The following is a 70,257-nucleotide window of genomic DNA, read 5'->3' as shown; positions in this document are numbered from 1 at the left end:
TAGACCCTACATAAGTCAATGGTAGACCTCACAAATTAAATGGTTGATCTATTGAATTTGTACGAGAATATGAGTCAAATATGAAAAACTTACTGACCCCTAGTATTTCTCTTAATAATAAAAGAATTTCAAATTTAAAAGAAATTTGAGGGGATCCTGATCTTAAAATTCCCTAGTTATGATGTCACTCAAAAGATCTAATTTGCTAGGCACAAACCATTATCAAGTTTGTTTTGCATTTCAAATATTTTTTTTTTATTTCAAAAAATATTTTGATGTGATATAAAAGTAAATTTATTGTTATGCTTTTATGAATGTTTTGTGTTTAGATCGGTGGTTAATAATTTTATTTTAAAAAGAGAAAATAAGATAGAAAACATAGCAAAAAAGTGGCATTCCATGCATATAGTCTCGTACAGAGAAAGCAACTAACCGTTCTCTTCATTTTTTTTTTAAAAAAATAATAATAAGCAGATGGGAAAAGGTTTAAAAGGAAACAAAAAATCAAGAGAAAGTGGGCCCTTCAATAGCATACCTAAATGAAAAGAGAAATTTTACACTAAACAAAATTTTTTTTCAAAAGTTGATTTCAAAGTGATGTGTTACTATTTCCATCTCATGGAAGGGTGACACCGATACATCCCTCAAAAATCAATTTTTTGGAAATAAAATTTAATAAGTGTAGCATTTTTTAAATGAAAATACGGTGTAGAAAATAAAAACAAAAATATAAAATAAATCTACAAAACACCTAAAACAAAAACAAAAAAACCAACGATTACACCTCAAAAAATACAAGCAACTATACACAAATATAAAACCCAACTAATTTTCCTAACTCCTACACAAATCAAAATTTTCTTTACTTATAGCAAATTTACATTTTTGAAGCAACCCGAGCTCTAATCTAAATTTAAATAAGAAGCATGTTACATAACATTTTTTTTTTTTTTTTTTACAAATTCAATAGATTAACTATTAGATTTATGGATTCATGTCATCATGTGAATTCCATATAAATTCAATAGTAGATTCATCCATTTACTATGGAGATGGATAAAAGATAGTTGAAAAATAATGAATTTTATCATTTCTCATTTAAACAATATGGTATCATTTACACATTGAGATGCACAAACTTTAAACCATAATTAAGAAAATAAATAAGAATAAGAATATTGAGCTCTTTAAATTTGGTCATTTAACAAAAAGAGTCATTTAACATGCTATTTACTCTATTTGGAATTTAACTTTAGTCAAAAAGACTCTTCAAATATCAATAGCCAAAAAGTGAAAGCTATTTAATTTTTAAAGTTTATATATTCATTTATATTCCCTCTCTCATTTACCAAAAAAAATAAAGAATTTTTAAAAAAAATATTAAACTTAGGTAGAAAAAAAAATATAAAGAGTTTGATGTTTGATTCATTTTAAGGTTAAATGTTTTTTTACCCCATGTGGTTTAACAACTTTATATTTTTGCCCCATCGGTTTCATTTTATATCACCTATGGTACCTCGGTAATGGTTAAAAACAAAAATTGTACATCCGTCTAATTTTCGTCCAAAATTTGACAAAAATCAACGCCAACACCCTAAAAAAATCGACATGTGTTTATATACCTAATAAAAAACAAAAAATTTTAAAAATGAAATTATTAAAATATTAAAAACAATTAAAACAAATAGAAAATGGGTGGTTTGGTCACTCCCGTTTGGACTGTGGTGGTTTTGGCCATCCAAAAGGCCAATTGAAAAAATAAAAAATAAAAAATAAAAATTAATAATAATAATAAGAATTAAGATTAGCCCATGGTTGTTGTTCGGCCACTCCAGGCCAAACATTGGTGGCTTGGCCACCTCCAACAGTATTGGGGGTAGTTTCAGCCACCCCATTTTGTAAGTTGGAGGTGGTCTAGCCACCCCAAAACCAGCCAGAGGTGGCTCGAGGCACCCATTTTCTTTTTCTTTTTCTTTTTCTTTTTCTTTTTTTTTAATGTTTTTAATAATTTTTAGTTTTAGAGATTTTTTATTTTTAATTAGGTATATGGACACATGTTGATTTTTTAAAAATGCTAACATGAATTTTGGTTAAATTTTGGACTGAAATTAAACAGATGTACCATCTTCATTTTTCGCCATTATCGAGGAATTATCTATGGTACAAAATGAAATCAATGAGGCAAAAAATAGAGTTGTTAAACCACATGGGTCAAAGGTATTTAACTCATCATTTTAAAAAGAGAAATGATAGAGACACAACTTAGGCCCAACTTTTCTCTTATATGGTCATTTTTTAAAAAAACAAAATAAAAAATAAATTTTTTTTTGAAGTAATAACATCCTAAGTGGTCCTTTTTTTATTTGGTATTTTAAAAAAAAATGGTATTTTTCTTCATAATAATGACCATTTTTTTTTTTAAAAAAAAATACGAAATAAAAAAAGAATCACATAAGATGTTATCACTTTAGAATTTTTTTTTTTAATCTTTTATTTTTTTTAAAAAAAAATGACCACATAAGAGAAAAGTTTGGCCAAAGTTGTGCCTCTATCATTCATTTTTTTTTAAATGAGAAATTATAAAGGCACAACTTTTTGGCACAACTTTGGCCAAACTTTTTTCTTATGTGGTCATTTAAAAAAATAAAATAAAATAAAAAATCTTAAGCACTAACATCCTATGTGCTTCTTTTTTTATTTGTCATTTTTTTTTAACAAAAAAAATGGTCTTTTTCTTCATAATAATGACTATTTTTTTTTAAAAAAAAAATTACAATTTTTGCAAAGAAAACTACCATTTTTTTAAAGGAAAATGATAAAGGCACAACTTAAACCCAACTTTAGACAAACTTTTCTCATAAGTGTAAAAAAAATTGCATGTGGAGGAGAGAGAGAGCCTGAAACTAGAGAGAGAAAGAGAAATTTAGTCTAGAAGTTGGGCCAAAGTTGGGTTTAAGTTGTGGTTGTATCACACCTACCAAATAAAAAAAAGAAAAAAATGACCACATAGGATGTTATTGTTTCAGAAATTTTTTTTTCATTTTTCATTTTGTTTTTCAAAAAAATAAAAAATAAGAGAAAAGTTTGACTAAAATTGTGTCAAAAAGTTGTACCTTTATCATGACTTTTTAAAAATAGCTTTCCAAAAAAAAAAATTTAAAGAAATTATGTAAAGAATTCAATAACAATATTCTGAAAAATACCAGCACAAACAAATTTCAAAAAAAAAAATTACAATATAATATAACACAATATAATTGAATTCCTCAAAAATTAAATTTATCTTCTTTCCGATTATGTTTTAATTTTTTTTTTTTAAATAAAAAAAGTTGTTTGACATTTTTGCATCTAGTCCATTCAACACGCGGTTCCACCTTTACTCATTTTTCTTCTACCTTGGCCCACTACTTTTTCATTTTTCCAGATTCCAGACTTTTTGCTCCCCCATTTAGTTTTCTTGTGGGGCCAAGAGCTACCTTGTGCAACACGTGTCGTACTCATTCTTCTCACCCTTTTTCCTTCTGCCTTCTTTAATTTCCTTGGTTGTGTTTGGCCATGAAATGAAAAAAAAAAAAAAAAAAAAAAAAAAAAGAGTAGAATGGTACTGTAGCAAATTTAATTGGTATGAGATAAAAAAATAAAAATGTTTTGTATAAAAAAAGTAAAAAATTTATTTTATAGTGATTTTTTTATTTAAATAGTAATAAAAAATTATTGATATGATGTAAAAAGTAAAAATGTTGAAGTTAATTTTAAAATTTTTTTTTTAAGTTTTTGGATCCGGCCCAATCTGACCCTTTGCCAAACACAGCCCTTAATTTCTGCGTTCTTGCAAACTATTCCTGAATCGAAACAGCCGGATTGAGATGGACGATGACTCCGAGGTCAAGGTCTTCACAACAATTACTTTATAGTTTTTTAATTTTCTTAAATATAAGAAAATCTCATAAAAAAAAATCACAAAAACTATTTCCAATTGCTTTCCCATGAGTTTTCTAAAGGTACGCTAATTAACGAGTTTCCTATCTATATGTTTTTTTAAGGGGAATGTTTGGTGTGCCAAATTTTTTATCAAAATTTTAATTATCAAATTATATGTCACCATCTCATCACCTTACGCCCCTATTTACAAGTACAATAGACCAAATATGACGGCCATACATATTTGGTAACCAACATTTTGGTAAAAATTAATTGGTATACCTAACATTTTTCTCATTTTAACACAAAATATTTCTATCTTCTCTATGCTTTTTATCGGAGATTGTGTTGAGATTTTGTAAAAAATGTGAGGGTAAGTAAGAACTTATGTTTTATAAAAAATAATAATATTTAATTGGTATACGAAAAGATAAAGGAAGCTATGGAAGCATTCAAAACCTCTTCCCTTTAATTTTCTTTAAATTTAGGAAACAAAACTTGTTTTTGCTTTCCTATTCAAATACACTCTGCAATCGCTTTTTTTTTTTTTTTTTTTTAATTTTATTTTATTTTATATACCATTAAAATATATGAGAAATGATAGAATTCATTCTATTTTTAACCATCTCTGTAGTGAACCGATGAATTTAGCTTTAAATTTGTGTTGAGTCTACAAATTTAGTTGTTGATATATTGAATTTGGTAATCAACTTTTGGCAAAAGCTTTGATAAAAAGTGTTTTTTGACTTAAAAGCTTTATTTCTCAAACAGGCTCCTAGCACCTTTAAAATAAACGTTTCAGGTTGTGCCACATCATTGATGTCATTATCTCTTGGCACCTTCCACCAATTTTCCACCTCCTTTCTCTGCAATGCTGGTCTGAAGGGATCGAGCGGGACAATATAGTCAGTCAGAGGTTTTCTTTGAAATCCACATTCTGTAAATGTTTGCTTTCTCAACCTCAAAGCACTGTATGTTTCCACATTCATTAGCATCTAGTCTCTGTTTTGGTAGCTGTAATATGTTCCTTCATGCGAGCTTTAAATTTGTGATTTATTCTTCAAATTTATTCTGCAATTGTGTTTTCCTTGAGCATGTCTAGAAAAGAATCATGATCAGCAACCTCAGATTATTTGACAGATGTTGTCAATCCACCGCTTCTGCTCTTGTCTGAGTTTGAACTTCAAGATTACTATGCGATAATTAGAGCCTCAAGAGCCTGAAACTCAATTGAAATATTTGTAAGTACACTCTGTTTAGGATTTTATGCCTTCTATGAAATCTGGGCCATCATTTTATGATAGCTGCAACATGTCATCCAGATAATCAATTCTACTTGCACCATAGATGATCTTTGTCTTCTTTTTTGAGCTGCTCTACTCCAATATTATTGCAATTCATTTTATATATTATTTGTATTGTTGCTTTAAGTGTCGAGCGATTTGCAGTTATAATGCAGTTGATCGCACGGTCTGACACAACTAACAGATGCCTGCAAATGGTGGAAAACAATTTAGTAGCTTGTCGGGAAAACGCTCTGATGGTTAGTTAGCAAAGAGAGTTGGGAGTTGGAGTAGATTTGGAAATTTGTATATGAGAGAATGGTTCAATGGTACCAGGGCCGGCTCAATGAATTTAGAGGCCTTAGGCCAAATTTTGAGATGAGGCCTTATTATTTTTTTGTAAGTAAAAAAAATAATAATAATAAATTATTTTAATATTATTATTATATATTTTTTGAGATGCAAAATTACTAATTAAACTTTTATATTCAATATTTTTTTTTTCAATTGATAATATGACTAATCTATTTAATCTCTTTTTCGACAATGCTGATCTTTAAGTAAGATTTTATCATAATATTTTGGCGACTGCACAGCCCCTGTTTTTGAAACACCAGATTTCTCTTTCTCAGTGTTGTACAACCTCTACAAACACTCAACCAGCATTATCACACAATGGAGTCTTGGCCTTGTTGCCGTTGCCGTTGCGGAATTGTCCCTATATTATTTTATTCACTTTTCTGCAAAGAGAATTTCTCTACTGCCAAGAAAGCATCAGATCCCCAGCAATCGCTAGGGAATTGATGAAGGGTATTTTTTGGTTAATCTGGAATGTTGGATGAAATTCAACGGTCTAAATCTTGCCACGTGTTTTATTAAAAAAATACAAAATAAAATAATAAAAAATTAATAAATTAATTTAATAATATGGGATGACTGGCCACCCCATTTTCCCCCATAGGGAGTGGTTCAGCCACTCCCATGGCTGGGCTGGGGTGGCCGGCCACCCCCTATAGGGGAAAATGAGATGGCTAGCCACCCCATATTATTAAATTAATTTTTTGATTTTTTATTATTTTATTTTGTATTTATTTTTTAAAATATATATAATATTTTTTTATATTTTTTTAATGGGACACGTGGCGAGATTTAGATCGTTAGATTTCATCCAACGGTCTAGATTAACACCAAAAAAAAAAAAAAAAAAAACCATTCAGCAACTGCCCAGCTATTGCTGGGATCCTGATCGGCCAAGAAATGAGATTGTGGCAGTTGTGGTCTTCCATCAAATGATATTTGAGGTTGGCCTTTGTCAGATTTTGTTTTTTTTTTCTTGAATTGTTCTTGCCTTATTAAATTGGGCCTTATGAAATTGAGGCATTTTTTAATTACATATATTTATTATTAGAGGCCTTAAATTTTGATGAAAATTTTTTTGGGCCTTATTAAATTTGTTTTTGGGCCTTCAATTTTTTTGAATTTTTTTTTAGGCTTATTAAAAGTTTTTTTTTTTGGACCTAATTATGCCGGGGCCCTAGGCGCTCCTGGTACCTAAAATAGTTGCATGTCGTCTCTTTATGTGGAGCATTCACTAATGAAATACAACTTTGACCAGGTGTCGTCTGCTAATGTAATACGGCTTTGGCCATACGTGGTGCAAAATTCTTTCGCTTACGAACAAGTTATAACTGTAATCAGTTGTGCCAAGACTCTACCTTGCTTCAAGTCTCCGCCTAAATTCACGGGAAAGTTACGGTGAAACTATAAGCAACAGTGTAGCTAGTAAGGGTCGAGAAGGGGCATATGATCCGAAACGGAATCACTTCTAGCCTTGACGCATTCCAAGCCCCTCCAATTTTTTTCTTAAAAAAAGAAAATGTCACAGACTCCTAGCTTTCTCTAATCAACCATTGCACCGACACGCTAGCTTCTGCGGTTACGTGAATCATGTGTGTAGGCATTATCATTTCAACCAACATTATAGGCTCCCGAGTCCGCATTCACAAGCTCAACTAACCAACGAATGAATATCAATTGGTAAGCTAGGATTGGATGATCCGCATAAAATTTCTTGACTCAATGCTTTGATACTTTAATCCTCTCTGTTTGGTTCTCGAGAATCTGATCAATAGAAGAAGGAAAAGGTAAATGTGAACATTCCTGGTTTATCTTTGAAATGTGGTGGTGGTGGTGGTGGTAGTGGCAGACGATACCAAAAGCGCAAGCGTCCACAGGTTACACTCTTTTTATTTTCCCTTCATTTCTTTCCTTAAGAACTGAACATGAGAGAATGCAAAAGTTGAATTTTCCTTTTATTTTCCTCGGTTTTCTTGGCAACCAAACATACTGTAGGGAAGTTAGAGAATGAGTAATAATAGCAAAATTGTTATATTCAAACTCTTGAAATGTGTTCTTGCTTGTGGGACTCTGGGACTTCGGTATATATATATATGTTAAAAATCTATATATAGCGATTTGAAATGTGTAAAAATAATTATGCTTAGGCAGGAAGAAAATAATAGCAAGTATATGTGTGAGTTTTACTCATGTCGTAGGGTTTGTATACAAAATTCTCTTAATGTTCTACAACCTCGATATTTGAGAAAAGTCCTAAACCCGAGCTAAAACAAGCCTTAAACTCTAATACGCTCAAAATAGGCTTTCTACCTAACCTTCAAATCTACGGGTAGAAAAGGTCAAATGTTTAGTCATGACATCGAACGTTCGTCCAAAAGAGGTTGAACGTTAGATGCTGGGCAGAAACCCATTTTCGAACCAAAAACCAACCAAATTACTTCTATGTAGGTTCTAAAGTCATAGCATGATCCCTAATAGAGTCCTAAACAACAATAATGCATTCATGCAGGAGAAGTTACTTCCAACATCATTAATATGCTAATCCATTGCTAAACTAGTTATTAAAGCAAAAACTAACTAGAGATTCAAAGCTAGGTTTCGAAACTAACTAAAGAGTAGATAAGCATAATACAACCAAGAACAAACTAGACTAAGAAAGTTATCTCCTTTGAAAAACAAGGCACCAAGAGAGTTCTTTCTTCACCAAAGCACTCTCACACACACTCACAAGGAATAAACTGAATAAAAGGGATGGAAATAGGCTGAAAGGGTGCAGGGGAAGGATATTTATAGATGCCTAAAGGTTTGAGGATAAGAATGAATTAAGCCTTATCCACAGTACTGCCACATATCGAATGTTTGGAGCATATCTTCAAACGTTCGACTGTATTATTAGACCAACAGTCCTAGGGTTTTAACTGAACATTCACTTCATACAGTTCGAACATTTAGGTCTAGGGTTACAGTCTAACGTTCAGACATCCAACCTTGAACGTCCGTCACTAGAGTTTGACTCGAATGTTCAGCCATCCTACTTTGATTGACGTTCAACGAGATCAAAAAGTTAAAATTATAACCTGTAATAATCCTTAACAAACCTTAACAAACCATTAGTTCAATTAAAGTTCACTTATCATAATAAATAATTGGGATATTACATTTATCCTCCAAGAATTATGTTCTAATACCATCTACAAGGGGGTCGTGTCCTATTAAAAAAGGAAGAAGTTAGTGTTCTCCAAACAAAAAAAGTTGTCATGATTCAGCTTGAAGTAAATTGTGTGATTTATGTTTACTAGTGTGGTGCAGGGAAGCAAGAGGTGGGATTGGCAGTGGGCGAAGCTGTGGAGGACAAAATTGAAGTAGCCATTAGTAGACTAAGTGTTTGACAAAAGGGATGAAAGAAAGGAGGAGGAAAGAATTACACGACGGTAAGTCTTTAGTTCTCTGATACCATGTAATGATGTAAACTTTATGATTTTGGTTTTCCTCCCTTACTAATTAATCTTCAGAAATCATATATTTATATACGCATGCATGAACAAACTTTACAAAAGCTAAAATAAGGTTAAAAGGCTTTACAGATCGACCTTACAAACATTCAAAGTCTGCTGTCCTTGGGCTTTATCTTCAACACTAGTGGGAGTGGGAAGTCCTTTTGGTTCTTGTTCTCTGGGAATACATATTTTTCTAAAATTGAAAACACTTTTGAATGAGAATGTTTACTTCTAGGCCGCCTCCCACACTTGCTAAATCAATATGGTATCTCCCTATTCAAGCCCTGCACATGAAAAGAGAATCTTTTGATGTCAAGAACAACAATTAAAATGTTCTTCATTTTATTGTGAAAATTACTCCAGTATCTTTTAAAATATACATATATACATAGAACTGTCATCAATCAATCCCAGCTATTAAAGGTGTCTACCTTTATAATGTGATCTCTTTCACATGGACACAACACATCTTTCTCTTTTTGTGAAATATAGCATTGAACAATCGGATTGTACCAAAAAGATTTTGACAAACAGGAGAGAGAGAGAGAGAGAGAGAGAGAGAGAGACTGACCGGATGAATTGTATGGTAATAAACGTAGCAGAGGAGTTGGCGATGATCCCAAATGCAGTTGTGGAAAGAACCAGGGCAGCATCTTCCCTGGAAGGCCTAGAGACCGAAGTAAGTGAGCGATCAACAATCCTTACATGAATGATCTGGTCTGGAATACAAGTGTTGGGATCAGAAGCTCTTATGCACTGCACCGAATATAGTCTCCCGCAGGCTTCACCGTTGTCCCATATCGCCTCGCCGGCCGATCCAAACAGTTCGCTCGACTGAAACTGCGCCTCATCGCTTCCATGACAGGCAGTGGCTGTGAAATAGGGAATTTGTCATAGAAGATGTATATGAGAAAGAAAAAAAAAAAAAAAAATTACCCTTTTTGTTTCCAATCACGTACGTAAATATGGGTCTGTGTATTGGGAAGCTGTGCCAATATCTGCACACGAGAGACGAGCGAGGAGCAGTAGACAGAGGCATAGAGAGAAGAGCTGAGGAGTAGATCCTTTAGAAATCCCAGCCAAAAAACACATAGTATATGTTAAGATTTGTACGAGGGGGAGTTTGAGAGGGAGAAGAAAATGGAGGCTGCTTCCTCTTGATGTTATTAAAGATTATTTGACCTAATTCAAACAACCAAATTAATATATATGCTGGTTAAATCCTACTGAACACAAAGAAGAAACTAGAAACCCTAATGATTCAAAGCCCAATATCTCTTTTAAGAAAATCAGTCCAAGTTGTCGCCTTTTATGCCCCACGGACTGGTCAACGTTTCCGCTCATTGACGACAAAATATAATTGCAGGCTCTCTCTCTCTCTCTTATTGTCATCATAATTGAAAGCAATCAAAGCATGCATTAATATCTCATGGATCCCGCCACCAAATCATCACCTGAAAATGCCAAAAATAGTAAGTTCTAGAGGAGGTTAGTAATAGCTCGGACATGCATGCATATGAATTTATATTTTAAGTTTGGATGGTTAGTAATTTCAGAAGTAAATATAAAAATAATTTTTATATATGGAGTTTATTTGTCGAATCAAGTGCATGGGCGGGTAACTTGAAGTTTAGAAAAATTTTCATTTTAATTCCCCTAACTTTTATCATTTTTGTAATTATTCTCTAAAGTTCAAAAACTTTCAATTTAATGTATTCAACTTTGACTTTTTTGCAATGCAACATTTTTGTTAAATTCTATCAAAATTTCTAAAATATCATTTTTTTTTTCTTTCTTTTTTTCTTTAAAATTTAGGGATACTTCGGTAATGTTGACACTCCTTCATTAGGATTCAATAGAAAAACCTAACAAAATGATGATATTGCAAAAAAAATTGGAAGTCCATACATTAAATTTAAAGTTTTCTTAATTTTAAAAGGTAATTGTAAAAGTTGTGGAAGTTCAAGAAGATTAAGTAAAGTTTTTTAAAAAAAATTTACTTAAATAGATGGACCTCAATTTCATATTAATTCTTTTATATTTACTTTTCTTTAAATTTTTAATAATTCGATAAATAAAATTGTTAAATAACTTGACTCCATTGATATAATTATCTGAACCCCTAAACTTTATCATCGAACTCTTATCCATAGTGTGATTACGTTAAGTAAACAACATATATTTATAAAGTTATGTATGTTTTAATGTATACGAAATAATCACGTACGTACAGTATCAATTGTACATAGATAACAACTTAACGTCCTCAAAGGGGGCGTTTGCACCAGGTGGAATGCCCCCTAAAAAGCGGATGTTCTACTGTGCAAGTATTCCTACTTTTTAGTGGGACCTTTTATTAAAAGGCCTCTATTTCAAGCGTTATTAAACTCGATTTTTTTAATTAGTAGTATGTTTATCTGAAACAAGTGAGTTTAATATTTCCATCGAAGTACTGTTCAAAGGAAGTAGTTGGAACGTCTCTCGACGATCGAGGTTGTCAAAAAATTTTGAGGGAAGAGAAGTCCGATCCTGAACAATGTGTGGATGGGGCTCCGGTAAATAATGGCGGCGCGACTGAACAATTTGTTGATGGGGCTCCGGTAAATAATGTAGGCGCCAACATAGTAAACGTTCTGACCACTTATAAAAAACAATTGCCGTTATAATTTGTTTACAAGAAACAGCACAACAAACTTGAATTCAAACAATATTTACGTGTGAATGTAGATATCTTTATATCTTTTTGCTTATATACTTATCTTTTCTGTCCCAACCCCCACCGCCTTTTTTTTGTCCTTTTGAAAATATCTAATTTAATTTCTTACCTTTAACTTCTTCTAAGGAATATAAATACATGCGTTACGTTGATGAGCACCAACAGAAATTTTTTTTTTTTTTTTGTTTTTTTTTTTTTCATTGAAAATCATCCAATTTAATTTCTTACTTTTTTTCTTCTTCTAAGAACATAAACGACTAAGTTGTTGACCATAACCACAAACCCATAAGGCTAAACTACTCTTTATATTTTTCGTATATTTTATAATTATGTTGATATTAAATATTTTTTATTTATAGATTGATCGTAATTAAATATTGAGATTGTAATAATTAAGGGGATTTAATTACTATACTGGTATTTAGACATTACCCCTTTGTATTGTAGACAAATCAAGTTAATGAGCACAATGTAACCCTTAAGGGTATTCCTAGTTGTGGACGTAAGTATCTAACACCCGTAACTTCTTTGTGTTCATTAACTTGATTGTTAACGTGTTCTGATGCGATATAAATGTGAAAAGTGTTTTTATGTTTTTATGAATGTTATGTGGTTGAATTATTTGTTAATGTTTTTATTTTGAGAAGAGAAAATAAAAAAAATAAAAAATAAACAAACAAACAAAATTTTTAACAAACAGAGCTTTTAAAAAATAAGTAGCATTCTATACATAGTCTCTCACGAAGAAAGCAAATCACCATTCTATTCAATGTTCAATTACAAACTATGTGCCTCCAGGCTCATATAGAGTGCATGAATAATGTTACTTTTCACAGATATTTATCACGCTCATGTTGCATCAGTTATATGTTATTACTACCTCTAAACTAAAAACCAACTTTCGATTTGTTTATTTTCTAGGATTGATACTCTTATATAGCCTGCCACACTCATTCAATTTACTGTGGGTCTCGCTCAATTTCTTTTTGCCATTAAGATCAGTGCATCTGTGCATGCGGTCTCAAGAATTACAATTAAAATACTAAGCCATGAAGTAATTAGTACAAGTAAGAATAAGTGTACGTAGAGTGACCAATAAGGAAATGTTTGGAATGGATTCCCCAATTGGGTTAACTCATGACACGTCAAAAGCACGGACAGGTTCCACACAAAATGGCCCTGGAACGGTACTGTTTCAGGGCCGATACTGTAGCCTTTTTTTTTTTTTTAGGAATAAGTGTTTGATTGGTTTTAGTTAAAATATTTTGTAGGAAAAAGTAAAAAAATATATTTTATATGAAAAAATGTAAAAAATTTGTTTTGTAGTGATTTTTTTATTTAAATAATAATAATAATAAAAATAATTAATGTAGTATAAAAAGTAGAGACGTTGAGATTAATTTTGAGATGAATTTTTTTTTTTTAGATTGAGAGAGAGGCCCTGGAAGAGGGCCTTCGGCAAAAACACCCAATGCTTCCGAATAGCATCATTACTCCCCAATTTACTCTAACCACTCGCTAGCGCCACGTCAGGTTCCGCGGGAACTGTTCCTTATTCTTTTCCAGTTTCCACACTAGACGCCAGCCCCATGACTTTCTAGAAAACGGATCCGGTTTTGATTCTTTTGAAGGATAAAATTGTCATTTTATTTTAATTTTTTTGGGCGATCTGCGTTCCAGCTGGCCAACTACTTTCTCATTTTTCCAGGGATCCCAAGACTTTTGATCTTAACGTCAAAGCAAGTCTCCCTCCTGAATTGAAAAATAATAATAATAATAATAATAAAAAAATGGTCTGTCCCTCCTCCTAGTATAGAGGTTTCTCAGGGCTATTTTCCTCCTGTGTATCTTTCGTTTTGAGAGGTGATCTGCCAAATCCTTTTGAGAAAATTTGGAGAGGCGGCCGGATCACGGCACGGCGGCTCTGCAGGTATATTCAGTCACCGGTTTTCTATCAAATCCATACTCATCTTTGCATTCTCAACCCTGAAATCACTTCATTATTCATCTTGTCGCTTATTTTTCTTTTTTACAGTTATATTTTCCTGCTTCTGTGCTCTAATTTCGTGATTTCTTCTTGAAATTGATCGGTTTTGGGAGTTGGGTCTCTCTTTTGTTAGATATGCCTTATGAATGTTAAAACTAATTTTACAAGTTTTTTCTTTATTTTTTTTCATTTTTAAAATCATAATTTGATTTAAATTTACTGAGAAATGATAGAATTCCTTTTTTTTTTTAACCATCTCTGATCATGATCATATGCCAAACGAGAAATGATGTTTGTAGTGATAGATTATAAAATACTAGTACTAGGAATACTCTTCTCACTATATGTTTACCTTTTTGTTTTGAAATATACATGTATACTGTTAATAGGAACCAAGGATCGAGTTCTTACCCCCAAAACAATCACACAAGCAATAATAACAACAATATAAAATTATTAACCCAATAAATACATAGACATCACAACCATAAAATCAACACAAGAATTTTGGTTTCGAAAGCAGTCAAACCTAAGAGGTCACTATAAGGAAGAAGAAGACCAAAATACATGCAAAGTAAACTTACGACTGTGTAAAATACTCTTCTTCTTTTTTAATAAATTCTGTGTAAAATACTTGGAACAGCAATATGAAAACAAGTTCTCTGCTGCCCAATCTCTCAAGTGTATCTCCTTACGGACCCTGCAAAAGATTACTTGGCGGTGACAAGGTTGTATCTAGTGTAGTTTGAAGAAAACAAGTTCCAAGTGAGAAAAAGCTAAAAGCATTTTAGGAATTCTCACTTGTTGTCAACAATGGTGAAAGAAGAGAAACCCCTAAAGTGGTTCTAGGCTTTCCAACAACAATTTTCTTCTTTTTTTTTTTAATAATTAATCAAGATATCATTAAAAGCGTATGGCGCCCCATGTACAAAAGAAATATATAAACGAAGCCACCTAAGTAATATGGGCAAAAAGAACAAAAACATAGATGATTCATGGACTCTCCATTCCTTTTGCACATAAGCGGTTGTCCAAAAATATGTGTTGAAGAAAAGAGATTTCTCCTCCCAAGTCTTGTTGTGGTCTTCAAAACAATTATCATGCATTTTCCTATATAGACACCACAAAAGGTACAATGACACCATCTTCCATACTACAACGCTTTGAGTGTTGTTGATATTGCTGATACTCAACAAACAAGCAAACAAATCGACTACTCATCTAGGTATAACCTAAGACAATGGTACACACAACCTCAGAATGAAGAAGAAGAAGTTAATTCACAGTCTCTCCATCTTTTTACATATAATACACCAATCAACCACAATGACATGACAAACAATCAGGTCCCCTTCCCCACTTGATAAATCAATATAATGGTATGTCCTCCTCAAGCCCTGTACATTAAAAGAGAATCTTTTGATGTCAAGAACAATCAAAATGTTCTTTCATTTTATTGTGAAAATTACTCCAGCAGTAAAAATAAAATAAAAATTAGAACTGCATGTTCATATTGCCAAATGTAACTTGATCAAGCATGAACAAGTTTGCCACCAATCAATCCCAGCTATTAAAGGAGTCTACCCTTATGTGATCTCTTTCACACAGACACAAGCACGCACACTCTTTTTGTGGGCAAAAAGTGGAGAGAAAGGTTAATGTTCTTACAAGTATCTATAGAGATTCTCTCTATGGTCATGGCATATCATGCAAAGTAAGAAATTTAGTAAAAAGGCCTATAATTAATGTGACACTTGGAAATGTAACTCATGTTAGCATTTTTATTATAGTTAATTATTGAGAAACACTGTTTTTGCTTCAATTTCATGGGAAAAGAAAAATCACTCATACCCATAGATCCAACGGGTGCAATATGTCTTGAGAAAGAGAGAATCGATCTCAAATGGGTTTGAAAGAGCAAGAAATTTTAACAGAGGAAGCAGGATTTGAAGAAGATTTGTTAAATTGAGAGAGAGAGAGAGAGAGAGAGAGAGAGAGAGAAATGAAAGAGACTCACGGGATGTATTGTATGTTAATAAATGTAGCAGACGCGTTGGAGATCTTCCCAAATGCAGTCGTAGAAAGAACCATGGTAGCGTCATCCCAGGAAGGCCTCGAGACCGAAGTAAGTGCATGATCGACAATCCTTACTTGAATTATCTGGCCTGGAATGCAAGTTGTGGGATCAGGGCCACTTATGCACTGCACTTCATATAGTCTCCCGCAGGCCTCACCGTTGTCCCATATCGCCTTGCCAGCTGACCCGAACTCTTCACTCGACAGGAATTGCGCCTCATTGGTTCCATAACATGCAGTGGCTGTTTAAAGGAGGCAGAGAGAGAGAGAGAGAGAGAGAGAGAGAGAGCACGTCAGTTTGTGGAAGTTATTTTGGGAGTCAAAGTTCTTATAGTGTAATCACGTACGTGAGAATGGAGCTTCGTATTGGGCCGCTGTGCCAACATCTCCATTGGAAAGAGGAGCAAGGTTCACTAGGAGCAGTAGTAGAATGAGGCATCGATAGAAGGGTTGAGGACTAGATCCTTTAGAAATTCCTGCAAAATCAAATTATGGTGTCATGAATGTTGAGAATATAGTCTCACATTTTTATTGAAATCAATACCATAAAAAAAAATAATAATAATAATAAGATGAGAGAGAGAGAGAGAGAGAGAGAGAGAGAGAGGGAGAGAGAGAGAGACCAGCTTTTCTTAGCGAAAACATCTGATTTTGACCAGTGCCAAAAGTCTCGAGACAGTTCTTGAGAGTTCCATCTTCTTCTGGAGACGATGGCACTCTCTTTACATTAGCATTGTGACAGCTTTGAGCTCCTTCCATGGCAAACTGCCAGTGACGGAGTCAGAAAATAATTATTGTGGGGTCAAACTAAAAATATGATAAACACTCTTAACATTTTTGAAACAAATCGTTAGAGAAATACACCATTTCTTTTGCTAACTTGAGCATAGTTTTTTCGCTAGCAATACCGAGAAGCCTCTGATTGTTTCGACACTTTTTTGGAGACGTTGGTTGGTTGAGTCCAACAGTGTGATCAATTACATCATGAATATATATAGTAATAAATCAGAAAACTATATATCATAGTAGTACGGTGCAGATGTTTTATAGTTTTAACTTCCCTTAGAGCATTCATAGTGAACTAGCTAAATTTTAGATAGAAAATCCACTTTTGCTATTTTAGCTAAGCTAGCTACTTCCCAAAAGCACCACAAATCAAACTCTCTAAATATTTATCTACTTCATTTACATATTCTTCTTTATTGGTTTGGGGGATTTCATTTAAAGATCAAGAGTCATAAATGAACACATAAAATCATGGTAATTTTAGTCGCTTATGGCTCACAGTAGCAGAATATGCATGTGTTACTTAGGTGAGAAATTGCTAGGTTCGTTATTCTGTTTCAATTCTCAACTTTCATATCTTTCAACTCCCCCAATCACTAAAATTAAACCAACAACGGACAAATCTTGATTGCCCCACATAGGATAGAGTAATGTTGTATACCAGACGAATATTCTTCTTTCATTTCTTCAAAGCTGATGTGGTGTGGTTCTTTATAACATTTGGTAGATGAAAATGAGTTTTTTTATTAGAGAACTATGCTACATCAACTTTGAATGATGGAAGGAGAATACTTATATGGTATATAGCATTAATAAAATTGATCAATGAATCGGCACGCCCTTAATCTCAAATAAATACCAAATAGTTGAAGTGAACCCTACTTGTCTTACTTAAAGAAATACACGCTACAACAAAAACCATAGACCTTAAATATTTTCCTTTTCTTTATATACCACAAACACACGCATACAAACATATTTAATATATGGCAACTATTATCCCTTCTTACTATTGCCATAATATATACAAACATTCACATTGTACCTTTGTCCTCTATTTTCTCGGGAACCAAACAATGTTGGAACTTATTTTCCAATTTTAGACTAGAAAGTACAACAAAATGGCATTGAACCTAGCACAAAGTTTTAAACTAAATAAAGCTTCAGAGAAGCAAAAATTAACATAACAATCAACTTCAGCTGACAATAAACTAAATCACTAAGTAATTGTTTATTAACACCTACATTAGCAAATAGCAATGAAACGGCAGAAACACGTAATACTGAGAATAAAGGTCATTTCTTGTACATTAGAGCCATTACAAAGCGCTCATCAAGCATTTCAGAAAAACATCTCAAGCTTTTACCATAAATATACATGCTATTAGCCTGTTTGGTTCCTGAGAAAATGTAGGGAAAACTTCAATGAGAAAAAAAGTCAAACAAATCTTTAACGAAATCATCCTCAGGTCGCTGCAATGCAACTATTTAGCTTGGTTGCTGAGTTCCTCTATACCTTAGAATCAAAACTCAACTAAAAAGATCCTCTTTTCCTTGGATTTTCTCAGCTACCAAACAACGGAGTACCAAAGAAAACACATTACATGTTCATCAATCTGCCCAACCAAATGAAAGATGCCAGCCAAATATCCATGAAACCAAGACCCATTTGAAAAAAACACAACTTAGATGGAAAAATGAATAAACACAACCCAGATTAACTATAGAGAAGTTATAAATAACAGCCTAGAGTAAGAGAAGTGAGAAATAGAAGAATATTCTTCTTGCGACATAAACATATACCCAGAATTTCAATACAATTTTGGCGATAAAAATATATTTACAAACATAGAAAATTACCGATACAAAAATTACAATAAAAATATATACCCAAATTACAACAAAAACACATAGCCAAATTACAACAAGAAACAAACATACCAAAAATAGAGGCTCTATATGTGCTTGAGGCCCAAGGTTGAGTTGATCCAAATCTATTTCCGATTGTCGGTCAGATCGGAAGCTCTGATCCGCCAAAGTATCTAAAGAAATACCAAAGATGATCGACCGCGAAGAGTGAGAATGAGCGAGAGCGGGAGAGAGAAGATTCAGTGGCGCCAAAGAGAGAAAAGTGAAAAACAACGAGAGGAAAAAGAAAAACCTTCAAAAATTAAGTGGCGAATTGGCTCGAGATATTTGGTGAGGGACTCTAACAAGAACCCAAATGGCTTATTAGAGAAGAAGATCGCTTAGGTATGCTATAAAATTTGATACTTACGGATCCAAAAAACCCAAGATTCCTCTCTACAATCTTGTTCTTCGCTACGATCCTCCTGCAAGTCTGTGGGTTTTTGACTTCTTGTTATGGCTGTGGAGCTCCATTGCATTCTTTGGAAAGGAAGAGAGAGAAAAAGGGACTGAGAGAAGGCGAGAGTAATAGATTACGGCGGGAGCTACTAGAAGTTTCGAATGTTTCTAAAATGGCGTCTTTTGACCAAGAGTCCGGCTATGCGGCCGCCAATTTAGCGTGGAAAATGTATTAAAAAATAATAATAATAATAATAAATTTTGTTAATTTTTTTTAGTTAGTTAAATTTTTATGAGTTAATATTTAGTTTCTAATGCTTTAAAATTTATTTTTTAATTCAAAACTAAAACTTAGGGGTGAAAGGTTAACCATTTAGGGCGGGTATGAACTATGAAGTATCACTAAAAAAGGATTCGATTATCCTAAATTTAGTATTAATGCCTCAAATTTGGTGTTAATACCTCAAATTTGAATTTTCCTTTAATATCTCTCTTCTTCAATTTAAAAAATAAAAAAAAAACAAAAAGGAAGCAAAATATCTGAACTTGGCTGCCTCAATTTGGCAGCCGAAAATCTCTATTCTTTGACCAATGAGAAATTTTTGGGTAACTACTTTTGGTTTTGTAAGAATTAAACCACAATGATTATCACATAAACGATTTTTTTTTTCTTTTTCTTTTTCATGTTTTTTTTTTAAAAAAAATTCAATATATGGTTTTTTCTATATACATAGCTCATGAGCATATATATATATATATATATACTATGAATTTTATGGTTTTTTTTTTTTTTTTAAATCGCATATATTGGATTTTAATTATGATTTTTTAAGTGTATACGGTATTAGTACATATAATAAAGGACCCGTCCACTATTTAATAAATATGAAAACGTAGAGAGAGAAAAAAAATATGATTTGTATTATTTGTTTCTTTATTGGATTTGGACATACTTTATTCCTTGTTACTTTCATTTTGTATCATCAATAATGACAAAAAAAAAAAAAAAAAAGTATTTCTATCTAAATTTCGTCCAAAATTTAACGAAAAATCACGTCAATATTATTAAAAAAATTGACACGTATTCATATACTAATTAAAAAAAATTAAAATTATTAAAATACAATCCTTTTAAAAAATAGATAAATAAATAAAATTTAAATGATATAGATAAAAAATAGATATTCAGATATATGGTGTCTTTTAAAATTTATTAGATAAATTAGATAAAGTGAATTTTAATTAGTTATTTTGCATAAAAATATAGATAAATCATTGTGATTGCTCAGATAAGGTTTAATGTGAATGGACCAAAAAACAGATAAGGTTTAATGTGAATGAAAGAATATCAACTAGATTGCTGTCTTTGTTTTCTTCACTACTGTCTACGGTCAAGAGCAGCCAACAATGCATGTCGGTTCTCGAGAATCAAGGGCTATGTTTGCGAAGAGGCCGGGCCGGCACTGTAGCTGGAACGGCATTGTTCCAGCTACAGTGCCAGCAGCAAAAATTGACTTTTTGCTCTCTTTTTTTTTTTTTTTTTTTTTAATAAAGCAAAATATTAAAAAAAAAAAAGAAAAAAAAAATGAGGAGAAAGGGGTGGTGTTCCAGCCACCCCTTGGCCAAAATGGGGTGGCCGGACCACCCCATAATTGGCCAAGGGGGTGGCTGGAGCCACCCCCTGGCCGATCTGGGGGTGGTTGAACCACCCCCATGGCCAAGGGGGTGGTCCGGCCACCCCCATGGCCAAGGGGGTGGTCCGGCCACCCCCTTGGCCAAAAAAAAAAAAAGGACTGGGTGCATTTGGGGTGGCCGGACCACCCCCAGCCCCTTGGGGGTGGTCCGGCCACCCCAAATGCACCCTGTCCGCATTTTTTTTTTTTTTTTTTTTTTGGCCAAGGGGGTGGTTCAACCACCCCCTTGGCCAATTATGGGGTGGTCCGGCCACCCCATTTTGGCCAAGGGGTGGCTGGAACACCACCCCTTTCTCCTCATTTTTTTTTTTTTTTCTTTTTAATATTTTGCTTTATTAATAAAAAAAAAAAAAAGAGAGCAAAAAGTCAATTTTTGCTGCTGGCACTGTAGCTGGAACAGTGCCGTTCCAGCTACAGTGCCGCCCAGCCTCTTCGCAAACATAGCCAAGATAATCTCTCGGTAAAACATTATGTGGCGATGGCATAATGTCTCATTAATTAATATTTTAAATTTTAAATTTTAATTTTTTTTTTTAGAAAAACATAACATTTCATTCAATAATACCACGAGCATAAAGCTCTTACATCACAGAGCAAAGCTTTGAAGCAACCATAGCATAACGCTATAAGATTACCAGGTTTAGTACAAGATTCGAGACCAATCGGCTAACCCATGACTAAAATCAGAATTAATACTAGATCTGTGACAGACAGACTCAACTAAATGCATGGATAGCAATTATTTCTCGACCCTGAGAGCGGAAAGACTCTTATGCCAAAACTCTTCCTCCTCGACCCCGAAGGCCAGGATAATGATCACATCCACATCCCAAAGGCCTGGACCAAAACTAATTAATTTGAAGGCGACATAGATCGAGTGAGAGGGGAAAGGGCCTTATTACAAACCAAACAAAACATGGAAATTAAACAATACAGGGAAAAAACATACGCCAAAACACAAATACATCTTAAAGAAGCAACAAAATAGGGAAATAAAACAAGAAAAAAAAACAGCACACTCCGATCACGCACACGCCGGGAACCGAAAACCGAAGGGGCGTTGGAAGCTCATCGCGGCGGGGACGCGTCGAAAGGCCTAACAGTGGACGGTGGGCGGCGAACATGCATGGAGAAAACCGGCAAAGCAGGACCTGAAAACAACCACAAACAAGAAAAAAAGGAAAAAAAAAAACAACAAGGAGCCACCAAAACAGGGAAAATGAGCACAAAGTGGGAAGACGGTAGCCGAAAGGGAGCCGGACCCATGCAGGCCGGAAACCGCCGTGTAAGGGGCGTGGGAGCTCAACGCGGTGGGGACGCATGAAAGAAAACCCTAATAGCGGGCAGCGAAGCGGCGACACAGGTCGGCGGTGACCACAGACAAAATCCGAACCCACAAAGAGCCAAAACAAGGCCAAGGAGCCTGCTACAGAAAATGAAGGAACAGGAAGAAAAGCGGCAAGGAATGGGCAAAAACAGAGAAAAACGAAGGGGGAAAGGAGCGGCAAGGAAGGGGAAGAGAGGAGGCATCGGGGCTAGGGCATCAGGTAAATAGCTAGCACCAGAGCGAGGAGGACGAGGGGAGGAGGGAGGCTGCCAAACGGCCAACCCTCCTCCCCTATGTGGCTGAAGGGTTTCGCTTTTCTCTCTGGCGGCTTGTTTTATTATTGTTAGTCTTAGCTTATATCTCGAGGAATGCTAGACTTACAAATAAATTTTATAGAAAAACTTTTACAAACTGATATGGTACAACATGATTGGATATAAGATAAGTTCAAATTTAAAAAAACCTAATCATGTTGTATCACATCAGTTTGTAAAAGTTTTTCTGTAAATTTTTTTTGTAAGCATAGCACTCCTCTTATATCTCCATCAGTCACCTCTTTGTCACTCTCTCTCTCGGTGCAACTTCTTTTCAGAGTCCCATGTATATCTGTTAATTAACATACTCGTAATATTTATAAACTCATTTGTAACACAGAGCGGAATAGGAGAAAATAGTTTATAAACAAAACCATAGAAAAATCTTATTTTTGTAATTATTGACTAAAAAATGACTCCTTAATCCTTATACTTATAAGTTCATTCACTAGGTGGAGAGAGAATGATTTATAAATGAAATTCACAAAAAGACTTATAATTTTTTTCTTTCTTTTTTTTTTTACAAAAAAAAAAAAAAAAAAACACTTAATTTAAAGATCATTAACTGGTGTAAGCCATCATCATTGAAGCTTGAGTAATTTTATATAACACACAAACATTCTATAAATATTTCACAAAATTGGCGTCGTCATTAGCCATCCAAATGATTTGACTTAATTTATGTACATTAACCAGCAAATATAACCACCGCATACCTTGCGGCCGGATAGCGGGATAGCGGTATCTCAGGAGGAGGAATCGGGAATCAGGGCGGTAGATTACACATACAAGATACAAGCATAAATAGAAATAACAATAATCTTTGGGTTAAAATTATTTTTTGAAACAATGTAACATTCTGAAATCGGATGACAATTTGATCCAAGATGATCACATACCTGAAATATGATCGACCATGAAAGTAATAAAAGTAATCACATTCTATGCTTTTGAATTCGTCAGTGAAAACTATTTTATATATATATATATATATATATATATATATATATATATATATATATCCAATTCATGAATTGATTGGCAAATTTCACACGACTAGTTGAAAGGTTCTGGTAAGAACTTCAAATCCCTGCAGTGAGAAAAATTCGCAACTTGCTTAATCAATGGACAGTGACAGAGCCAAACAATTTATATTGAGGGTGCCACTAAAATTTTTTTGGCGTCTACCCTAAAAATTTGATAATTTACACAATATATGCATTACAACAAAATATTTATAAAAGTTCATAAATATATGCTCAAATTGATATATTAGAAATGTAACATGTCGACATTATATGAAAAAGAACTTCCATTCCCAATACAAAAGTGTTCTAGTTTGCTATAAATATGAGCAACAGCAACAAAAAGTAAAAACAAGCACTTCAACAATCAAAGTAACCATTCAAAATATTATCTAACTATCACAAACACATAATAATACAAACTATATACTTACAAAATAAACTTGAGCACAATTAATAGTGTCTAAAAAAAATAAGTACCTTTTAGTGAATCAAATGTATCTTGAGAGATTTCTTGAAAACAAACCAAACACAATAAGGTCTAGCCGAAAGCTGTAAACCAATAAAAACAAATAAGGAATTAGAAAATGAAATGATGGAACAAAAAAATAATAAAATAAAATTAAAAAAATAATAATTATCTTCTAAATTGTCTTCTAAACTTCCTCCCACACTAATTAATTTTAGTACTTCTATTTTAGTTTAAATAGTCTTCTAAAACTTTCTCACCATAATAAAGAGAAAAAAAAAAAAAAAAAACTTTTCACCTCTTCACGCCTACTCCTCTATTTATTTATTGAGAAATGCTAAAGGCCCAACTTTTTTGCCCAACAAAAGTCCAACTTTTACCCTTTATTTTTTTTCTAAAAAAAACAAAATGAAAAATGGAAAAAATGTCTGAAGCAACCCTATCTATTTTTGGCCTTTCTTTTATTTAGTATTTTTTTAAAAATGAAAAATAGTATTTTTCTTCATAATAATGACATTTTCTTGAAAAAAATGACATTATTATAAAAAAAATACCATTTTTCATTTTTTAAAAAATACCAAATATAAGAAAGACAAAAAATAGATAGGGTTGCTTCAAACATTTTTTCCATTTTTTATTTTATTTTATTTTTAAAAAATAAATAAGACAAAAGTTGGACTTTTGTTGGGCAAAAAAGTTGGGTCCCTATCATTCCTCTTATTTATTTGTTTCTTCCTTAAAATTCCCCTTCACATCTTCTAGAATTTAATGCTTACATTTACTCTTTTCATTTATTTTTTTTCTTCCTTCAAATTCCACTGACTCACCCTTCTAGAATCTAAAAAATTTCATTCTTATCTTCTATTTCCAATTTTCCACCTTTCACGAGACGAGACTTCTCACCTCCTCACTCCTCATCAGACTCACCTTCTCATTTTCTTTTACCTTCTCATCTCCACTCACCTCTTCTCTTCCCATCTCAAGACTCAAGCCTTCAAAGTTCAAACAAATGAATAATCAAACATGAAACACCCACTAGAACTACAGCTACACTCACACATCGCCTCTCCTCTTGGTATTTCCACACATGGTGCACACCCAAACGCGTTTTCTCTTTTTCTCTTTTTCTTAGGGTTGAACTGAGTGAGATTGAGAGAGATTTGAGAGTTGTTGTATATTGTTGAAAAGAAAATTTTCCCCCATTTTCCCTTGTGCATTGTGCTTCGATCTTGTGATTGAGGGTATGATAAAACTAAGCAAGTTTTTTTTTTTTTTTTTTTTAATCAGCCTTTTTTTTTTATTATTTTTTTTTCCTATTTTCGTGTCGGCAAAGGCAATATGATTATTATTATTATTTTTTTTAAAAGAAAAAAAGTGACATATCTAGTTTTGGGTAGGAAAAACGATTTTTTTTTGGGGGGTTGCCGTAGGTTACTTGGGTAGGAAAAAAGAAAAAAGAAAAATTAAATCTTTGGGGTGACAGCCCCAAAAACAAATGTGGCTCCACCACTGTCTATGGGGGTTTATCTAGAGAAACAAAAAAAATTATTCTTCATTCTATTTTTTACTCATCTTCGTTTAATGAATAAATGAATTTATTGTTCCCAATGGATAGCTCAATCGGTTGGAGACCACGCCTTATGAAGTGAAAGTCACAAGTTCGAATCTCTCCTCCTCTCTCTTGTGTGGACATGTCAAAAAAAAAAAAAAAAAAGAATTTATTATTGAATTTGTATGGGATCTACATTAGTCAATAAGTTCAATAATAAATTCATTAAATTTGTAAAAAAAGATAATTAAAATATAGTTGAAAAAATTCTATGTCATTGCTTCGTTTTCCTATCATTAGCATGATAACATCTCTAATTGGTGAACCATGCATATATATTGGATAATATTCCTCATTATAAAATAAAAAATGAAAAAAGGTTGCTTGATGGATAAGATCATTGATGGAAGTTAGTTTAGAAAGTGATTATTTTTCCTTTTTTTTTTTTGCTTTAATAAGTAAGGTACAATACGTAAAAATATTGCTATATGAAATCCTCATTGTAGATAAATAACCTCCTTTTTTTTTTTTTAAGCCCCTTTACATTCTCTTTAATATTTTTAAATAAATTTTGTTTAGGGGCCTAAGTTGCCTATACTATTGAGTTGGTAGCATTTGTCGTATGATAAATATATTGTCATATTATTTAAAATTTTTAAATTAAACACAATAAAAATAAAATTTGAACCATAAAATAACTAATTAAATAAACAAATAAATTTTCATGACTATGAGAAAAATATTATTTCTTTATTTTAAGGGAAGACCAACGAGGTCGCTACCTAGGGAATAGGATCCTCTCCATTTCAAAATCTCTCCATTTCCTCCATTTAGTGCATTTTGAAGGGTCGTGCATTTAATGCACTACCATTATTAAAATTTTTGGACAACACTACCCTTCAAAATGCACTAAATGGAGGAAATGGAGGGATTTTGAAATGGAGAGGATCCTTTTCCCTATATTAGTCTATAAGTCCAATAATAAATTCGTTAAATTTGCCAAAAAAGATAATTAAAACATAGTTGAAAAAATTATATGTCATTGCTTCGTTTTCCTATCATTAGCATGATAACATCTCTAATTAGTGAACCATGCATATATATTGGATAATATTCTCCTCATTATAAAATAAAAAATGAAAAAAGGTTGCTTGATGGACAAGATCATTGATGGAAGTTAGTTTAGAAAGTGATTATTTTTCCTTTTTTTTTTTTTTCTTTAATAAGTAAGGTACAATACGTAAAAATATTGCTATATGAAATCTTCATTGTAGATAAATAACCTCCTCTTTTTTTTTTCTTTCTTGTTTTAAGCCCCTTAATTTACATTCTCTTTAATATTTTTAAATAAATTTTGTTTAGGGGCCTAAGTTGCCTATACTATTGAGATGGTAGCATTTGTCGCACGATAAATATATTGTCACATTATTTAAAATTTTTTAATTAAACACAATGAAAATAAAATTTGAACCATAAAATAACTAATTAAATAAATAAATAAATTTTCATGACTATGAGACAAATATTAATTCTTTATTTTAAGGGAAGACCAACGAGGTCGCTACCTAGTTGGCCACTGACTTTGTGGTCGTGTCCGATAGCGTTCTCACCAGTCACCGGTCTTTTGCGGGAAGTCGTTGAGAAGAAAGCAACAACAATTCAAACATGATGTCATGTTGACCACGTCGATGTTGATTGTTCACCAGAGAGTACAAAATTCAAGTATCCAGTGTTTGAATTTTTCTTATTCCTTTTACATCTCCCCTTCGCATCACCCTAACTGTTTCCTTGATTACCTTGGGCTGTCTTTGGCAATGGAATTGAAAAGAGAATGAAACGGTACTGTAATAAATTTAATTAATATAAGAAGAAGAAAAAAGGTAAGAATATTTTGCATAAAAAAATGAAAAAAAATTTATTTTGTAGTGATTTTTTAATTTAAATAGTAATAAAAAATGATTGATGTGACGTAAAAAGTAAGAATGTTATAGTTGATTTTGAGAAGAATTTTTAAAAATTTTGAGTCCGGTCGGGTCCTGTCCTTTGCCAAACACAGCCCAATTTCTTCCTTATTAGCAACGACGGAAAACAACCAGCGAACACCAAGATGGATTCCAACAACCTCTATGACGGGCGATTGGCTGCCGGTGGCAGATTTTGACAAACTCTGATCGACTTCGAGGCGGCCAATGAAGGAGTGAAGAATGAACTATGAGATAGAGTACGCATAAAAAGGAGAAGTTCAAACTTAAAAAAGATACATGGTGGTCGCAGAAGATACATGTAGCATGCATAGGCTGGCATTTCTTTTTTTTCTTTTTTTTTTTTTTTTAATTATTTTCTTTCTTTAAGAACTGCATGCACAGAAGAAAATGCAAAGCTTGAGATCTGTTTTCCCTTTTATTTTCCTCAATTTTCTTGGCGACCAAACATACCGTGAGAGAAGTTAGAGGATTCATAATAATTGAAAATTTGTTATATTCGAACTCGTCTTGCAAGCTAAAAGTGCGACTTTAAATAAATACATTAACAACGTTAAAACTTACTAAGGAATTCAAAATCCGTGGGAGCATTATTTCTACGGAACAACGTTATTAAAACTTGCTAAAAAACAAATACAACAACAACAACATCAGCTCCCCTCCCCCGGCCACTTGATAAACTAATTATTAATATGTACTCTTCAAGCCCTGCACATTAAAACAGAATCATTTAATTATGTGAAGAATAATAACACAAAATAATTGGTTCATTTCTCTCTCTCAGCCATTAAAGTTGACTATCTAGGTTTATGCATGTGGTGATATCTTCGGCTTTCTCTCTCTCTCTCTCTCTCTCTCTCTCTCTCACTTCTCAGCCTCTAAAGATGTCAACGTTGATGTCACATCTTGACTCAAGCTTTAGACTTAGTACTATTATTTGGTTTTGAAAATTACATAAATTTTAGTTTTACACACTAATATTGATTCTTTTTTCTTTTCTCTTTTTACTTTAAGAAAAAAAGAATCTGAAAACTAAAATATTAAGATAAACTAAAAGTGAAAAAAGATGTTTCATAGGAAAGTTTCGTAGAAAAAAAAAAAATTGTTTTATAATAATTTTATTTATTTAAATAGTAATAAAAAATAATTGATTTAACGTAAAAAGTAAAAAAATTAGAATTAATTTTGAGATAAATAGTGTAAGATATATATTTCTTTTTCGAGTTTTGGGTGTTTGAAAAGATCGGATTCAAAAGTAGCTCAGAGAAAGTCAAAGAAATTAAGCTAAAAGAGGTGGAAGAGAATCAGATTTTGTCCTTTTGGAACATTCTTCGTACGTGTCACTTCGTTCAGTGTAAAATAGTAAAATAATTTGTGAAAAATGATTGAAGTACACATAAATTAATTAATTACTAAAAAAAACTTGATAAATTAATTACTAAAAATCTGGGAGGTTTGACATTTATTTTCTTTCTTTTTCCAGTTCATACTCATACACCTAATCTCAAATGGGTTTGAAAGAGGGAGAGATTTTGACAGAGGAAGCAGGATTTGAAGAAGATTTGTTAAATTGAGAAAGAGAAATGAAAGAGACTCACGGGATGAATTGTATGTTGATAAATGTAGCAGAAGCGTCGGCGATCATCCCAAATGCACCGGTGGAAAGAACGATGGTAACATCTTCCCGGGAAGGCCTAGAGGCGGAAGTCAGTGCACGATCGACAATCTTTACATGAATTATCCGGTCTGGAATGCAAGTTGTGGGATCAGAAGCGCTTATGCACTGCACCGAGTACAGTCTCCCACAGGCCTCGCCGTTGTCCCATATTTCCTCGCCGGCCGACCCGAACAGTTCGCTCGACGGGAACTGCGCCTCATCGCTTCCGTGGCAGGCAGTTGCTGTAAAATAAGGAATTTGTCAAAGAAGATATTATAAGAAGAAAAAGAAAATGACCCTTTTTGTTTCCGATCACGTACGTGAGAATGGAGCATCGTACTGAGCTGCGGTGCCAATATCTGCATTGGAAAGAGCAGCAAGGTTCACCAGTACTAGGAGCAGTAGATGGAAGAGCTGAGGATTAATAGATCTTTTAGAAATGCCTGCAAAATCAGAGTATCATGAGAATATGCTCTTACATTTGTTTTATTAAAATATGTAAGCATGCATATCTCTAAAAGAATATAATCACAGAGAGAGAGAGAGAGAGAGAGAGACCATAATTTTGTTCTGGAGCTCTTTCCATAGCTACCCGATAAGACTAAGACCTACACAGATATAGTCAGATGGAGAAAAACTCAGACAAACTAGGCAAGGAGCAGAGAAGTTTTGCTGTGGAATGGTTTAGATAGAAGCAGCTTGCGGTTGCCTTGCCTATATATATATATATCTCCTTTTGTAGCATTAATTGGGTGTGTTTGTTGTTTGTTGTTTGGTTCATTTTCTTTTTGTTATATATATGTATTGTTATTTCTTGCTTGTTAAGCTAAAGGAGCCTACCCAATCTGAAATTGAATAGGTGCCGTTCATCGTCATCCGAGAGGATTTGGCATGTGTAGGTGCATGCGAGTATACGTTGCCGTACGTGCTTGCACAATTTGACCTAAACATCAATAAAAATCAATATAAAGAGTCAATAAAAATCAAAGAACAATATAAAGCAGATAAATAAATAAAGATAAAAGGACAGGATGAGTCTGATAGTACTGTTGGCACAAGTTGCATGTAAGAACTTAGAAAAGAGACGTGTTTTGACCGTAAAACAAATCAAGTAGACACAAAAGAAACAAAAAAAAAAAAACAAAAAATTGGAAGAAAAAGGATTAAAATATTATATATAAAGGATCTCGCGTTCGATTGATTATCCTGTCCTATCGCGCAGTTTATTTTGAAAGTTTAAATATATAAAAAATAATAATAATAAATTTGGTTATTTAATTAATATTATAATTTTTTAGCCAACTCAATTTGTTTTTATTAGGTAAAATATTTAACGAAAATTAAAAATAAATTATTGAGATAGAGTTTAAACTCAAAACATTTTCTCTAATACTATATTTAACTTTGATTATTTCAACATTTTAAATTAATAAAAATAATATTTTAACGACTCTTTCTTTTGTTTAAACGAATTGTATAATGTGCTATTTCTGTTTGGCAATCGAAAAGTATACCCATAAATAAGATGGATTTGGCGTAATGTAATTGTATAATATTGTTTGTTGTATTTTTTTTTTTTTCACTAGTCCATATTTAATTAATTTAGATAAAGTCATTTCATACTGAATTTAATTAGGTATATATATATATATATATATAGATTGATTGAAATTCCATGAATGAAATTAAAAGATGTTATGCATTATATATAATTTATGGTAAACTTCCAGAGAACGTTCCATGAGAGAAGTTGTTAAAGTAATTGTATTAATTTGTATGATGCTTTTCATTATAAAAATGCAAGTGGTCTCATAAAGAGCACTTTTTCCATTAGAGGAAAAAGTATATATAGACAAGTCATAATCCAACAGTCTAATTAAACTCTATTTTATTTAATTAAACCATGAAACGAATCAAGCTTCTTAATTTTGAGAAGTCATTTCACTTGAAATAGAATGTGCTATTTTAGAATAAAGTTAAATATTATATTTTTATTCTACAATTATCGAACAATGTTGACGTGGTACTCCAAATCAACCATATATATATATATATAACAAAGATTAATTAAATGATTAGTTAAGAGTATCATTGATTGAATATTTGATAAAATTATAGTATTTAACACTTCTCATCATTTAATGGTCGGAATTTTATTTCACAAAGTGTACATGATATTACGTTGTGAATATGCTCTGATTCAGTGAAAATCCTTTACGCCTTTTACAAATTCTCTAGATCTTCCCTTCTTCTCACCGAAAGTCTCTTGGTTAGTTGATGAAAGGAATGTACTAGCTAGTGGTGGTTGGGATTCTACTAGTGGTGGTTGATGAAAATTAATTCCATTGTTTGATGAAAGGAATGTGCATGATAAAAGAATTTGAGTTTAAGAATGAGTCTCATGAGCCTAGCCTTTATAAAAACCTTGCATGTGCAACTCCATAAAAGAAAAAAAAAATGCTAATTAATTAAGTGGCATAGGTAATTAGAATAATTATTTCTAAAAATTGAGTTGTGATTATGAGTGTATGCTCAAATCATTTCAATTTTTTTTCTCAAAATAATAATAATAATAATAATTTCAATTTTCAACAACTGTAGCTGCATGTATGACACATTAATTACTCTATTATATATTTTGTATTTAAATTTTAACTATACCAAATACAATTCAATTGTACATAATTATAAATATTAAATCATGCAGAAAAATATCAACCTTCTCAAGTGAACACATTGACTTTAATTTTCTCTCAAAATTCTAGAAGCAACAAAGTGATCAGGTTCGGCTCCATAATAAATAAATATTTTATGTCCACTTCAAACCCTGCACATCCGAACAAAAATCTACTGACAAGATCGAAGAACATGCAAGAAAACCTGCCCCATTCCCATTCCCTCTCTTTTCATCATACGTTTAATTCTCATAAACTTTCGTTTATCTTCTTCATTGTGAAAATTTATATTAGCATAATTAAGGAAAATGTAACCATGTCCAGTCATATAGGGCAAAATAGTATAGCGTAATTATGTGAGTTTTTTTATTTTTTATTAGTAATGGAAAAATAGTTACAAAAGATCGAATAACTAGAAAAGGGTAAGCACCCCCCAAGAACAAAGTCCAAACGATAAAGATAATACAAAAAAATAGTAACAAATGGTAAGCAAGTGGTCCATTAATGATTCCGAAAGGCGGTGATAGGTAGCAAGAGGGCAGGGTGATCGAGGAGCCCCATGAGATAATGGCAACAACTTATCTCAAAAGTTTGTTAAATCACCGCTTATCTCAAAAGTTTAAACTGATAAGAAAAAATAAATTTAATCACTTAATCATTACTTTAACACTTCTCCTTATGCGTGAGCTCAATCTTGATTTTAATAAGTAAGGCTCAACACGTGGAATTTAATTGAAATGTGAAGTAAATGATGGAATCAAGGTTTAAACTTATAATATTTGAGTTTGATATATACTATGTTAAATCATCACTTATTCCAAAAAAATTTAAACTGATAAGAAGAGATAAATTAAATTTAATCACTTAATCATAATTTTAACAATGACCGACTATTTTCCTCCTTTCTCACACCTCTCATCACACTCATTTTATAAGGATCAAGCAAAGCCAGTGTTGAAGTCCAAATTCAAATAAGAACAAAATTGAACATTAGCTACAAACCAAATAAGTCTTCACGTCGGCTACCAAAGTGGACTCCAAATTGGAGTAAGAAAACCAATTCAATAAAGGAGTACCAGACCGATCCAAGGCAAATTTCACATGTCTTAAGGTGTGGATTGGCTTCACTGTTGATTACAAATAATTTAGGAGAAATTTCACTCTAAACTCAAGAATTATTGCGTGTTTTGACAAGCATTCCCAAATTTCAAAACATTTCAATTTGAACTCCTAAACTTTCAATTGCAGTCAATTTGAACCTCTCCGTTAGATTGTAAACGTTAAAAGTGAGACAATGACGTTTATACCCTTGACTTTTTTTTTTTTAATAAAATTTCAAATTTACCCTTAATTCCAAAACTTTCTTTTTTAATTTAAAAAAAAAAAAAAAACACAAAAACAAAAACCAAAAACAAAAATCAGAGATATTTTGGTCTTTTTAGGTATTGTCGTTAAAAGTTAACGGCTAAATCTAACAGAGGAGTTCAAATTAACTACAATTGAAAGTTTATAGATTCGAATTAAAAGATTTTAAAGTTTAAAAGCTTGTCAAAATAAGCAGTAATTCAATAGTGTAAAGTGAAGTTTTTCAACAATTTAATAATTTATGGTGCAAATAACTCCACACTCAAACATATGAGGTGGATTGACACGTGGGATGTAGGCAAACAAAGCCTAAACTGAGATCAGACAAACCATGTCGGCCCAAGCCCGTCCACCCTTTGCGTTGTCGCGTTTGTCAATCTTACTTTTTTTTTTGAAAGCAACTTCTGGTTTTATTTCATATAAATGCTTGATCTGTCAATACATTATCTCTAATACATAAAGGAAAACTCCCTAACCAAATTGTCTTCTCCGTGAGAGATAAAGCAAATCTTGCTAGGCAGTGTGCCACTTCATTGGCTTGTCGTGGAACGTATTGGGCCCTCCATTCGTGCAGCCCACTCAAAGACTCAGCTGCTTCCTGAATCACATGCCCGTATTTTCCACCCCGGTTGTCCTCTTGTTGCAGAGCCTGGACTACCAATTTGGCATCTCCCTCCAGGTAAACACGTTCCAGCCCCAGGTGATGACACAAATCAACTGCGCTCAACACAGCTAAAGATTCAGCCCCTTCTGGATCAGTGAGGAACGGTCTTGAGTCACAGAGTACTGCCACGACCTGTCCCACATTGTCTCGAGCTACTGCCCCGAAACCCATTTTTCTGTTTTGGGTATCCAAAGATGCATCCCAATTAATTTTCAGAAAACCTTCAGGTGGTTTGCTCCATTTGGGTTCCCTTTCCGTCGGGCTTCCTCTTCCGATGTGTCTGGTGGCCATTGCTGCTTCAAAGCTATCGATTTGCTCTCTTGCTTGTTGTACCACCATTTTGGGATGCTCAAAGTCTCCCCCATGGACCACTGTGTTCCTGCGGAACCAAATGAGTCTTGCTATTACAGCACACAACCGTACTTCATCCTCATCTAGCTTTGATAAAAGGGACTTGAAGATGGTGGTGAACTCCTCTCCTTTACTGGGAAACTTCTGAAGCTTTCGACTACACTCCATCCACACGTCTTGGGCCGAGGGACAGCTCCAGAGAATGTGTCCCGGGGTTTCTATATCTCTTTCACATAGGGGACAAAGTGGGTTGGCAGCAATTTTTCGTTGGTAGAGTTTTTCCTTTGTTGGCAAAATGTTGTGACAAGCCTTCCAAAGAAAAAACCTGAACCACCCTTGGTCCTCTGATTCTCCATATCTTCCCCCAGAAAACCTCATCCCGTGGGCCATTCGACCCAGAACAACGTCCTCGTTCCATGATTTCCTTTCCTAGATGGTAAGCACTCCGAACAGAAAAAATCCCGTTTCGTGTCCCATTCCAAATAAGAGAGTCAGGTTGTCTGCCATTACAGTGAATGATACTGCAAATCCGGTCCACCTCCTCACTACTGAAAAGTTCTCGGAGCAGTGGGATGTTCCACCCGTTTGTCAATCTTACTTGTGGTCGTACCAAAGCATCCCAACGAAGAAAATTGTAGAAATTTATGAGTAATTTAAAATTGGAGAAAAAATGAGAGAATTTTAGGGCTGTTTGATATTAGCATGGTTTGATATTAGACATTTACGTTTATTGATGGGAGTTTTAACGAGGCTTGTGCTCTTATTTCTTGATATTTTTTACAATACAAATTACTCATATTTATAAGAGAAAAGAATGATAAAGATTTGATTACATTTAAACTTAAATGGACAATATTCTTGCAATAAAACATAATCGACCTAATATGGAAAACATTTAAGCTGAATCTTGTTTGGAAATTAAAACAATTGATTTTTTTTTTTTTTTGGCTGATGTGGATTTAGTGTTGCAAGAATCAAATTTTGAGTGTGAGCTCGACCAAGATATCTATTGGTAAAACTCTAATATGTTGATGAAAAAGGTAAGGATCTAGTGTGGCAAAAGAAGCAACTAGAATTTAAACCTAATTAGGTGCAACTAACAACAAAATCAAGGTGTGAGCTTGATATGGTAAAGCTAACAAGAGACAATGACCTACTTATAAAAACAAATTTCCTATGACCCCATTTTTTTAGGATACCTAGATAACGATTTTTTAAGATATTATTTATAGCTATTACATTCTTGGGGATCACCTATTTCCTTTTTTTTTTTTTTTTTTTTAAAAGAAATACTTATTCTTTAATTATAGAGGAATAACTATTTCTAATGATAATGCAACAATGTCATAAGTATCTGTTTGGAATTGCGTTTGATGGGCCTAAAAGTACTTTTAACACTCAAAAGTCTGTTTGAAGAAAAAAGCATGCATTTGGTCAAAAAATTAAAAGCATTTTTAAGGGTCAAAAAAGCCTTAAAAATTGCAAAAAAAAAAAAAACACTTTTGACAAAAACGTTTTTTCCCAAAAACTCATTTTGATTTAAAAACTATATTTTTCAAATGCAATTCCAAACACGCTCTAAGTTGATAAAGAATAAAAAAATTAAAATAATGAGCATCAATTTAGTAATTTTTTTTTACATACTACTTCAAAATTGAAAAGAAATTATTTTTTGTGGTTGAAAAATACATAAATAATACGAAAAATAACACTTTTTATTTGTTTATTTTCTGGGTTAGATTCTCTTCGGTCTACAAAACTTATGCTTTTTTTCTTTTTCTTTTATTTTTTTATTTTTTTTATTTTTTTTTTATTTTTTATTTTAATATATGCTTTATTCATCTCCTCTGTGGCTGTTGCTCAAATTATTGTACCATATATTTATTCTCAGCCGTTTTCGATCATTTGTGGCTTTTCCTGTGTCCCTTCTTTTCATTTTTGGACATTCTCAACCCTCAAAACACGGAGTAATTCCACATTTGACGCTCTTCATTTACATTCCTGCAAGCGAGCTCTCAACTTGTGCTCTTTTTCTTGAAATTGATCAGTTTCGGAGTGTTGGGTCTCTGTTTTCCTAGATGGGTACTGCTTCTGCTGGGTACCCATTTGGAATTACTGCCCATTCCCATGGAAAAGTTGGTGCTTTGCCTCGCAGAGTGGACTGCTCAAGCTCTAGTTTCCCTCTTAATGTGGAACTTTCAAGAATTAACTTGTACCCTTGTTCCGGTTCCTCCATTACTTCCAAGGTATGCTGAGTTTACTCTCATTTTCTTATTCCTATGCTCTAATCGTCTGTTTGGTTGCCGAGAAACTAAATAAAAGAAGGGAAGGGTAAACGGGAACTTCCATTGTTTTTCTTCTTTTCTTTTATCAAGAAATGTGGTGGTGGCTGGTGGCAGAAGGTACCAAAAGCTCAAGTGTTACAGACATCTATTGTTTTTTTTTTTTTTTTTTTTTTTTTTTTTTCAATTACGAGCTGCACAGAAGAAAATTCTAAGCTTGAAATCTCTTTCCTTTTATTTTCCTCAGATTTTTTGGCGACTAAACATATTGTAAGGGAAGTGGGAAGTTAGAGAATTCGTAATAGTTGAACATTTGTTATTTTCAATTTCTTGAAATGTGTTATGGCATGTGATTCTTGTTTTTGGCATGTTTCAAATCTATTGTGATATGGTTAATTGAAATAACATTATCTTTTACTGAAACACTACTGGGAAGTATTTTTTAACAATTTTTTTTTCCTACAATTGGAAATACTTTATCTGTGAATGAGAAACTGATTCCAGAAGTTGTGGCGGTAGGGAGAAGAAAAAGAAAGAGGGCAAAGCAAAGAAAAAGTAAAATTAGCAGTTTGCAACAAGGAGGCAAAAATTACGTAACCCTTTGTAAATTTAGAGATATTTTAGAGTTGATATTCTAGGATTTGAACCGTCTACTTTGCATACAATTGGAGAATAAATTGATAACGATGTCCAAAATTTCTTTTTCCTGCAAAGTGATAGAAGAATCCTATCCCCCAAAAATCCCAACTCATTACAAGTTGAGCCTAAGACCTCATCTCAGAAGGAGAGAGATACCTCTTGACTGCAAAAGGCCAGTGGTGACAGTGTCTAACGTTGAGCAGAGTGGTTTCTGTTACCTAACATTATCAAATTATGGTGTCCTTGTTTAAATTTATGCTCATTGGCAGGGAGAAAATGGGAATTCAAGCTTATATATATAAGAAGAAGATAATTTCTGGATTTTATTATAACTCACTATGCTTGTTGGCCATCATTGGTTTATCACGTTTTTGCAACCAATGGAGCTTCCTAGCAAACAAATAATCATCTTAAACTTGTATGGACAGAAATTGCCTCCAAACCAGTTTGGAGGAAATTTCCTTCAACCTATTATAATAAGTGAGGAAATTTCCTTCAACCTATTCTAATAAGTGACAAGTGTCATCTCTCACATTTTCTTTAATATTTTAACAGTCATTTATTGTCATTCTACTAATCTAGGAACCCAAATATTAATTTTTTAGAAACTCAAAAATGTTGAATGACACTTGTCACTTATTAGAGTAGGTTGAAGGAAATTTGTGTCCAACTTGTAAGAGTCTTATCGATTTTGAAGAATTTGTGTGAACTAAAGCCTGTTGATTTTCATGTTTACCGACCAAAAATGTGCCTGCACTAGATAGCTTCTAATTGAACAATGTTTCCCTTGAGCATGCCTAAAGGTTCCACCATAGCCAGTAGTAACCAAAATTTTCACACAACACCCTCTGAAACTATAATCATGACTGGCATCATCAATTATTAACCTAGAAAAGTATGGTTTAGCTGTGAAGTTGGTATCCTGGAATTTAAGAACATCTTAAAGGCTACCCGCTATGTCATGTTTTAATACAAAGCTTTTTGAGAAAGCATCATGAACTTTCTTTGGACCTGTAACTGACTTCAGAACTGTCGACAATTCACCAGTTCAGCTTGTCTGAGTATGCACTTTGAGAACATGAATGCTTGCCCTTATGAATAAAATAATTTTCTTGTAGTTCCTCTATGCACTTTTGCTCTTTGGAAAAGTATTGGCAATTTAAATTAAGTTTGGAAGTTCTGTTGCATAATTTGGTTGGATCATGCATCCAGAAATGTTCTTGAAGCCTCAAGAGCCTCAACTAAAATATTTGGGATTTGGTCCATAAAATGTGTTTTTTCATTCTACTCTTTTTAGGATTATACCTTCTATGAAATAATGTCCATCATTTCTCTTAGCTGCAACATGTTATCCTTGTAATGAATTCTACTTGCACCTTGGTCTTCTTTGTGAGCTAGCCTACTCCAATCTAATCCTTCATTATTGTAATTCTACCTTTTTGTGAGTGCTTTCCTTTCTAATTTTATGTATTACTTGTATTATCACTCTAAGCACTGAGCAACTAGCAGTTTGGTCTTCATTGGTGTTAAACCTTACAATTAGATGATCCATATAATCTTTCATTGTTCAATGTTGTGTTATCTGATTCTTCTTGATGCAGGGACTTGTAAGTCGATTAGGTTCTTTGCCCAACATTGATGATTTCTTCTGGGAGAATGTCCCAACACCCATACTTGATGTAGTTGAAAACCCAATCCACTTGAAGAATTTGTCTTCTAAGGTAGTTTTTACAGCATCCAACTCTTTTCCTGTATACGTCGAACTTGTAAGCTCACAGCTACCATACTTACTAAAGAGTGGGACTTGCAGGAACTGAAACAATTAGCGGATGAAATTCGTTTGGAATTATCTTTTATAATGTCAAAAACACAAAAATCCTTTAAATCCAGTTTGTCAGTGGTGGAGCTGACAGTTGCAATACACCATGTTTTCCATGCTCCAGTTGACAAGATATTGTGGGATGATGGGGAACAAGTAAGATCATATTCTATACCTTTTCTTTCAATGGGAGTGCTTGGTTGTTGGCAAAGAGAGAGGGTGAGAGAGCAGAGATTATAGCTTCCGTGTTATATTCTATCTCATGCGATTACTATAACAAGCAAAATGCCGAGATAACAGAAATTAAAGCAATAGACCTTGTGTATATGTGCCTTATCATTTATAAATGAAAGTCTGGTCTGTTATTAGATTAATGCATTTCCTTCTGTGGCAGACACACGCACATAAAATTCTTACAGGAAGGCGGTCCCTCATGCATACAATGCGAGAAAAGAATGGTCTCTCAGGTTTTACATCCCGATTTGAGAGTGATTATGATCCTTTTGGCGCTGGGCATGGTTGTAACAGCATTTCTGCTGGACTTGGTAGTATTTACTTTCCCTATGTTCTATCAACTTCTTGTGACTCACCCACTTGGAAAAGTTTGTTTTTGTTTTCAGCTTTTACTTGCCTTCATACAAATATCTACATGCATGTATCTAGTAATCAGAACTCTCTTTGGATGTTGGTTGATTTGTACATTAGGATGTTCAGCTCATTCATCAAAAAAACATTACGTGTTCAGCTCATCAGTGCAACCTTTGAAGCCTTTTTTTTTTTTTTTTTTTTTTTTTATTTAATAAAAAAAAATTTCATTGGCTCTGCTTTCGTTTATAAAGTTTCAAATTGAATCCAATTGTTTTCATTTTAGGTATGGCGATTGCAAGGGATATAAAAGGGAAGCGGGAACGTATAGTTGCTGTCATCAGCAATGAGACAACTATGGCAGGTCAGGTCTATGAGGCAATGAGTAATGTGGGCTATCTGGACTCTAATATGGTAGTGATTCTAAATGACAGTCGACACTCTTTACACCTAAAGACTGAAGAGGGCCCCAAGACATCCATTAGTGCTCTATCTAGCACTCTAAGCAAGCTCCAGTCAAGTAAATCCTTCCGGAAGTTGAGAGAAGTTGCTAAGGTTTTTCTCTGGTTTTCCTTCTAATTGACTAAACCTGTGGAGGATATCTACTTCAAAATATTTCTAATGAGGATAGGAACATTTTAAACAACAAAAAATATACATATTTTGTGAAGTTAAATACCAGTGGTAGGTTCCCCCCCCCCCCCTCCCTCTCTCTCTCCCCGGACAGGGATCTCCAGAAGCTCCCCTGTCTGAGCAGGGGGACTACCGGGTCACTATTCCCCTATTATTTTCCCTGCCCTCTTCTCTTTGGGCAGGAAATAATAGTCTTACCTCCCACTACCCCCCCCCCCCCCCCCCCCCCCCCCCCCAAAAAAAAGGGATAAAACTCCCTGCTGGTCTCTATGCATGATGATGATCTGGCATGCTTGTGGCACTCTCGGACTGTTAAATTTTCAGAATGGTGGCTTTTCGAGCTGCTCGTGATGAATGTATGAGGGACCTTTTGACTTTTGAATATTACATGTGCTCCTGCCACTGGCATCTTATGCTATACCAGCCCTCCTGCATTTTTCCCCCTTTGATGGTTTTTCACTTAATGGACCTTTGTACCATACTGAGAGATTTGGTATCTTGTCTAATATCACCAAGGATGATTGGAATCTGGGGGAACATTGGGAAATTTTTAGAGTTTCAGGAATTACTTGAGAGGCAATCCTAGTATGAGGGAGTAGTATGCTTAATGAAATGCATTTGAGGCTTGAGGCCTTCTGGTCATATAAGCTTAATGAAAAGCTTTATTTTTGTAGCTCGGTTTGCATGATAAAATTTGGAGAGAAAGAGGAGGCTCGTTCAACATGCGTAGCCTACCAAACACATTTTGTTATATATGTTGAAAAATATACCATACTGACCAAAATACCCATGTACACCACACTAACCAAATGCCCACATAAAAAAATCCCAACAACCTTTCTAACACTCCCCTTCAAGTTGGAGCATATATAAACCCAGCTTGGAACAAATAAACTCTAATTGATTGTGACACAAATTTTCTAAATGTGTCAGCTAACTGGTCTCTTGATTGCACAAATGGTCTAAATATATCTCCATTGAGTATCTTATTTCAAATGAAATGACAATCAACCTCAATGTACTTGGTTCTTTCATGGAAAACCTGGTTAGATGCAATATATGATACAACTTTATTGTCACATAACAATCAGATATGAGTAGGAGCTGAAAATCCAATCTATTGAAGAAAATGTTGTAGCCATGTCAATTCATTAGTGGTATGAGCCATTGCCTTGTACTCTACTTCAACACTAGATTGTGCCACCACTGTCTGTTTCTTACTCTTCCAAGTGACTAGATTGCCACCTAAGAATGTACAATATTGTGTAGTGGATCATCTATTGGAGGGAGAACCCGCCCAATCTGCATCAGTAAAACCTTATACGTTGAAATGTCCATTGGGTCTATACAGTATCCCAATACCATGAGCTCTCTTCATAAATGGATGGGTGACTGCTTCCCAATGTGAAACCTTAGTAGCCTCAAAGAACCAACTAAAAACACTAACTGCGTATGAAATATCTGGCCCGGTAATAGTAAGATAATTTAACTTTCCAACTAAACGATGATACCTGCCAGGGTCCTCAAACAATTCTCCTTCATCCTTCAATTCTCTCTAATTAGGATCCATTGGAACCTCAACAAGACGAGTTCCTAAAATACCCGTCTCTTGTAACAAATCAAGTACATACTTTTTTTTGACATAAATTAATATCTGTCCGAGATCTAGCAACTTCAATACCCAGAAAATATCGAAGTTGGCCCAAATCCTTTGTATGAAACCTTGCTGCAAAAATTGTTTCAATCGAGCAATGCTTCTTGAATCATGTGTAATCACAACATCCGCATATACGACAAGGCGATTGAAATATTGAATGATTTGTCTAACATCTATGGAGACCAAATTCCAATACCTCCTCAGAGAAATTTCCAAACCATGCCCTCAGTGAAATTATGTACACCAATCTGACCAAAATACCCATATAACAAAATCCCAACAACTCTCCTAACAATTTTATTGGGGCCTTTTGGAAATTTGAAAGTTCTGTTGCAATAGTTTGCTTGTGTTGGTAGTGGTATGCACGAATTTATAATATTTGTCTTGAGCTGAAATTATGTATCTTAGTACTGTCATAAAAGTAATATTTGCTTCTGGTCAGGGTGTTACTAAAAAAATTGGTAGGGGTATGCATGAATTAGCAGCCAAAGTTGACGAGTATGCACGTGGTATGATGGGTCCGCTGGGGGCAACTCTTTTTGAAGAACTTGGGTTATATTACATTGGCCCTGTTGATGGACATAACATTGAAGACCTGATTTGTGTTTTGCGCGAAGTAGCATCTCTGGATTCAATGGGTCCTGTGTTGGTTCATGTGATAACAGAAGAAAATCGGGAACCAGAAAATAGTCAAAAGAGTGAAATAGCAGGCAGGCCACTTGAAGGTATCTTCATTAGTCTTTATTCCCTTGCTGGTGTCTGTTTCATAATCTTTTTTTATTTTTCTGCAGTAACTCATGAGATTTGTGAGTCTGTTAGTATATTATAGCTTAACTTGGCATAGCTCACTTTGGTTTTGTTTGCTGAGCTGTTGCTCGCTCTTGGCTTAGGACTTAGGCGAGCATAGGAAATATTTTCCCTGGTGTTTAGAGCTTGGGACATGTTAAGCGTGTTCAAGTCTACAAATTGAAGTCTAGTTTTATTTCAACATAGGATCAATCATCTATAAGTCTGTACTCTGTACCTTCAGTTTACTGTGAAGATGGCGTTGGGTGAATATACTATCCTTAATGTAGTCCTAGAGTTCTACTAGGAATCAAGCCAAATAGGAACTGCACTACCCAGCTCCTCCGTGGTTTGCATTTTGGACTCAGGTTTGGTCAGATGCATATTGAGTACCAAGTAGCGGGAGCTAAACACCCCTTCTGTCACCTATATGCAGCAGAGGGTGACCGATGACAAAGTTCTTTCCTGGTGTTACTGTTTCTTTATATACTAAACGAAAATGTCATCGTCAGTTCGGTTTAACATTTTGATTGATTTCCCTTTCTCACACTTTGCAGATTCAAGTAATTCTGATTCATTACCGTCTAGGATTCACTCATTGACGTATAGTGATTGCTTTGGGGAGGCTTTAGTTGCGGAGGCAATGAAGGATAAAGATATTGTGACAGTTCATGCAGGAAAGCAAATGGAACCATCGCTTCAACTATTTCAGGCAAAATTTCCAGACAAGTTTTTTGACATGGGAATTGCAGAGCAACATGCAGTTACATTTTCTGCTGGTTTGTCCTGCGGTGGATTGAAGCCATTTTGCATAATCCCTTCCACTTTTCTACAGAGAGCTTATGATCAGGTTCTCTCTCTCTCTAAACTTCATATGGTTCCACTTGTTTCAGATAAAGAAGAGATTTTTGTTCATTCATTCTTCGGGTGTTTGGCTTGAACAAGGAGATATATACATTCTTAAGTCACTAAAAGTGTTTTTCTTTATGTTTCTTTAGGTGGTCCATGATGTAGATCGGCAAAGAATTCCAGTCCGTTTTGTCATTACTAGTGCAGGACTTGTAGGGTCTGATGGCCCAATGCAGTGTGGAGCATTTGATATAACATTCATGTCATGCTTGCCAAATATGATAGTCATGGCACCATCCAATGAGGATGAGCTTGTCCACATGGTGGCCACTGCAGCCCAGGTTGACGATCGACCTATTTGCTTCCGGTATCCTAGGGGTGCCGTTGTACAGGAAGACTACAGTATATGCTGTGGGATTCCCATAGAGGTAAGCCCTTGGTGCCTCACAATTTTTGCTTATATTTACTTTGAAAAATGTCTCAACTATTATTGCTCAGAAAAGGTTTACCACTAGTTACCTATATTTTGGTTAAAACTAATTACATGTTCATCATCCCATTCTTCTTTATTGGCGTAAAAACTCAACTTGTTTATGGCTCGTTTGTCCACATTGTATTCTAGAGCAGATTGGAAAAGGGAAAGTTCTTGCAGAGGGCAAAGATGTTGCTTTGCTCGGCTATGGGGCAATGGTTCAGAATTGTCTTAAGGCTCGGTCCCTTCTTTCAACGCTTGGCCTTGAGGTAACAGTGGCTGATGCAAGATTCTGCAAGCCCCTAGACATCAAGCTTCTCAGGCAGCTTTGTCAAAACCATGCATTTCTGATCACAGTTGAGGAAGGCTCCATTGGAGGATTTGCATCCCATGTTGCGCAGTTTATTGCACTCGACGGACAACTCGATGGAAGAATTAAGGTAACAATTTTAGCCACATCGTATTGTGATCTCCAAAGAGCAACTCTTCTCAAATTTTTTTTTTTTTTCCGAATTCTTTAAAAGTGGGTGTAGATGATGATTACTACATTTTCCTTGTTGAGAGAGAGAGAAGTTTGCACTCAGGTTATATGTTTCTTGGACTTGGTTTCCTGGAGGGAGAAGAGAGAGAGGAGAGAGGGGGGTTCATCAAAATCTGTTTGTAGTAACTATGCTAATTTGTGAATTCTATTTTCAGTTGTAGTAGTTAGGGTAAAATATTAGAAATTTACATATGTGAAAGTTGTATATGAGTCCATGTTTTTGCAGGGGATCCAAATCCCCAACAATTTTTGGGTAGAAAATGTGAGAAAGTCCTTATGGAGCCTACCTGCTTTAGTAGGTGCATGAGTTGCTTGAGACTTGCTTAGACAAGTAGACTTTATAGGGGCTCTCTCACATTTAGGTGGCTACGTTGATATTTCCGCTCTGTTTTGCCAATGGATGTATCATGATTTCAGTGTAATACAAATGCGAATGTGACAGTAAGAATTTCTTGTTCAAAATAATCACCCAAGTCTAATCCTTTTTTTTTTTTTGTTGTTGTGACATTTCTGGTTCAACTTTTCAAGTGGCGTCCAATTGTTCTACCAGACAACTACATAGAGCACGCATCAGCAGATGAACAGCTTAATCTTGCTGGGTTGACCGGACATCACATAGCTGCAACCGCGTTAAGTCTGCTTGGCCGCAATCGGGAAGCCCTCCTCTTAACATCCTAGAAAGCTCCATTTTTTCAGCCTTGTTGAAATACTATGATAAATTGAAGATCGCCCAGCTGAAGAAAGAATAGGATGAATTCAAAGCAGCATCGAGTGTGCCAAGTTTTTGTTATTTCTCTAGTATTCTGTATATCTATAACAATTTGTTAGTATATATCATAATTAAGCTCCAAGTATATGGTAATTGTATAGTACTGATGTAACTACTTGGATACTCTTGTTTGATATCAAGCTACAAGTTGCTTTATTAATCTCTAATCAGTCTTTTGTTGGCTGTTTATTTTGGAGAAACTGTCATCAGATAATCACCAGCACTCTGCCTGGTAATTCATTTGCATCTGATTCCATTTTTTACCAGAAGAATATATGGTTCTTCTTGGACGGAAATCGAGTGCAATTAGTTGCTCGTAGCTGAAATCTGTTCTTCTACATACCCTCCTTCCGTGCACTTGTTTTTACAAATAAACAACATATTTGCTATTCCTAGTATAAATGGAAGAAGTTTTTCACCTAAAATTAATGCAAAGGTTGGTGTTGAAGTAGGGTGAATGCATGTTGTTCCATTATCAGATTCAGGCAACATGCTGTCTGCAGCTGTACGCTCATGCGTGACTTGAGCTGTCCAAATGCTCTGTGCATGCATGCATGCATCTACTAATAAACCCATAAAAGACAAGACAATAGTCTTTAGTCTTTACGCGGAATTTGGTGGTTCTTCTTACTTTTAGCGGCACAACGAAGAAACGCCGAAAGCGGAAACACATCTCCTGGTTTAGACTCCCATGTGAGGGAGGGCACCAAAAAGATTAAGGTAACCTTGATAAAGTTTTTTTTTTTTTTTTTTTTTTTTTGTGTTTTGGTTGAAAATATGTTCTGAACGTAGTTTTGAGTATTTTTTATCGGTGTGTTGTTTGTTAATGTTTTCATTTTTTATAGAGCGAGAAAAAAAAAAAAAAAAAAAAAAAAAAGAGAGAAGGTGCAAGCGAACGAGGCCTAAATTTGAAGTGGGTTGCACATGCTTTCTTGTTTCTTGTTGGTTCACAGTTTATTCCGTTTACAAAATTTTGTATACTTTTACTGCTTTCTTTGGCTGTACCAATTACTTTGATGGATCGCTCATTTATTTGACTAATTTTTAAACTTTTTAAGGATAACTATGTTTCCTTTGGATTTTATTTTTATGTAATTTCTCTTTTCATTTTCCGCGTATTGAATAGAAAAAAAAAAGAAGGCAAAAGACAAAAATTCTCAATGCAATTAGATAGATATGAAATACAATAATAAAAGGGTAAAGTCCACATACCCCTTCAACTACAATTCAATTGACAATGTCTCCCAAACTACCAAAACATTTGTCAATGTCTTCCTAAGACTAACAAAAAGATAAAAATACTCTTATAGATTTGTTAATAAGACAAACGTACCTATAAATTCGAAAAAAGTAAAAATAAAAATTAATTTTTTTATACGAATTGTTTTTAAACAAACGGAAATTTTTTATTTAAAAAAATGATTTTTTTTTTTTTTTTTTTAATTTTGTTTTAAAAACGAAAGTTTTTAATTTTTTAAAACGGAAAATTTTATTTAAAACAAAAATTAAAAAATAAATAAAATTGGCCACTCCTTAGATTTTATATATTTAGTTTCATTATTGAGGAACATCGACAATTTTTGGTAATTTAGAGAGAACATAATTACAATCAGAGATGGATTTAGGAGAGGACCGGCCGTAGCCCTGGTCACCCCCAAATTACAAGAAAAAAAAATTAAGGTAAAAAATTAATAATTTAAGGTATTTTTTGCCAATTGATCTCTCTCCAAATTCAAAGCAGACTCCATCCCTAATTACAATTGAAAATTTGAGAGGCCATTATCAATTAAGCGCTGGTACGTCGACTTTTCCATAATAAAATGTGCTTTTTAAATTCCACCAAATATTCCCTCGCGACATTCCGCTTCCAACAAGGCGCAACGAGGACACAACACAACGACAGACAAAAACACAAAACACATTCTACACGACACAATTACGCGCTAATGGAAATGGAAAAACCCGAACCCACCGACTTGATTTACAGATCGCCACCTCATCCACCCGACTCTGTATGGGACCCACACTTAGAGCATGCCAGCACGGTCCCACAAAACCCGTTATAGTTTTTGAACTCCCCCAAGCCCTCCTCTTCACTCCGTGTCCCTCGCATTCAGAGAGAGAGAGAGAGAGAGAGACCCCCACCGGAATCTGACGTCTCCGGCGGAGGGATTTGCCCACATTTTCTCCGTTTCCATCTTTCTGGGATTTTTACATGCGAGGGTCCAGGTTCGTGTATTTGTTGTTGTAATGTTACTCTGTTTTCTTTGTATTTATGATGATCGATTCTCCGATTGTCACGACTTTGTTTCTGTATGAATATAAAAAAGATTACGTGCACGGAAGTTCGAGATGATGTATTCTTCTTAAAAAATCTGTTGGGTTCCGTAGAATGCCAAGGAAAAACAAGTTTTTACGTCTTTTAATGTTTCATTTTGCCTAGAAAATGGAAACCGTGACATATAAAATCGAGTGGATTCAGAATTCCTCATGGTTTCTTTCTTTGGAATCTGAAACAAAAGGAAATATCAGGATTCAAATTTTTTTTCCTCTGCAATGTCGCTTCTTTTCTTACTGGTTTCTCATCAACCAAACAGGCATTAATGAGGTTGTTCCTGATGTACATTTTGCGTTTCTGAATGGGGAATTCATGATTGTGAAATGCTTTTTGCGCGCCTGCTTGGGTTCACAGTATTGGTGAATTATTTTATCAAAACCGATTGTACTCTCTCTCTCTCTCTCTCTCTCTCTCTCTCTCTCTCTCTATATATATATATATGTCTGTTATTGCCTATTAAGCTTTAACTTCGATTCCTTCTTTTTTTTTATGCAATCCAGTCATTGTTCGTGCGGTGAGTTTAATTTGTAATCAATGTAACTTTAAAAACATAATCTATGATGCACGCCTTTTAGTTTCATTAGATGTTAGGCGACTGGTTTTGGAATTCTTTATTAAGAACTATATTGGTTTTTTTGAACTTCTGGTAATATTTTCCTACACATGTATTTTGTTTAAAAAGATCATCAATGGCGTAGTCTTTTTTTTTTTTTCCCCCTTTTTTTTTCTAAAGGATGTAGAGGCAAGAATCTTTGGTTATTTGTTTCTTCACGGTTGGTCATGAAAATTTCACAGGGTACTGTTGATTTGTTCTTGTTTCCTCTTCTCCCCTCAATTCGAAACACATCCACTTGGAGAAATTCACTGATTCAATTTGTCTTGCTTGTACTGTGATAAATGGATTTCTAGAAGCGTGTCTAGCATTTCTTCATTGTAAGATACCAGTTGATGAATCTAAATTCCTTGGTTCTTGCATCAGCAATGAAAAATATCAGAACTCCATTTTGGGGGATAATTAATGATATTAAAGGAAGGGCTGCATGCTATAAGGAAGATTGGATATGTGCATTCTGCTCAGGCATTGGGTATAATCTTTTATTTGTTTTGGAATTGCTTATTCTTCTTCTGGGGTCTCATAATTTTGATTTATAAGTCATTTAATCTATGTCAGGATATTGGCTCCAACTGCCTACATCTTCTTTGCTTCTGCTCTCCCCGTTATTGCCTTTGGGGAGCAACTGAGCAGGGAAACAGGTTTGCCACTTTTCATTTCTCATTAAATTCAGCTTTTTAAAGAGGTAGAGGTTACTTTTAATGCAAAGTGTCTAAAAGTTTCATGGGTTTTCTTGTATTTGAGTCCAAATATTATGCTTGTTTTATGTCAGGTGGAAGCTTAAGCACGGTGGAAACATTGGCTTCTACTGCTCTCTGTGGAATTGTTCACTCAATTATTGGTGGACAGCCTTTGCTTATTTTAGGAGTTGCAGAACCCACAGTTATAATGTACACTTATTTGTACAATTTCAGTAAAGGACGGCCAGAGTTGGGGAGCAAGCTGTTTTTAGCTTGGGCTGGTTGGTAAGTGAATCGACATAATCTTTTTTTCTTTTCTTTTTTTTTTGGTTTTTTTTCTGGAGTATTCAACATTTTAATAGAATTCTGGATTAGCATATATGTTTCACATTCTTTACAAGGGTATCTATGTTACAGGGTTTGCATCTGGACAGCACTCCTGCTGTTTGTTCTTGCCATATTCAATGCATGTACAATCATCACTAAATTTACAAGGATAGCAGGGGAACTTTTTGGCATGTTGATTGCTGTTCTTTTCATGCAAGAGGCTGTTAAGGTATGGATTGGTTTTTAGAGCAAAAGAAGTTGCAAATTTAGCAAAAGCAGATGCTGATACTGACAATTGTTTGAATCAAAGGGAGTAATCAGTGAATTCAGTACCCCCAAAGCTGAAGATCCAGCATTAGAAAAGTATCAATTCCAGTGGCTGTATACAAATGGGTTGCTTGCGACCATTTTCTCTTTTGGTGTTCTTTTCACTGCACTTAAGAGCAGAAGAGCAAGATCATGGCGATATGGCACAGGTAAATGAACTGAAATTCACTGACTTCGTCAATTTACAAAAGACTGTCATTGTTGGGTCTAATTACGTCATCCTATCTTTTACTATTTGTGGGTTTGGATACAGGATGGCTCCGTGGTTTTATTGCAGACTATGGGGTTCCCCTTATGGTCTTGTTGTGGTCAGCATTGGCTTATGCAGTACCCGATAAGGTTCCCGATGGAGTTCCTAGGAGGCTCTTTTGTCCATTTCCCTGGGAATCTGCATCATTGTACCATTGGACAGTAATCAAGGTACTGAAGTTCTAATGAATAATTTGTTTATCTAGTCTCTTTTCAATGATTACATGCTACCATTGCTTCCTAGGATTCATAGGCTGTGCAATGATTTTTTTTATGTTCTATGGCTGTCTGGAAAGCCTTACAGAAAATTTCCTCCTAATAGAAGATTGGTCTCTCTTGAGTTATTGTATTGGGGAATTGATGCAGCGTGACGTCGTGGGATGCATAAATAAACAACATCTGAGGCTTCTTATTGATAAAAACTTAAATATAATCAAAAGCTACGTTCTTGGGGCTATAAACATGTATTTATAGGCCCCCAAACTCCTAACCCTAATAGTAATACGAAATAAGTTAGTTTTAACAAATCTACGTGGGCCGTCCGGACGGGCACCAAATAATTAAAGAAACGTAAACTAAAACATAGAGGTGTCCGGATGGCCCAAATCCGTGTCCGGACAGGATTTCTAGGGAGCTTCTTTTCGATGGCATGTCCGGATAGCCCGAAGCCATGTCCGAACAGGATTTCCAATTTAGGTACCATGTCCAGACACGGATGTCATGTCCGGACAGTACGATCTCGTCTTAGACTCCTTGGGGTCCCTTCACACTTACATTTGCCCGAGTCTTCCTCATAAAACCCCAAGCACTCTGATCTACATCAGGAATCTCTTTCCACTTCATCAACGATTCAGATTTTTGTACTCAGTAGAGGCCTAAAACAAGCCTGGTCTTTGTCTTATAGTATGTTAGGAGGGGTGAATTTATCTGAATACATATATAAGTAATAAGTTTACATGTTAATAAAGTTGACGAACAATATATGAATTATCTACCTCATACACAAATTGTAGGACATACACTAAATGATCTATTTCATACACTGAAATTGCAGGATATGGGGAAGGTACCGCTGTTGTACATCTTTGCTGCCTTTATACCAGCCGTGATGATAGCAGGTTTATACTTTTTTGACCACAGTGTAGCTTCTCAGATGGCACAGCAAAAGGAGTTTAACCTCCAAAAACCTTCTGCATACCATTATGATATCTTATTGCTTGGACTAATGGTATGAAACTGAATTTTTGAACAATTTGTTTGCTTTTTCCCTTGAACTCTTTCTTTGTAATTTATGTACCTAACCTATATTTTATTCATTTGTAAGACTTGATGCATGATTTTCATGGTCTCAGACTATGATTTGTGGGTTGCTTGGACTTCCTCCTTCAAATGGGGTCCTCCCGCAGTCCCCCATGCACACCAAGAGTCTTGCAGTTCTCAAGAGGCAGGTAGGCTATTGTATTATAATTTATATGAATAGAATTTCTCTTGATTGCTAACATCAAGGCCACCGAGTTAGATTCTTATATGATGTGATCCATGATTTGCAGTTGATCCGAAAGAAAATGGTGAAGAGTGCAAAGGAATGTATTAAACAACAAGCAAGCAACTCTGAAATCTATGGAAAGATGCAAGCTGTTTTCATAGAGATGGACACAGCTCCAACTGTAGGTGGTCTAGGCTTATATTATCACTTTCTGGGCATGTGTGCATAATTCTGTTAAACATATTGTGAATTTTCTTACAGACCAAAGAGTTGGAGAACTTGAAGGAGGCTGTAATGAAAGCTGATGAAGGGGGAGATGCAAAGGGCAAATTCGATCCAGAGAAACACATTGATGCTTATTTGCCTGTCCGGGTTAATGAGCAAAGAATGAGTAACTTGTTGCAGTCCCTTCTTGTGGGCTTATCAATTTTTGCCATCTCTGTAATCAAAAGGATACCTACCTCAGTTCTTTGGGGATACTTTGCCTACATGGCCATTGATAGTCTCCCAGGGAATCAGTTCTGGGAAAGGATGTTGCTCCTCTTTATCACCCCCAAACGTCGCTACAAGTAAGTCATCTTATAAGTGCCAGGGAACTTTTGTTTGATGAAAATTGTGGTTTAGTCAATGTTTTTTTAGAGGTAGTACGATGCCTCTTGGAAATGGTATGTGCCAATTTATTATCCATGGCAATACATGTTAGTCTGACAGGGAAAGACTGAGTTTGTTCTATATCTGATCAACTGGATACAAAAGTAACAGATATAATAATCTTACTGATGTGAACAAATTAACATGTTGAATCACCAATTATCCCAAAAACTTAAGTTGATAGAAAATTATAAATTTAATTATTTAATTTTTATATTTTAATGCTCCCCTCATGTGTGGGTTCAAATTTTCCCTTAACAAGTAAAGCCTAACGGGTGAAATATTTAATTGAAATGAGAGGTGAATTACGAAGATAAGATTCGAACTTAGGACATTTGCTTTGATACCATGTTAAATTATTATTTATCCCAAAATCTTATGTTTAAAGATATTGAATTCGAACTCTAACTCCATAATTACCCCTATTTCATTTAAATATTCCACCTCACTTATTGAGAGGGATTTTAAACCCACACGTGAGGAGAGTTTTTGAATATTAATTAAATAATTAAATCCAACATTTCTTAGTATCTTAAACTTTTAAGATAACTAGTAATTTAACATAACATTACAACACAAAATGTGATGGTGTTATATACTTTCATTGATGTTTGAGACTTGAGAGTCATTTGGTGAAATAAATCATCCATTGCTAAAAGTGTATTTTTGTCTTGTTTTAACTTAACATCTTAATCTTAATTCTTTTCTTGTGATGACTTTGTGTTGGGCAGGGTCTTGGAAGGCTCTCATGCTTCATTTGTGGAGTCAGTACCATTTAAGTTCATTGCTACATTTACAATCTTCCAATTTGTGTATTTTCTGGTCTGTTTTGGAGTGACATGGATACCTATAGCTGGAATATTGTTCCCGTTGCCGTTCTTCATTCTCTTAAGCATAAGACAGCATGTGCTTCCCAAGCTCTTTGACCCTAACCATCTTCAGGAACTGGATGCTTCTGAGTATGAGGAAATTGTTGGTGCCCCGCAGCGTAATCGAAGTCTCTCAATTGTGGTATGTCTAGTAATCTTCAGTGTCTAATTCATTTGTGGTCCAGTTTATCAATCCATCCTAGTTTTGGTGCTGAAGATAAAATTTAGTGAATGATGTTAATTATTTTGCTGACAATTTAGTAAGCAATAAGGTCTCTGACGAAAATTGTGTGCAGGAAAAAGAACTGCCTGATTCTGATAGTGAGGAGACTTTGGAAGAATTCTACGATGCCGAGATATTGGATGAGATGACGACCAATAGAGGGGAGGTCAAGCTTAGAACCGTAAACTGTAGCGAAGACAGATTCTTTCAGGTAACATTCTAATGGAGTGTCTTTAATGTTTCAACGTACTTGTAGTAAATATATTGCATGCATGCTTAAGTTATAAGACTGTATTGTCTACAGGTTTACCCGGAAGATGTCCGACTACAATGAGAGCCGCTGTGGTGTTAGGATATAGACTGTGCTTGTTATAATGAGGTGGTGAATGTGATCCTGTGAAGAAGTGGTGAAATGTGCTGTCTTCTTCTTTGGAGTCGGCTAATTATACATGATATCAAAAATATAGAATATCAAATTGACAAATACAACAAGAGAAAAAAAAAAAACAAAAACAAATACAGAAAAGAAAAGGAAAGATGAAGAAGAAATAGAGAGAAGGAAGCATTTTCATTTTCAGTAGGAAAAGTCATTTTCATTTTTATTCATTTTCATTTTCATTCATTTGCTCATTGTTTTACTAGCAAATCTAGGGACAGGGGAATGGCAGAGCCTCATTGCTTGTTTTGATTTGAACTGTGATTTCTAGACTTTGTACTAATTTTTTATTGGATTTGTTATTTCGACCAAATTGTACAAAGATAGTTAAGCAACAAATCGGATTAGATGGTTTCAATGCCTTCAAAATGAGCCTCTGCCTCTAGCAAATGCACAGGAATTGCCTTCTGCTCTGCCTCAGCATCATCAGTAAAAACCTATAGTGGACTGTGGACCTAAAGGAGTTTGAGCAGGTTGGGATGAATTTTGACAGGTGCACTAGCTATGCACACATATAGACCATGTGGCTGCATGCAGGGGCGGAGTCAGCATAGGGCCAGGGGGGAATAGCCCTTCCTAAATTCAGTCGATCTAGTTATGCTGTTGGTGTACAAGTTTGTTCCTATGTCCACATGCGAAATGAGATACAAAATGATCTTGATAGGAAGTGTAACAAGAAGTAAGAAGCAAGCATGAAAAATCAACAAATCTATAACATACCACTTATAAGTGATTGATGAAATCAAAAGGACACCCCAATATGCAAGATTAGGGTCAAAGACATCACCACATATCCTCCCTTCTACTTTCAATAAGTGTCAATTTGATTTTGTTAAGCTTGGCAAGTGCGTCTTCCATAGTGAATCTTTCATTTGGTGACTCTTTAGAACACGTCAAGCCTAATTCCACAATGGACAAAAGAATACTTTGTATGTCTATTGCACCCCTTCCATCTTCTTCCATCATTAGTAAACCTTTGTCCACAACGTTCATGAGGTTGTTAGGAATTGATGCACTTATCCATTGCCTCAAATTCAGTTCTTCAGCAAACATGTCGTCGGTGGGTTTCTTCCTTGTAATCATCTCCAATAATATTATACCGTAGCTGTAAACATCACCTTTGATCGACACTTTTCCTTCAGAACCGTACTCTATCAATTCTCGCAATTGTAATAAGATCTTAAGTTAGTAACCAATACAATTGTAAAGAACTTTACAAATATAAGCTTTTAGACACACTTGTGTGTGTGTGTGTGTGATAATTATGCTATAAACAACTTTTGATGATCTACATAATTTATGTGCTACACCTTTATTGTTGGGAATAATAGTAAGATCTAATGCATAAATTAATAGTTTTCCTTCTTCTTTTTTGTTTTTTTTTTTTTTTGGGGGGGGGGGGGGGGGGGGGGGGCGGTGGGTAATTAGATAAATAAAAATAGTTTCACCTACAGATGAGCTTTTTTTTTTTTTTTTTTTTTTTTTTTTTAAGTTTGACTTTGTATTGATTTGGATCGGATTGAATTTTTCTTATCAATTTTATGGAAACTACTCCAATACATTATTTATTCTCAATGGTTAATGTCCATCAAGCGATCAAGCCTAAACCCTAAATCCTAAACCAGAACAATAGTTGCATTTACAAGTCTAAATTGAATCTGACCCTACATTGATCCTATTGAATTAATTCGTATTTACCTAGTTAGCATGGCAAATGTCACACGATTGGACTGGATACAAGTGTTGATATCTTAATATATTGTACAGTAGTTAACAATTAATACATAATAGAAATAAACAGCTAACATGCATATGAAATCAAAGGCCTATATAAAATTGAGCTAAGGAAGGAATTTCCATGCATATTGTTGTTCTAAGTTAGTCCTTTAGCAATGAAATAAGGAAAGATGAATTTCATGTACCTGGAGCAATATAGCCAAGTGTACCAAGAGTTTTAGTTTGTGTTGCATCCTTATTTTCGACTAAAATCTTTGCAACTCCAAAGTCACCTACATGTGCAATCATGTCTTCATCGAGAAGGATATTGGCAGGCTTCAAATCACAATGAACCACTGCTTGTGATTGACCATGGTGGAGATAGACCAATGCCGATGCAACATCAACCATGATATTTACTCTTTGAAGAAGATTCAAGCAGTGATTGTGAGAGTATAACCACCTTTCCAGGCTGCCGTTCGACATGTACTCCATAACCAAAGCTCTAAACTCAAGGTTGGCGAAGGAGCATGTAGTTATGACTTTAACAAGATTCCTATGTCGGATCATCCGTAATGCCTCGCATTCTACATCGAAACTTTTGAAAGCCACCTCTAATTGCAAATTTAGAACTTTCACGGCAACAATTGTCCCGTCAAAGAGTATTCCTTTGTACACAGAAGCAAAACCACCGGTTCCAATCAAGTTGCTTTCACAAAAATTGTTTGTCCCTTGACAAAGCTCTTGATATGATATCGTTTTATTCTCCGTCGCAAGCTTTGGATAAACTGAAGTTGGAATCTCCATGTTAGGCTGTCGATGTTTTCTTAACATATAAACCAATGATATCAAGATTATTATTGATGCAATGGTAGGAACAATATATTTCAGTACAAGTTGTTTCACCCGTGATCCCTGGGAGCTTGGACTTGAGCAAGGTGGAACTTCATAAATCGGATTTCCACAAAGTGCTTTATTACCTACAAATGATTTGGCCGTGAAGTTTGCAAAAGGTCCATTGGACGGAATCTCTCCTGATAGCTTGTTGAAAGACAAGTTCAAATACTTCAGATATAAAAGTTTCTCCAGAGACTTTGGAATTGCACCAGAGAGATTATTACTCGAAAGGTTCAATGAATCCAATCCAAACAAATTTCCGAAAGATTCTGAGATGTTTCCTTGAAATGAATTCTTTGACAAGTCAAGATAACGTAGGCTTTCAAAATTTCCAATGGTGTTTGGAATATTTCCAGTAATTTGGTTTCGAGATAAATCCACGTACTCAATAACATCCGATGTTGTCATGTTGGGAGACAAGTATCCACTAAGGGAATTCGATGACAAATCCAATTGTTGTAGATTTTTTATGCCCCATACATTTGATGGTATTGATGAATTCAGTCCATTAAAACTCAAGTTTAGAATTTGTAGAAGATTGAGGCTTCCAATGCAATTCGGGATGGATCCAGAGATTTTGTTATCCGCGAGAACTAAACGTCCCAAATTTCTTAGTTGACATAAGTCTTGTGGAATGAATCCTTCAATCTTGTTACCATCAAGATACAAGCTCTGCAACTTCTCCATTCCCCCTATTGTTGATGGTATCTTTCCAATCAAATTGTTTTCACCAAGATGAAAAGTGGTCAAGCCTTTCAAGGAACCAATTCCCATAGGAATATGACCCTTTATTTGGCTTTCAAATGCATAAATCATTCTAAGGGAAAGTGAAAAATTTCCAATGGAATCCGGAATGGTAATATCCAAGGGATTGTTGCTTATAGCTAGTAATTCCAAAAACCTGCAATTAGATAAAGATGAAAGGAAATTGGACTGTTGATCTCCAGGCTCCCCTGTAAGCTGATTATGAGGCACCAAAAGCCGTCGAAGGTATTTTAAGTTTCCAAGACTTTTGGGTATTGGTCCAAAGAGCAAATTCGTACCAAAATCTATCAGGGCAAGCTTGGAACAATTTGAAAGAGATGATGGGATACTACCACTAATTTTGTTCCCACCAAGAACAAGTGTTTCAAGATTAATACAAGAAATCCCAACATCTCTTGGAAGATTTCCAGACATGGAATTATTCTGGAAAGAGATTATTTGTAGAGATGACATGTTGAAAATATCATGGGGTATTTCCCCCGTGAGAAGATTCATTTCAAAATTCAAAAAACTGAGATTTTGAAGGTGCCACAAATCACTCGGAATGCTTCCTTCAATGTTGTTTTCATGAATGGCTAACCTACGTAACATGGACAAATTACTTATTGAAGAAGGTATATTACCAATCAAGTTGTTACCTCCAAGATGAAGAACTTGAAGCTTTTCCAAACTCCCAAAACTTTTTGGAATACTCCCATCAAATTTATTGTTTGGTAGGTACAAGAGCACAAGCTCTGTACAAGAATTCATTTGTGAAGGCAGCCTACCACTGAATTCGTTGTTTGAAAGATAAAGCCCTTGAAGATTCGGACAATGGCTGCAGAGATCCATTGGAAGAGTTCCTGAGATACGATTTTCTGTAAGAGCAATTATGGTTAGAGAAGATATGTTGAGGATGGCAAGAGGAAATGGACCACTGAGGCTGTTGTATTCCAAATTCAAGACCTCTAACGACGACATGTTGTTAAGGATTGATGGGATTGAGCCGGTAAGACGGTTGTTACTAAGATGTATTTCTTCAAGCATTTGACAATCATGCAAAGTTGGAGGAATTTCACCTTCCAATTGGTTGAAAGAAAGCTGGAGAATTCTCAAGCGATGTAGACGAGTGATTTCATGGGGCAGAGAACCGAAGAAGCTATTGTTGCGTAGATTAAGATAAACTAGAAAAGAGAGGTTACCAATATGAGGAGAAATGGTGCCCTGAAGACCCATAAAGCTAAGGTTCAAAGCAGTGACTCTTTGCCTGCGCCGGCTGCATGAGACCCCAATCCAATCGCAGAAGTCTGTCTCCGTGGACCAGTTTCCGGCCAAGAAGACAGTTTCATTGGGGCCGGAACGGAGATTAGATTTGAAGGCGATAAGAGCCGATTGATCGGTGGAGTTGCCGGAAGATTGGGAAGCTGCCAGCTGAAGCCTGCACGAGTAGTATTGCACTAACAGAAAAGCCAAGAGCAGGAGAATGGATGGCCTTTCGATTAGCATTATGAAACTGGAAACCAGAGCAAAAGGGTCGCTCAGAATAGAAGAAAACAAGAAAACAAAGCGCTGATCAACCACCAAGGAATTGAGCGTTCAACCGCCAGATGGAGTAATTTGAAAGACGATGAAGTGCGTTGACTTTTCATGGAAAAGGTTGATGATATATGGGAATTGAAGCTTTGAGAAGTATTGCCAAGATAACGTACACAATTTTTTAATGCATTAACCTTGTCGCTTTCATTTTTTTTTTTGGGTATAAAAGAATACAAGCTAAGAGCATAAATTGCCGATTGGCATTATCAGTGGTGGCACTTGGGTTTCTATTTCTAATGCTTGCTTTCAAGGGACCCTCACCCTCTTTTCTTGTTAATTATGATCATCCATCTTCGCCTGCATATTTAGACCAGGCTATATATTCTTTGTTTTCATATGTCCAAGATACATTATATGAGAACCAAATGTACTTTCCGGTGATAAAAATGAAAATTTAGGGGGTAAAAAATAAAGAATTCAAATTCTATAGTTTTTAGTATTTAACCCTAATAATAATAATAAGTTATTGATATAATATAAAAAATATAAATATTGAAAAATTAAACTTTTTGAAAAATAGTACGGATCATTAGGGTATTTTCTTAGATCGCCGAACAGGGTCAGGGAGACAGGACATGCAAGACTTTCATGCATGTCACCTTATTAATACGGCTATTAAGTCATTGGTATTTGGTAGGACGGTGAAAGGGATAGGTCCCCAAGAGGTAGTTCAATCGGCTAGGACCACGCTTTATGAAGCGGAGGTCACTAGTTCGAATCTCCTTCCCCCCTCTTGTGCAAACATGTAAAAAAAAAAAAAAGGTAGGTTTCTTTTAAATAAATGAAAGAAAACGATGCACGAAATTAATTGACGTGAAAAAAGTAAAAATATTTGATAAGAAAAAGTGAATAACTAATAATAATATTATTATTAAAAAATTAATTTTTTCTTTTTTGTTTGAAAAAATATATATTTTTAATTTAAAAAAAATAATTATATACCACGTGGCAGCTAGTGATTGGTGTTGACGTGGCATTCCGTTAAATTTTGGACCGAATTTTAACGGAAGTACCATTTCCGTCTTTATGAAAACCACAGGTATCTCCGGTGATAAAAATGAAAACTTAGAGGGAAAAAAAAAATAAAGAATTCAAACTCTATAAGGTTTTTAGTATTTAACCCTAATAATAATAATAAGTTATTGACATGATATAAAAAATATAAATATTGAAAAATAGTACGGATCATTAGGGTCTTTTCTTAGATCGTCAGACGGAGTCAGATAGACAGGACATGCAAGAGGCTTTGACTTTCATGCATGTCACCTCATTAATACGGCCATTAAGTCATTGGTACTTGGAAGGACAGGAAAAAGTTTTGGGAAAGTTATTGGGAAAAAGTGGAAAAAGTTTTGTAAAAAAGAGAAAACAGGTGAGAGAAATAATAAAAAATAAAATTTCTCTCTTGAAAAGTGCTACTACATTAAGCTTTTTTTTTTTTTGCTCTTCCAATCAAATATCCATTTTTCATTCTTTTTTTTGCTAATTCAATATAAATTTTTTTTATAAATCTAATTAGTCATTTTAAATAAAAGTACCATTTAGTTCCTCTAGGTTTCGGATGAAAGAAATTCAAGACAAGAGACAACATTGAAAAAAGCTCTTCCATCTATGCTGGCAATTTTTTTTTTTTTTTTTTGGTCTTCTTAAAATTAATTCTTATAAATTCGCTCAAAAAGTTAGTGTCAGATGTGCCAGCTCAAAAGACTAAAATATTATTAACCTACTGAATAAATCGGATTCGGCTTAATGCTGTTATCAAGCGTCGACAGTATGTATATTGTAGTCTAATCAATGGTCAAGATTGAATTTCTCAAAATCTCTCTTTATTTTCTCTCTCCTATTAAAAACTTTTAAAAGTTTAAGATTCAATCTTGACCATTGATTAAACTACAGCATAAAATAACAGCATGTAAGCCGGATCCGAATAAATCAATTGCAGAAAACAATCAAAGTGAAATTCTTATTTTTCATCTTCTTCTAAAAAATAAGTTTTAATTTTTTAATGCATTAACCTTGTCAATTTTATTTTTTATTTTTTATTTATTTATTTATTTATTGGGTATAAAAGAATACAAGCTAAAAGAGCATACATTGCCGATTGGCATTATCCGTGGTGGCACTTGGGTTTCTATTTCTAATGCTTGCTTTCAGGGGACCCTCAACCTCTTTTCTTGTTAATTATGATCATCCACCTTCGCCTGCATATTTAGATCAGGCTATATATTCTTTGTCTTCTTATGTCCAAGATATATTATATGAGAAATGTTACGTTAAAATATTTTAAAATTTTGGTTCTCAAATAATATGTCACAATTTTTCATGATTTATTGTTTTAATAAATATAGACATAACAAAAAAATAAAAAATAAAACCTTTCGTGCCACTTAAATAGTTACGTTTGCTTAACAACATTAAACATGGGGCCAAGAATCAATGATAGTGTGTTTTATTATTCAGACGACACTATTTAAAGTCATTTTAGCTCACACGACTCCTCATCAATGGTGTTGTTATTGTTCATACGTCACCTTATGAAAAGTGACGTTTGAATAGGGAAACATCACATTTCATAATGTGACATTTCACTGTTCATACGTCACTTTTGGACATTGACATGAACCTAAAAAATTTGAAAAAACCTACATTTATCATATTATATATATACGACCATTTTTTCTTAATTAGGAAGAAAGTGTCTTAATACATCTCTCATTGGTTAGGCCTCTTTGGATCCTCCACGAAATAATTAATTTTCCAATCATTCGATGAAACTCGCAAGATTTGTTATTCTTTTGACTTTATAGTTAGCTAGCTAGGACACTCTCGACGCTTGATTTTGACTAATATTTTAGATTTTAAAATATGTTAAATTATGAAAATAAACATCCACAAAAAAGATTCTTAGTTATCAATTTGACTAAAAATTCACCACAAAAAACAAACAACAATCAGTAGATGAAAGTTCTTTCGTATACAGAAATTCTATCAGCTGTTCTTGCATTCTTGGAGAGACACTAGCACAGTAAAAAGAACTCTTTGCTGGATTTGCTTGCAATCCTGAAAGATCAGCAAATTCCTCAATCACTTTGTTGATGCACAGCACTGACTTCACTGTAGCCTCCAAAAAAACCAGCAAGTTATCAGCAAAAACAAATATGGGTCTTTGTAATTGTAGATGATACAAAAGGAAAAGGATCGTAGAAAGAGAAATAGAAAAACCAAAGCAATTTATACTTTATTATTTATCTCAACATTAATTACAACATACCCGTCAAATGTTTAAAGAGAAAAATTATCGTGATACAATTATAAGTGTGACGCCTTCCTTTTGGTCCGCATTCTGTGAGCACAGAACACAAGCCTGAACAATTAACACTGTATTTTGCCTTTTCTTCATCTATTCCATCACTAGTAATTTTGCTTCCTTCAATAGACCCAAAAACATAAAAACAATAAATTTCAAAGTAAAAAATTGAAGAAAAAACATAAAATAAAAACCAAAACCATATATGAAAAATCAATGGGATATATATCCCAACTCCCATAGCTCAAAATGTACATGCCTAGGTGCCGGCCCGACTCTTGGAGAGAACCCAAATTTGAGCGCTAAATGGCCGTCTGGTGGCTTTTTGAACTGCCAATTCCAGCATCACTTACAAGAACAAGATGATCACCATCTCTAATAAGCTCTATATCTTCGATTTCAGCTCCTTCTTTAGTTAAAACTTTGCTTGGTGAGAAGCCAAATTTTTTGGCACCAACATCAAGTAGTTCTTGAAGGGAAAGAGGCAGTAGCACAAGCTTCCCTGTAACTTCACCTTTCTCCGGGCAACTGAGTGTCACTCTAGCTGGGAAGCTGTTCAAACTCCGCACACTTGCAAAACTGCCACCAGAAGCAATAAGGTCTGTGACACCTGAATATCACAAGAGTTCAAAATTTGTTCAATTAACTTTCTGCAGAACATCAATGCATGCAGGTGTTTTGTTGAGACTTTCACTGTTACGTCATCGACAATCGTATAGCAGTCTACTAAATAGCGTTATTCTTTGAATATATAAAAAGGTATAAAACAAATGTAGATCACCCTCACCAGCATTAGCAGCTGACATGACCCCAATAAGTGAATCATGAAAATTGTTAGCCCTTCGCCTTGGACGACTATCCGACCATGTCTCCTCCCGGGCAGGTGGAACATTTTCGTGGAGATATGGAGGCATTGTTGGCTCACTCTGGTACTTCCCAAGGAATGATACAGCTGGATTCTTTTTAAGTACTGGAACAGTTGGTGGTTTCTTGACCTCTTCTTGCTTGGCCTGGAATAAGTCTTTGATATCTTCATGGCCCTGGTGATCTGCCAAAGCCCTAGGTGTCCATCCAGTGATATCTGGTTTATCAATGCCAGCTCCTTGGTTCAGCAGGAACTCAACTATTTCCGTATTTCCTTCACATACTGCTGCATGAAGAGCTGTACTCCCATTGCTCTTAGGCCGCGTCACGTCTCCACCATATTGGACAATGTTCTTGAGCAATTCTAAGTTGTTTTGCTCAACAGCAATGCATGCAAAATGACCCACATCGCCAGAAGATATCTCTGCTCCATTTTCCTTGAGACATTTAATCACGGATTCATGCCTCCCCTGTATTGCTTCCCATAAGGGAACATTTCCTTCTGAATCTGCAAAAGAAAGAGTAGTTAATGAATAAAGCAAATTGATGCAGCAAATAGGCAATGTTGTCATTCATATGAACTCAACTCAACTCAGCCTTGATTCTGAGTAATCGAGGTCGGCTAAATATGTGCTTTTTATAGTTTCTAATGGAGCCGTATTCTGCATTAATGTAAGCTAATAACATAAATACATCAAATGACAGATTGTAAAATTAACTATGTTGATTGTCTCACCTTTCCAGAAATTTTGGAACAATAAACCAATGGTGAGCCACTTTACAGTACTTGGCTATATCCTACATGCTTGCACTTGATCATCTATGCAGCAAGTTCACCTAGAGGCTGTTCAACAAACACTAAGGTATGTAAAAGGGATGGTATCTCCTAACAAGAGGGGTGTAGCTCGATGAATATTAAGGTATATAAAGGGGACAGTTGGCTACAATCTCTTATACAGCAGAACTATCAACCAGTATAGTCACTAGACTCACTACCAACCAACGGCCAAAATGGAAAGAACATGGAGGTAATGTACAAATAAAGACAAGAAGAGCCCAATTAGGCAGCAGAAGGAAGAAAAAAGAGTACAAGAACTTCACACAACTGTATCAGGGGATTCATAGTTGTTGCATACTAGAAGATACCTTTGATGTTAGGATCTGCTCCATACTCTAGAAGTAGAACTACACAATTCTCACTTCCTTTTGATGCTGCAATATGCTGTTGCAACAAAAAAGAAAAAGAAGCTCAGAGTCCCTAATTGAAATATTGTTCTTAAGAAAGAAAAAAAAAAAAAAAAGTATGCCTAGAAGAAGATGATCTGCGCACCAATGCTGTCCGTCCTCCATTATCCATTTCATTTGGATCAGAACCACGCCTCAGCAACTGCTGCAACAGTTGATCATCATCTCTGGTGGTTGCAAAGCATAAACTAAGAGGCAAACACATTCTGCCCCAAGATAGCAAGTGCTCTGTATCAGTAAGAATTTCTTCCATCAGTGGGTCCCTCAAATCTTTCAAATGCTGCATCAAATGAAAAATGCAGTCTAAGAATAAGACAAATCATCCTCCACTTGAACTATGTAAGTCTCATTTACTTAAACTTATAATCTTGTTTTTGATATGCTGTGAGAAAATCTTATTTTATGGTTGTCTGTTATCATTAAAAACAAATTAGTGCAATGTTATGTGTCACATGCATAGAGCACTTGCCTAATGGGAGGAAGAAGGTGTAACATCCTATCCTAAATGATATGATATTGTCTGCTTTGGGCCAAGTCCGCACGGTTTTATTATTGGGTTTACCATTTAGAGGGAGCATGTTCCATATAAACACATCATCTTTTTTCACACCCAGACAATGTGAGATGTCACAATCATCCCCTCTTAGGACCCAGCGTCCTCACTAGCGACCCTCATGGGCTTGTGCACGCTCCTCCCATCTTAGGCTGGGCTATGGCTTTGATACCATATGTAACACGTCACCTTCAATAATATGATATTGTCTGTTTTAGGCGAAAACCGTCCAATCTTGGACGGCACCCTTTCGCTCCCTCCCCGGTTTTATTATTGGGTTTACCCCAAAAGGCCTTATACCATTTAGAGATAGCATATTCCCTATAAATACGTCATCTTTTTCCAGACCTATGCAATGTGGGATGTCACACAAGGTGTCTAATTCAGCCTAGTTCCTGGAACTAACATCCCACAAAGAAATCACCTTCATTTCAAAGAACGGTTTCTATAACTACTACGTAATGAGTTTCTGCTGCAGTGAACAGATTGGCAATGACAACTCCCTAGATCAATTTCCAGATAAACTTTCTTTATCTTTTTGAGATACCTAAAGAGATGAATAAGGTGTTCAAGCACACAAGGCTCAGTCTGAAGTACAACTTTACCAAACACAGAAGAAATTCAATGTGGATTTCTATGTATGCTCAGCTCCAATTCAATGAAGCTCTTTGAGCCTCTATATTTTATTAACACCTAGCCGAATATTATCCAATTCTCAGCTATATGACTACAGGTAGTTGATTGCAAACATAAAAGCTGTTCATAAAATAAAAATAACTAAACTAGCTAGATGTACTATGTTCCATTTTAAGGTAGAAATTTCTTAAAATGGTTAAAAAAAAAATGCTAAATTCTCTATAGGGGAAAAATCAATTCTATCAACAGATAAAGAAAATCTAAAGAACTGAATGGAGCCATAGTTTACAATTCAATTAAACCCCCTCCGCCCCCTCCCATCAAAAAAGTGGAAATGAAGATGATTGGAGACAAAACGTTTACAGACCTGAAGAATATTGTTCATAATTATGGTCCCATCTCCAACATTTGCCTGAACAATATTTAGAAAAGAAGTACGGTTCAAACGCAGCAGCTGACTCAATCGTTTGGTCCGGACTGTAAACAGTTGAGGCCTGTAACAGAGCATGCCTATCTCACCAACAACATCTCCTGTCTTAGCCTCACCAATAGTCTGCCGTCATCCGTTGCAAAGAACATATAAGTTCCTAAACACCCCAGAGAAGGTCAATAGTGAAAAAAAAATCAGAAGATTTCTATGATTATACTTGCCTCTTCTGCATTATTCTTTTTCACGATGAATTCCTGAGAGAGAGACAGGGAGACTTCAATGAAAAAGTTAACCAAAGTAGAAACAAAAGGAAAAGAAAAAAAAAATGGTCTGTTTCAAGAGGAATAATTACCCTGTTCAAGGTATATACTCTGCACCATAATTGAATTCATTAAATTTTAGTGACTCACCACTATTCATACACTTCAACCAGAATCCATTAAAACACACTTGCAAGGAATACATGGACCCTGAGGAAATGAAAGAAATATATCCCTTCAAATTTAACTATGTCTCATTGTCTTCCGCCACCACCATTTTCTTTATTCATTTTTTCAGACTTTTAGTTTGTGTTGACCTTTACAGAATAAAAAGAAAAAGAAAAGAAAGATCTAGGAGACTTCATCTTAGGTACATTTTCTCTTTCATGTGTTTGAGTGTACATATTATGGCTATGGAAAGAAAGATGTCTCTTACATTCCCACTCAACACACACATATTTTATTTTATTTTTGGGTGTGGGAAGGATTTTAGTTCTTACCATAGCACCAGTAACCAGGATATACAAGTCTGTGGGTGCTTCATTCTGCAAAATTACATCTTCTTTGGGAGGAAAATATTCAGCCTTCATCTCTGAGACCTTCAATACAGAAATTCAAAAACATGGAAAGTCAAACAAAGCATGCAACATGTAAAGGAGACCTGCTGGTGTTTGGATATGCATACTTTCGATGCCTTGATACAAGATATTTTTTTCTTGTTAAATCTGAAGACATAAAAATATAGGGTTACTTTTACCTTCTTACTACTGTTTAATTCTTGACAGGCATTTTTTGCGTCATAAGATAACAAACAGAACTCATGTTTCTCAACCTTCAACTCTGACAAACATAGAATTCCATGAGCATTTTTCTTAATTTTATTTGCAAAACTGAAAGCCATAAAGCAATTATTTACACCTCATTTGCATCTAACAGAGGAAACACAGAGAAAGGCACCTTGATGCCCCATCCAAACACCATCAAAGATTATGAGATAAAGTTAGCAGTATTACCAGTTGGAAAAGAAAGTCATTTGATACCCCACGGAACAAGTACACGTTGTCAACAAGTGAATAGAAGAGAAAGTGTGAGATACTAGATTGAATGGCTTTAGGTAGGGAATCAAGAAACTCTTGCTGCTGCAGCCCTTCTGAATCAGTTCTGTACTTCAGACACAAATGATCAAGCATCTGCTCTTGCAGGCGAACAGGCAGGCGGTTCCTTTGTCCAAAACTCGAGGCTGCGTGAATAGTGTCTCTCTGGAGTTCCATATAAATAAGACCAAGGAAACAAACTAGATGAAAAATTCGTAAGTGCTAAAGTAATTGAAAAGGCCATAACAGTGACTTATCAATATAAGAAAAGCATACAAGGTTCGGATGATTCTAAACAAACATATACAACCCTGCCTGTGTCATAATCAAGTAACAAGACATGGCAATAGGAAGTAGAAACTGCAAATAAATAAATACATAAAAAGTGGTATTTGTTTGGATTTTTTGTATTGAAGTAAGTATATTTTCATTTGTAAATCAAAGCTGGGTGCTATAGGCACAAGCTGAACAGTGGTGTATTCTAAAAAATACATCTCTGAAAGTGAAACTTCTTCAAACATCATCCAGAACCTCCTAGAAAAAATGGCAGCACACAAGGGTTGCCTAAAAGCCAGTCAAACATTATTTGAAGAGAAAAAAAAATAAAAAAAAAATTGCCACAGAAGAGCATTTTAAGGCCAAACACAAGCATTAAGACAGAATCTACTCACAAATTTCCTTGTTCGACTGGTCCCATGGACAACCAAGTTTGTCATATTTCCAATTATATATGATGTTAGGCCAAGAACAAAAAGCATGTAGAAAATGTCGAATATCATCTCCTGGGTATTTGTAGCGTGCAAATCACCATAGCCAGTGGTTGTAAGAGTGGTGATGGACCAGTAAACTGAGGTCACATATCGGATTGACAAACTTTGCTCATGAAAGTTTTGCAAGATAAGTGCAATCCATGTCCTACTTGGGTTAGAATTACGTGCAGCAATAAGATAGAAGCAGCAGGCAGCACAATGAACTGCAAAGAGAGTAACCTAGACGCAGCACAAGCCTGATAAGAATACATCAAGATTGAAAAATCTCCACTCTTCAATGAAAATGAACAAATATTAGTAACAGATACTCACACATATAAGCTTTGCACATCGAACCCAAAAGTAGCTAAAGTTCCTGTCTTTTTCCAATCTGACATGATAAAAGAAAAGCGAAAAATAGAAAAGGAGAGTTTCATGAGCAAGTACAGGAAATAGAAAAACTAGAAGGAAGGTAGAGAAGAGATAGAAGAATATAAAAGAATAACATAAGATTATTTTTGGCTTGGAAAGTAGATGAAAACAAACTGGTTTCTACTATTTTTATTGTGCTGACAATATTTGAGGTTCATGCATAATATGAGATAATGGGAAATACAGAGAATATACCTTCCAAAAGCAACTACAGCCAACTAAATGCATAGATACATAATTACAAAAGAATTTGTGACTGTTCTTACTGGCCATCAAGGAATTTAATGAACTTATACCATCTTTTTAAGAAGTTGGTTCAGAATATACATAAGAAAGAAAAAGTACTAATATTAATTGCAAATGAAAAAATGTAGTCACCAATAAGATAGACTCAATACCAGCTTACTTACTGATGTAGCCAAAAATGACATAAGTATTCTGGTGACAAAAATGATTCCAGAAGAACTCAATGGTCTTGAAATATAATAAATTGGCATCATATCAATATAAATGAAAATTGTAGCAATGGATAAGGAAACTCCCCATCTTTACCTGGCAAACATTTTACTGACCCTTCGGAGACGCCATAGGCGAAGCAAATTGAAGTATCCATAAGTCTGTAGAGAAGTGGGCAATATGCTCCTAGCAAACTCAGAAGGGATTGTAGAGATAACATCAAATGCCAACCAGGTCCTGGTGTACCTCCAAGCAATCTGCTTTGGGTTGTCGATGAGGAGATAAGAAGTTTCATCGAGGTATGCAACAAAGAAAGTCAATGCAATGTCGATGGCAAAAAATCCATTGACAATATTATCAATTACAGCGAGAGGTCCCCTTGGTTTTTCTAGGAATCCAAATTCAAAGAGAGACACCCATGCCGTGTAGAAAACTAGAAATACAAGAAATGTCTCCCAGAGTCTGCAATATCAGTTAGAGCTTCATGTCTCAATCATTTTATTTCCAACAAATAACATGATTATTGAACAACAAACGTAATGCGAAATAATCCATAACATATAATACGTAGTTTGACTTACAAAAAGAACCAGCAACATAGCCAGAAAAAAAATATATAATAAAATATATATATATATATATATATATATATATAATAAAAAAAAAATACGGGTGCATAAGAGGAAAAAGTAATCAATGGTGTTTGAACAGGGATTTTCTTACAATGTGTAACCTTTGAATGATACAAGGATATGAGTAAATGTGAAAGTGAAGATTACAACAGGGATTTAACTTATCATTGAAAACATTTATTATGATGTCCAGCATAAAAAAAGACAGTTGCTGACTTTTTTTATTCTTGGCAGAGGGGGATTAATGTGCAAAGGTTATATGCCTCCACAAAAAACCCACCTCGTGATAGATTGAACCTCAAACCTCCTTTTTCACAATGCAATGGAAAATATTACTTGCCAGCACAATCCGGTTATAATCTTTGAACAAAACAAGCCACTGGGTTTATTATAGATGTGTAAAAAAAAAAAACAAAAGTATTTGAATAAATGTTGCACCATTGCGATTAAATTGCCCAAAAGAACTCTTTAAGAGAGAGAAACTTATATCGTCATATATTCGAGAAATGCCAAACAAAAACACATTCAAACAAAACCCCAGACGAAGAAATGGCATTTAGATCAAAAGGAGAGGAAAGGAATGAACCTGTAGCGGGGATCAAATGGGGAGAAAATGAAGGGGCGGAGCTTTACGCGGCGAGTGGTGAAAGCGGTGATACCAAGAGGAGGAAGAATGCCGGCTGTGAGGCTGTAATGGCTGCCATCGTCTCTCTGCGGTTGCTGATCCTCTGCTCCTCCTCCTCCTTCCCCTCGTTGCCCGCATATCGACCCCCTAAACACCCCTCCAAGCTTCTTCCTCTGCGTCAACCTCGACATTATAACGATATTCACGCTCCCTCTCTCTCGCTATCTCCTTCCCTTCTCGATCGGTGCCATTTTGTTGCACCAAACCGACAACCCAGAAATGTGACACTCACACTCTGTCTCTCTCAATTCAGATGCCTTTTGGTTCGTTCCATCTTCTCTTTGTCTTTCCAAAAGCTGTCACATTTTCAACCGTTAATTACTCGCTTTCTTGTTACAGTTGGAATCTCTGACTCCCTCCAAAACTCGGGTTGCCCACAAAATATTTTGTAACTTTTCCTTTTTCCTTTGCTAGTCGCTCCCTTTTAATTTGGGTATCCATGGCCTCTAGCAATTTTATTTTTTTTCAATTACTAGTAATTTATTTTTTCCGTATTAATAGCAATTACTCAAATGTGAGAGAGTCTTTATGTGGCTACCTGTTCAAGCCGGATCAGCCTACTCGAAACCTGCTCGAGCAAACGAAAATTATTGGCAATTTGAACAACAAAATTGCTAAGACTATCTATCCTTAATTGAGAGCCTCATTATGATAATAAATTGTAATTATCTATTTTAGAGTCAATATTGTATTAATCATCTTTGTTTTATTTCCTAGTAGTAGAGTTA

General features: G+C 34.7%; 6 protein-coding genes and 1 long non-coding RNA gene across 9 annotated transcripts; 3 read left to right on the top strand and 4 right to left on the bottom strand.

The window, feature by feature from the left end:
- Window positions 1–4,766: 4,766 nt before the first annotated feature.
- LOC132190072 (uncharacterized) lies at window positions 4,767–8,960 on the top strand. Its single transcript, XR_015909119.1, has 3 exons — window positions 4,767–5,162; window positions 6,820–7,438; window positions 8,871–8,960. It is a non-coding gene; the product is annotated as an uncharacterized LOC132190072 (long non-coding RNA).
- A 103-nt stretch (window positions 8,961–9,063) lies between these two features.
- Window positions 9,064–10,315, bottom strand: LOC132190071 (EG45-like domain containing protein). 2 transcript variants are annotated; one of them, XM_059604953.2, is made up of 3 exons: window positions 10,018–10,315; window positions 9,630–9,930; window positions 9,064–9,342 (listed from the first exon to the last, which is right to left on the bottom strand). In XM_059604953.2, exons 1-3 carry the CDS (start codon window positions 10,148–10,150, stop codon window positions 9,336–9,338), a joined length of 441 nt encoding a protein of 146 aa, XP_059460936.2. In that variant the 5' UTR covers window positions 10,151–10,315; the 3' UTR covers window positions 9,064–9,335. The 2 variants fall into 2 exon arrangements, with proteins under 2 accessions (XP_059460936.2, XP_059460935.2); XM_059604952.2 differs by lacking the exon at window positions 9,064–9,342 and having other exon boundaries at window positions 9,355–9,930.
- A 4,441-nt stretch (window positions 10,316–14,756) lies between these two features.
- LOC132190415 (putative EG45-like domain containing protein 1) lies at window positions 14,757–18,777 on the bottom strand. The gene is made up of 5 exons (XM_059605405.2): window positions 18,565–18,777; window positions 16,461–16,602; window positions 16,185–16,313; window positions 15,779–16,079; window positions 14,757–15,158 (listed from the first exon to the last, which is right to left on the bottom strand). Exons 2-5 carry the CDS (start codon window positions 16,594–16,596, stop codon window positions 15,152–15,154), a joined length of 573 nt encoding a protein of 190 aa, XP_059461388.1. The 5' UTR covers window positions 16,597–16,602; window positions 18,565–18,777; the 3' UTR covers window positions 14,757–15,151.
- Window positions 18,778–35,890: 17,113 nt separating this feature from the next.
- Window positions 35,891–45,226, top strand: DXPS3 (1-deoxy-D-xylulose 5-phosphate synthase 3). Of its 2 annotated transcripts, XM_059604517.2 has the most exons (10): window positions 35,895–36,248; window positions 38,525–38,644; window positions 38,734–38,898; window positions 39,137–39,287; window positions 39,614–39,882; window positions 42,060–42,342; window positions 42,961–43,253; window positions 43,402–43,680; window positions 43,880–44,164; window positions 44,794–45,226. In XM_059604517.2, the coding sequence occupies exons 1-10, from the start codon at window positions 36,081–36,083 to the stop codon at window positions 44,941–44,943; spliced, it is 2,163 nt and encodes a 720-aa protein (XP_059460500.1). In that variant the 5' UTR covers window positions 35,895–36,080; the 3' UTR covers window positions 44,944–45,226. The 2 variants fall into 2 exon arrangements, with proteins under 2 accessions (XP_059460501.1, XP_059460500.1); XM_059604518.2 differs by lacking the exon at window positions 44,794–45,226 and having other exon boundaries at window positions 35,891–36,248; window positions 43,875–44,086.
- A 3,127-nt stretch (window positions 45,227–48,353) lies between these two features.
- Window positions 48,354–53,275, top strand: LOC132189892 (putative boron transporter 7). The gene is made up of 13 exons (XM_059604723.2): window positions 48,354–48,457; window positions 48,544–48,626; window positions 48,758–48,950; window positions 49,083–49,221; window positions 49,303–49,468; window positions 49,573–49,739; window positions 50,623–50,796; window positions 50,921–51,016; window positions 51,119–51,235; window positions 51,316–51,623; window positions 52,437–52,716; window positions 52,871–53,008; window positions 53,102–53,275. The coding sequence occupies exons 1-13, from the start codon at window positions 48,354–48,356 to the stop codon at window positions 53,129–53,131; spliced, it is 1,995 nt and encodes a 664-aa protein (XP_059460706.1). The 3' UTR covers window positions 53,132–53,275.
- Window positions 53,276–54,016: 741 nt separating this feature from the next.
- LOC148583600 (uncharacterized) lies at window positions 54,017–58,096 on the bottom strand. The gene is made up of 2 exons (XM_088510466.1): window positions 55,156–58,096; window positions 54,017–54,384 (listed from the first exon to the last, which is right to left on the bottom strand). Exons 1-2 carry the CDS (start codon window positions 58,094–58,096, stop codon window positions 54,017–54,019), a joined length of 3,309 nt encoding a protein of 1,102 aa, XP_088366592.1.
- A 3,303-nt stretch (window positions 58,097–61,399) lies between these two features.
- On the bottom strand, window positions 61,400–69,873 carry LOC132189722 (potassium channel AKT1). The gene is made up of 12 exons (XM_059604500.2): window positions 69,431–69,873; window positions 68,309–68,674; window positions 67,658–67,715; window positions 67,247–67,564; window positions 66,495–66,740; window positions 65,982–66,080; window positions 65,443–65,475; window positions 65,159–65,344; window positions 63,688–63,882; window positions 63,504–63,579; window positions 62,281–62,865; window positions 61,400–62,103 (listed from the first exon to the last, which is right to left on the bottom strand). Exons 1-12 carry the CDS (start codon window positions 69,658–69,660, stop codon window positions 61,796–61,798), a joined length of 2,700 nt encoding a protein of 899 aa, XP_059460483.2. The 5' UTR covers window positions 69,661–69,873; the 3' UTR covers window positions 61,400–61,795.
- Between the last annotated feature and the right edge of the window lie 384 nt (window positions 69,874–70,257).

This window comes from Corylus avellana, chromosome 9, assembly GCF_965113065.1.
Source record: "Corylus avellana chromosome 9, dhCorAvel1.hap1.2, whole genome shotgun sequence".
Classification (NCBI taxonomy): Eukaryota; Viridiplantae; Streptophyta; class Magnoliopsida; order Fagales; family Betulaceae; genus Corylus; species Corylus avellana.
Note: the sequence above shows the minus strand (reverse complement) of the source record. Positions and strands in the feature narration are given on the sequence as shown.

Coding starts and splice junctions, on each gene's coding strand:
- LOC132190071 (XM_059604952.2), bottom strand. CDS start 10,150: ATGTGTTTTTTGGCTGGGATTTCTAAAGGATCTACTCCTCAGCTCTTC. Junction 9,931..10,017: donor ATACACAGACCCATATTTAC/GTACGTGATTGG, acceptor CCTATTTCACAG/CCACTGCCTGTCATGGAAGC.
- LOC132190415 (XM_059605405.2), bottom strand. CDS start 16,596: ATGGAAGGAGCTCAAAGCTGTCACAATGCTAATGTAAAGAGAGTGCCA. Junction 16,314..16,460: donor GTTTTCGCTAAGAAAAGCTG/GTCTCTCTCTCT, acceptor TTGATTTTGCAG/GAATTTCTAAAGGATCTAGT. Junction 16,080..16,184: donor ATACGAAGCTCCATTCTCAC/GTACGTGATTAC, acceptor TCCTTTAAACAG/CCACTGCATGTTATGGAACC.
- DXPS3 (XM_059604517.2), top strand. CDS start 36,081: ATGGGTACTGCTTCTGCTGGGTACCCATTTGGAATTACTGCCCATTCC. Junction 39,883..42,059: donor AGTTGAGAGAAGTTGCTAAG/GTTTTTCTCTGG, acceptor GCTTCTGGTCAG/GGTGTTACTAAAAAAATTGG. Junction 42,343..42,960: donor AGCAGGCAGGCCACTTGAAG/GTATCTTCATTA, acceptor CACACTTTGCAG/ATTCAAGTAATTCTGATTCA.
- LOC132189892 (XM_059604723.2), top strand. CDS start 48,354: ATGAAAAATATCAGAACTCCATTTTGGGGGATAATTAATGATATTAAA. Junction 48,458..48,543: donor GCATTCTGCTCAGGCATTGG/GTATAATCTTTT, acceptor AATCTATGTCAG/GATATTGGCTCCAACTGCCT. Junction 49,469..49,572: donor ATCATGGCGATATGGCACAG/GTAAATGAACTG, acceptor GTTTGGATACAG/GATGGCTCCGTGGTTTTATT.
- LOC148583600 (XM_088510466.1), bottom strand. CDS start 58,096: ATGCTAATCGAAAGGCCATCCATTCTCCTGCTCTTGGCTTTTCTGTTA. Junction 54,385..55,155: donor ACTTGGCTATATTGCTCCAG/GTACATGAAATT, acceptor GAGAATTGATAG/AGTACGGTTCTGAAGGAAAA.
- LOC132189722 (XM_059604500.2), bottom strand. CDS start 69,660: ATGTCGAGGTTGACGCAGAGGAAGAAGCTTGGAGGGGTGTTTAGGGGG. Junction 68,675..69,430: donor CCATTTGATCCCCGCTACAG/GTTCATTCCTTT, acceptor CTGATATTGCAG/ACTCTGGGAGACATTTCTTG. Junction 63,883..65,158: donor TTATGAACAATATTCTTCAG/GTCTGTAAACGT, acceptor CATTTGATGCAG/CATTTGAAAGATTTGAGGGA.